At 34.7% G+C, this 72,089-nt stretch overlaps 1 protein-coding gene across 1 annotated transcript; it reads right to left on the bottom strand.

The window, feature by feature from the left end:
• Window positions 1–28,698: 28,698 nt before the first annotated feature.
• On the bottom strand, window positions 28,699–30,482 carry LOC145111560 (putative GATA transcription factor 22). Its single transcript, XM_079047829.1, has 3 exons — window positions 30,134–30,482; window positions 29,471–29,845; window positions 28,699–29,339 (listed from the first exon to the last, which is right to left on the bottom strand). The coding sequence occupies exons 1-3, from the start codon at window positions 30,350–30,352 to the stop codon at window positions 28,902–28,904; spliced, it is 1,032 nt and encodes a 343-aa protein (XP_078903955.1). The 5' UTR covers window positions 30,353–30,482; the 3' UTR covers window positions 28,699–28,901.
• Between the last annotated feature and the right edge of the window lie 41,607 nt (window positions 30,483–72,089).

Below are 72,089 nucleotides of genomic sequence, written 5' to 3'. Positions count from 1 at the left end.
TTACACTGAATTATAAATTGGTATTTTATTTATATATAAGCATAAAGGTTGATTTGTATATTCGCGAACATCCAGATCTCATTTTTCTCTCATGAAAAAACCTTACAACATATGGATGATCTATTATTTAATTAAGTTATATATATAGTAAAAAATATATTAAAATTCATGGACCTTAATTCTCTATAAAACAATTATAATATTGGACCCATTGATGATCCAGAAGCTGAGTTGCTGGCTGATGGACCCATTGATGATCCGGTTCTAGGGTATGTTTACAAGAAACGAAAGTCAAACAAAAAGGACTTCTTCCGAGTCCTTGACAAACACCTAGTTCCTACAAAAATCTTTCAGAAATTCATTAATCGCACATCCCAGTCCGAAGCTCCTGAACACATCAAGGCAAAGTTTGTGAGTCAACTACAATGGTACATTGAAGTCAGAGATTGATTATTCAGAGCATGCACTTTCATCAAGGAAGAAGCGAACTGAGCTGACCTGATTGCTATGTTCACTTAGGGGGAGATTGTTGGAACCTGAAGTGAACCTTTAGAAATCTCTAACCTTTTGGCAGTTCCGAAGTCAGCCTCCGATTCTGAAACAGAAGTTGGTGCGGAATCAGTGTGTAGTTTGAAGTGAAGCTTGCTTCCGGAAGTAGTAGACATTCCGAACGTTGTCAAGGCATTCCGGAATGGAAGTAGTGTCCGGAATGATAATATGTAGAATCAATCTTTTGTCCGTCTGAATTAATTGTATTTGTCATTTAGTCTCTTTTGTCAAACCTAGATAATCAGAGTGTCAGAAATAACTCTATTATCCGGTCCTATGTTTGTATTTGGTTAGTACGATGTAATCAATTCTCCTATTTAAATGAGCTTTCTATTTTAAATCAAGTGACGGATTGTTGAATAAAAAATAGCAATATTCTAGTTTACTTCACCTTCCAAGTTATTCTCTCAAACATTCTTCTTGTTCTTCATTTATTGTCTTTACCTTGATCATTATCATCACTCTTCATTAATATCTTGAACACTTTGTTGAATGCATTAACTCATACTTGACTGGTCTTGCCAGACTTGACTGGAACATTCCTTAGTAAGCAGACATTGATCTTAAGCATTAACTCAAGGTTTGAATTTCCCAAGGTTGCAGAAAACGCTAGACGTTAGCTAGGCGGTGGACTGGGGTCTAGGGATTAATCGGTTAGACGGGGATTAATCGGGGGATTAATCAGGGACCATTAATTATTAAAAAAATAATTCAAAAAATTATAAATCTAACTTTAATACTAAGAATATAAGTAAATAAGCATAAAAGTTTAATAATAACTTAATAAGTTTCACAAGCACAACCATTTATCATCCAAAATAAACATAAAAGTTTGATAATAAGTTTAACAAGCACACAAAATCATATCCAACAAGTCCATAAAAGTTTAAAATAAGTTTTAACAAGCACAACAATTTTCTTCTAATCTTCACCACATACTTCCATTATTTGAACCCCATCCGACTCATATTCATCTTCTTCTAACACTTGCTCCTCACTCTCGGACTCGAAATCTTCATCGAAAAGTTCCCTCGTTTTTGGACTTTCTCGGGGTGCTTGACTAACATCGGTTTCAAGAGTTTCATCAACCGTTTTGGGGTCTACTTCATCTACATCACAATCATCGCAATCAACAATCCATTCTTGAGCGGAAAGAGAATGATTTGATAATAGCACTTCCATGTTTCTATCTTTTCTCTTTTTGTTTTTCTCCATTAAATTAGCATTGAATTGAACATAAACATGATTGTTCAATTTGCTTGTCTCCAATCTATTTGGTTTCTTTGTATGTACCTACAGATTTAAACACAACAAAGAGTTTAAACATGCTTAATATTTAAATTTTATCAAATATAAATTTAATGCTTTATATTACTATCTATAATAGGATTGTAGTGTTTCTCGTTACCACCCAAAGATTTGATAATTTCTTCTTTTGCAACTTTAATCTCCCCGTAAACAAAACCCATTGAGGGCTTCCAATCCGCATCAAAATTTCGAAGGACTTTCACCAAAGGAGAGAACACTTTTAAACATTGTGTCACACCGGACCAAAATTGGACACTTGTCACCGTTTTATATGAGGCAATCCCTTTAGGCTTACCAAAAAATTTACATTCCTCCCATTCGTTTCTAGAGAACATATATCTTAGTTGCTCATTTTTTTCGGACAAACTTTGTAATGTTAGAAAGACGGAAGCAAATCTCGTGACTCCCGGTCGGATAATTTCCCTTTTGTTGGTGTAACTTCTCATCATCGCCAAGGTTTTATGGTGAGCGTAAATGAATATGGTTAGTTTCTTTTCTTGATCTAGGATTTTCTTAAACCTTGGGAGTGTTCCGATACCTTGAAAAATAAACACGGTTAAATAACAAATTATAATATATAATTAAACATTTTTAAACTACATAAAGTACTAAACAAATAAAATAATAAATACAATAAATAAATAAAATAATGTAAATACCTTAAGCATGAGGTTAATGGTATGTGTTGCACATGATGTCCAAAAAATAGATGGTATTTTTTCTTTTAGCAACTTCGCCGCCCCCATGTTATTCATGGCATTATCGGTAACAACTTGAACAACATTCTCGAGACCAACTTGTTGAATACAAGATTCCAAATACTCATATATGTGTTGGCTTGTATATGCTTCACCGGAACATTCTTTTGAAGATAAAAAAACGGTAACCATCTTCAAATTAACACATAAATTCATAATGCTTCTCCTCTTTCGATTGGACCAAGCATCCGTCATAATCGAGCATCCATCCTCTTTCCATTCTTTTTCATTTTTTTTTCATTTTTTTTTCATTTTTTTTCAACAAATTTTTTGTTCTTTCAACTTCAAGCTTTAGAAGTGGGTCACTCAAAGCATATCTAGTTAGACATGGAAGCCTGGTTCCAAATTGGCCAATAACCTCCAACATCATTTTGAACCTATCCCTTTCAAAGGCATGAAAAGGAATCGCACTCTCATATGCCCACCTACTAATAAATTTATGGACCGCTAATATTCTTTCTTTCCGGACAATATTGTTAAGATCAATATTTTTGCCCTTTCCCACCTTCATAACTTCTTCGGGGTTTATTATGTTTGTGAAGTTATCCATGGGGCCTATAACATTTGGAGCCTTCGACCCCAAAGAATTTTCTACTTCATCCACGCTATCATGCAATTCTTGTCTCGCCTCTACCCTTAACTCTTCAATATGAACTTTTTTAGCTTTCTTTTTCAACTTCCCTTCGTTAAGATAATTTAGACATTTCAATTGATCATCTTTTGTAGACTTTGGACATGAAGATACATTCCCCGTCACATGAGCAATATGTTGTTTCATCCTATAAATCCCCCACCAAACACTTTTCCACACAAGGTACATTTCAATCTATCCATGTTGCTTTTATCCAGGATGACACCATATTCCCAACCAACATCATCTGAATTACGTTTATGTGCACCAGTGGCGGTTGATCCAACAGATGTAGTCGATGCATTAAATGCCATTGATTGTCAACTGTTATAAAAAAATACATTAACACGTTAAAAAATATCTATAACATAAAAGTATAAAAGTTGTTGTTATTTATGAACATCTCTAAATCAATTTATGATAATCAATAACATATTTATGAACATATCTAGAATTTTCTGAAGTAAGACCAGGATTTTTTACACATTAAAAATGCTCACTCAAATAAACAAACTCTGTATCATATCATTTTATCATCACTTCATGTAATATTGATTATTGAGTAACACCATATTCATATCAGCAGGCTCTGTAAACAAGTTCTATAAACAATAAACTCAATCACATTTCCAAACTCGTTGCTAATGATTTGTTAGCACAAAGAAACTGTTATGTAAACTCAATCTCAGCTCTAAGTGAAGCAACAGGTAAACTCAATCACATTAACAGGTTCGATTTGTGAACAAACTTGCGTCTTCACAAATAAGTTGATTAACAACTTAAATCGACGACAATAGATAAAATCGAAATTTGACAGCATAAATCGAGTTTGAAAAACTAACCTGTGTAGATTAGGTGGACTGCTGTCGGAACAAGGAAGACAAATACGGCTCTAACAGCGACTCTAACAACCACGATGGCGAAGTTCACAGATTCCGGCCGTAAGAGGCGATGGCGAGGGCGAGCTTCCACTTCTCCGATTTCAGCTTTGAGTCGAGAGAGAAACCATAGAAAACTTGTTCACAGGGACGGGAACGAGTGAAGTGGGAATGAGCGAAGGTGAGAACGAACCCTAGCAAAAAGTTTTCAGTTTTTACAATTTTGCCCTTAATCTTTTTTGAAAATTCGTTGACCGAAGTTGACCAAATAAACCGCCTAGCTCCGATTACCTCCGATTATATCCGATTAGCTCCGAGTTTGACCGTCGTTGACCAGGCCCGATTACCTTGAGCGATTACACATAAACGTGGTCGGTTGCAGTCTGCCTAGCGCCGATTAATCGGCCGCCTAGGCCGATTTTTACAGCACTGCTATTTTCTATGAAATGGTAGAATCAAATCTACGCTAAATCAAATTTATGTATATAAATTTAGTTTCACCTACGTATTACAGACGTCATTGGATTGTCGCCCTATAACCCTTGAATGTAAATAGGTAGTCGTGGTGTATCACACCTAGCAAGTTGTAACATAGTTAATTACCAAGTTGCCACACCATGCACACCTAGAAGACCTTTCTACTAGACATACATGACACGACCTAACACATAAGAAGGCTACAAGCATTCAACGATCAGACACCAAGTTTATAAGATTTGCCGGTTGGCCAAAAACAACAACTATATCAAAGTAAGACTACCGAGAGTCAGAGGAAAAGTCATGCATATTATGGTAGTGAACACCACCCCAAGGGTAGCATGGTCATGTTTAGTTATGGTTGAAACTATGATTGACCACAATTCTGCTACTCTCTCTCTCTCTTTCTCTTTTCTCTCTCTCTCTCTCTCTCTCTCTATCTCTCTCTCTCTCTCTCTCTATATATATATATATATATATATATATATATATATATATATATATATATATATATATATATAATCTTATACGATATTATAAAACATATTAGTCGTATCTTGAATTTTAAGAACTATAAGATATAACTTTTTTTGTACAAATCAATTATGCATAAATAAATCATTAATACTTGCTAAAAATTTGAAAACTTATATTAAAGAAGGTTATTAAGAAATTTAATTTGGAGCAAAATGACAATTTTAAAATATTAATTTCATGTATATTAATTAATTTACAAATTTCTTAAATAGACACCGATAATAATTAATTTACATCAAATGTATAAACAAACAATATAAATATAAGGTCTAAATATAATTATTTTGTTTTTAAGTGGTAATATTTTATTACATAATAACTAATAATAAAATCTAATAATTATTCCCCGTAAGAAAAAAATTATTCGCCAAAAGAGCTATTTATCGCCGCCACTTTGTGCGGGTATACATCTAGTGGGTGTGTGTGTGTATATATATATATATATATATATATATATATATATATATATATATATATATATATATATATATATATATATATATATATATATAGTTCAAATAAAAACAGTAAATAGTGTGAGAACGTAAAAACACTATTTTTATATTATTATTCTGCAATGAATTTTGTATCCACAACTTTATGTCATTATTCAACAATGAATAAATGAATAGTCACACATGAAAACTAAAAATAGAATTTACTACAAAAATGTGTATACATAAATTTATAATATAATAACATTCTAATGAATATATAAATAATCAAACGTTAATATTCATATTAGAATTACTTCGACAATACACATATACAACATTCATTACAGAATAATAACATAAACATAGTGTTTTTACGTTCTCACAGTATTTACTGTTTTTATTTGAACTTACTTCTCTCTCTCTCTCTCTCTCTATATATATATATATATATATATATATATATATATATATATATATATATATATATATATATATATATATACACAGAGAGAGAGAGAGAGAGTTAGGTTCATATGTGGATGGTTAACTATTGTGTGGCTGTAGGGACCAATCAAAAATTAGTAAAATTTAAATCATTATCTAAATAAAAAAGGGTATACTTGTAATATTACACACATATATTAATTAATATCTAAAATTAACCATTAAAATCCCCGAATTTTAGGAACCAGTTTCTGAATTGCCCTGTTAAACCCCACCTTCGTCAAACGATACGCACATCCATTCAAACCTCTTTAGTACCGATTTTGCATCAATATGCTAGGGCTTGTAGCAGTTAATTTTCCACCGGAGACTTTTTTGCCGTCAAGTCCACATAGCTTTCTACCTCCGCGTTCTTACAGAAAGAACAACACTTTCTTTCTCAATTAAGCTCCAAATACATAATCAAGTACATGGGTTTTGATGTTGATTATAATGACAACAAACCCATGTAAAATCTGTTTTTATGGAGTGTGTCGTCGATGGAAAGATTTCCGATGTGATCAAGAAACAAGGAAGACCGCTTGATGAGTCACTGATCCAATCTTGTACTCATCAGATTCTACTTGGACTGGATCATATTCACTGCAATAATTTGGTGCATTGTGATATCAAATGCCGAAACTTGTTGGTGTGCAAAGATGGTGTCAAGATCGGCGACTTGGTTTGTGAAAAGATGGTCGGAAACAATGGAGCCACCACGTCTCAACTTTCCGATACATCGGTTTTCATGGCACCTGAGGTTATAATCTGATTCAGTCTGCATCATCTTCTTTTCCACCAGTACAAATTTATGATTTGTTTTTATGAACCAGAACAAGGACAGAGGCTGAATCATCTTTTTTTCCACATGTATAGATTTTTTTGTTTGCTTATATCTGATTCATCCATCATCTATAATCATCAATAATATTTTTCTTTGCACAATATTTTTTATCATGTGAAGGATGCGATGTTTCTTGTTTCAGATTCTAGGGGGTTGGGTCAAAATTCTAGAATCATTTTTTAAAGGATGTGAGCTTACCTTATTTATATCAGATTACTACCTATAAAGGAGATATTTCAGTGGAAAATCGGAAATTATTGATGTTCTTCATGGGAAATTGATACCGAGAGGAGGTATGTATCATTGTCTCTTTTTCTACATTGCTTTATGTATTTTGATTTTGAAATCATCACCTGTTCATAGTTATATAATTATGAGAATCTTGAAATTTCTAGATCATTACTTTTCCAGAATCGCCATTCCTATGATAGTTTGTTAATTCCAAAGTCTTGTTTTAGAGTTGATTATAATTTTGAATTTTTCATTTGGGGTTTTCTGTTCTTTTAGTAGAATAAGAAAAATGGAATTGAATTCCCTGCACCATCTCTCCTAAGAACAATAAAATCCATCAAACATGGAATCTTAAATTACATTTGATCAAATTTAATTTTATAGTATTTGTTCTTTAAACATTTAACATCTTTTGGAGTTCACCTCGAATTTGTTTTACATTCTAATAGAATATTATATCAAGAACACGTGTTTTATGTAATACTCAGATTCTCACAGAATGCCTATTATTCTGTTTGCATGTCTGCAAATCAATGATAGGGTATTATTTAAAAAATGAATCTTTTTTACATGTTACATTACATAAATATTGGAAACAAATCAAGAGCAAATGGGGATTCTTCAAGAATTGCAAGAATGTTTTTTTAGATTTTTTATTCATTTGATGTATTTCACTTTATAAATGTATTTTTATTTTCATTCGTATAAAAGTGTAAATAGATTCTACAAGAATATATATTTTTACATTAATATTTTCACCTTTCAAATGATATGTTATTCAACTACAATGTTATTCTGTAAAATTTGTATTCTAACATTCTCATAGAATGTCATTCGGTTAGAAAGTCATTCTGGCAGAATAAAAAATCGGGTAAAATTAAAAATAACGTTAGAATAAAAATTTAATTAATTAAAAAAATCAGAATTCAAAATAAAAAGAATCAAATATTCCTTAAATTCCTTAAATTTCATTAATTAAACTCATGTTTCCTAATTTGAAGATAATGCAAATGTACAATATTACCCTTTTTTAATTAAATGACATCTATTCTATTTTCTTTAAATTACTAATATTGGTAAATCAATTTCTTAAAATAACCAAAACCATTGGTCCATATTCATCCTTATATCCATACAATAGATGTCATTCACATTATAACCTAACCCATAGGACTAGGTTATAATGTGGATGTACAATTATTGTGCGAACGTGTAGACAATGCTATTCTATGAAAATTACTAAGAAAATAAGTTGTTGAGTAATGTGAATACGTTCAAACTTACAAAAATATCGTCATTTTCATGCATTCTCACTAATTCTTATTCATTTTTGTTCTCACACATCGTTTTTCACTCATTTTCATTCCGACAGAATACGACTCAATAAACATTTTGATTACATTCTGACAGAATGAGAATAATAATAAAAAGTCTATAATAACTTTATAGACGGTTTAATTAGTAAGAATGCATGATAATGACAATAGTTATGTAAGATTTAACGTATTTATATTATCAAACAACATATTTTCTTTGTCATTCTCACAGAATAGCATTGTCCACACGTCCACACAATAGATGTCAATCCACATTTGAACCTAGCTCTCTCTCTCTCTCTCTATATATATATATATATATATATATATATATATATATATATATATATATATATATATATATTCGTGCGTCGGGTCCTGATGGCTTTACTTTTGCCTTTTTTTAAGGCTTTTTGGTTGTTTATTGAGGATGTTGTGGTGTGATTCTTGGAGGATTTGGATGGAGAATAGTGACCATCGTTAAAACAATTTACAACCTTTGGTAATATTACTATTAATAGTAGGGTCCTTTAGGTTACACAGAAGGACATAAATAAGCAATAAATGACATGAAAATTATAAGGGCTTAATTTGTTAATTAATTAATAGTATTTAATTAATTAAATAAAATCTAGAAGTTCTGGAGGATAAAGAGGATAATTTAAGCAGTCAGATAATTGCCAATTATATGAATAATTATTAGGTGAATAGATAATTATCTTTTATGGTTTTATATCCTACCCTATAAGTAGAGAGGTATATGGACGAATTATGAAGATGAGTTTTATTTAAAACCCTAGAGAAAATTCGGTCCTAACTCTTCATTCTCGAAACCCTGAAAATCGCAACACCACATCGTGGTGGCGTCATTGTCACGACATAGTACATGTAGTTTTAGTAGATTCATATTTTTGGAGCTTCGTAGATGGTGTTCGCTGCATGGGTTGTTGTCGGATGTTGTGAATCTGAGTGCCTTGGATGTGATAATGAAAGAGGAGTTCTACGTTGGACTCTTAGCTCTCATCAACCAATTAAATATATACTAGGGTTTTGACAAAACCTAAAAGGTATGATTTCTTGTAAATTAAAGTTGCATTAAATAATTTGTTCACAGATCCGTATTTCGGGCATATTGAGGATCAAGAATTGTTGCTTCCGCTGTCCCTTTAATGTTGTCTAAGGATCCTCAAAACCCATCAGATTTCTCAATTAATGATAGCCTTACTAAAGGGTGTAACTCTTATTTTATTGCCTTGATTACCAAGGTTCCAGTCCATAATCTCTACTGGCTTTGGGCTTCCGGAAAGACATAGCGGTTTGGCACCCAAGAAGTTCTTATACATACGTCCATCTCTGTCGATTTCCCTCTCCGGGTCATTCCTTCTTGCCACTGGGGGTTCCATTTGACTGACAGTGCGACTGTAATTCCCTTCCTCTGACTGTCCGTCATTCAATTCTGGTTGTTCAACAGGCATCGAAGGTTCATCCCTGTTATTTAGCAACAGTTTCCTCATTTCTTCCCTCTGTTCAGCCATCATAGCTCGAATCATGGCTTGTACTCCAGCCATAGTGACTGGCTCTGGTGCAGCTTCTACTATCGGCATCTGCTTTATCCCTTGGGGACGAGGCTACTGATTTTTGTCCCCGTTTACGTTTTCGAGTCCACTTCGGTTTCTCACCATGTTGATCCATACACCAAGGTAGGTGAATTTAGATCTTTATTTATGATAGACGTATAAATCCTCCTTATCACTCCGAAACGTTACATGCTAGTTCTAATATCGTAATCGAACGCTTAGAATCCTAAACACGTAAGGTTTCCAGATCCGGTCGGCAATAGACCATAGATTCGAACAAATAATAGCATATACGACAACATAAAACATTTAGCACATAAAAACATTTTAGGCATCTTTCCTAAAATAAACTAGTGCTTGTGTCTAAAATGTAGCAGACACTCATCTCACAATCATCGCTTAGCATTCTAAGTTTAAGTCTAGAAATACTACAAATTCCTAGTTCGCTTAAACTAATGCTCTGATACCAACTGTGACATCCCCATTTTCACGGCCAGAAAAGACCGATTTGTTTATGCTTCATTTTCAAAATCAGAGTATACTTTTAAAGAAAAGTGTTGCGGAATTTTGTTCCCAGAAAAACATGATAAATATGTTATCAAAGCATTTCCAAATAAATGTATTTTATTCATTTTAAAACTTTGGGATGTCAACGTCAATATCGAAACATAAGCATAAACAAAACTTACATTCATTTACACTAGTGATCTACACCTCTTTAATCTCTCGGTGTAGTGTAGTTTTATATCGACACTTGTGATACAAATAAACCGAGTGGGTGAGGTTGGGAAACCTGGTGAGTACATAGGGTTTCAACCCACAATAATATAGTTATTATGTTTAAACATCAAACAATCAACCCAATTACCCATCCCCATTATCTTCTTTACTCTTAAGGATCTACCCTAAGAATCATCTATCATTCACTTTTTCATTCCTAAGGATTCTCCTACGGAATAGGCACGAAGTCCATCTTTGCCTATGGCACAGCTGCCAATGTTATCTATTAGGCGCAGCTACCAATATTATCATCTAGGTGCAGCTGCCATGATTATGACGTTCTCTATTACGCACAGCTGCCGATGTTATCCTTTTGCGCATGTGCTAGGATGTTTAGAGTGCATCGTAGTTCGAAAACATATACAGGTTGTGGAGCAGCTACCGATATTCATCTATATCATCTTTCCTCCCTCATCATTTATCTACCCATGTTCTACCCAACATATTTGTAGATATAAAATACATCTATAGTTTTAGATCTGAAGAAAAAGTTCAAATCTGAAAACAAAATACATCTACAGTCCAGATCTGAAGAAAATGTTCAGATCTGAAAACAAAATACATCTACAGTCTAGATCTGAAGAAAAGGTTCAGATCTGAAAACAAAATACATATACGGTTTAGATATAAAAAAACAAAGAAGTTTAAATCTTTCATCTAGCACAGGTCTCAAGTAAATATGCACACATTGCACGTAATTTATATAAAATACTTCATATCTATGTGTAAGATGAAGGTAACTATGCACTCATTTGATAAGGTGGTGATCCCAACTTAGACAGCGCTTCGCTTCTTAAAAATATGTTTTCCTTTGACGAAACCGGGAGGTTTGCTAGAAAACCGGGCTCTGCGGGGGCAGAGTTTCTAAATAGAAAAACTGTTTTTCTCGGAACCTTCGGACGCTCTCGTGCTAGTGCTAGGGAGGCTAGAGAGAGAGAGAGAGTAGAGAGAGAAAGTGTGGCTTAAAAGTTGTGAGAAAAACGCATGGCCTCGCATCCTATTTATAGCCGAAGCTGCTGACTACGTTGCACGTACCTTCGGTGGTACGCTAGGCGTTCCTCGGAACGCTATGCGTACGAGGGTACGCAGCGCGTTCGTACCGTTTGCGTGTCAACCATCGGATGGTGCATCGTGGCTCACTTCAGACCTAGTGTTGAGAGAACGCGGGGCGTTCCTCCTCTACGCGGGGCGTTCTCTTCGGGCAGTCTCGTAATTTGCCCACCTGACTTAAAAATTCGTAACTTTCGTGTACGAGCTCCTTTTTGACATTCTTTATATCCACACGTAGGCGGAACCGTAGTCTACAACTTTCGTTTAGACTCCGTCGGCTAATTTTGACTCTATTTTTAAAGTTATATTTTTAACAGGCCGGAGCATGAAAAGTCCGTTAAAAATTCATAACTTCTTCATCCGACGTCCGTTTTTGTTTGTCTTTTTACCGTTGAACTACTATTAATGAGACCTTAGATTCTCGTTTAGGTCGTGTCCGTCGAAAACCGTTCGATCTACCATTCGAACTCCGGGCTATGTACTGTTAATCCGAAACTTGGAAAAATCATAACTTCCTCATACGAAGTCAGATTTAGGCGTTCTTTTTATGCACGCTGTCGGTTTAAAGTATGCTACGACTTTCGTTTATATTGCTAAGGCTAAAAAAGCATTGTATCGTAAATTCACTTTTTACGTCACGCAGTGTCGTGCCGGTTTTGTCGCGAAACTTCGACATGCCATAACTTCTTTGTTATAACTCGGATTTCGGCGTTCTTTATATCCCCGGAATCTTTGTCACGACCACTACAACTTTCTTCATAGATATGGGGCTTATCTAGCATTTTATTTTTGATGCTTATTTTTATTATATCTTTACAAGCAAGTATATAATCACATAAAATCACATAATTCACATAATATTCAAGTAATTCATCTTTATTACTTTAAAATAGGTTACAATGGTTGAACTTGACTATTTTATTATCGAATTAATGTTTAGCCTCGAAACACGGTCGTTACAATTCTCTCCTCCTTAGGATGATTCCGTCCCGGAATCATGCATCAGCAAACAAATGCGGATAGCGACTTATCATGTCACTCTCCGTTTCCCAGGTGATGTTTGGCCCATTCAAACGTTTCCATCGCACAAGCACTAAGTAGACCATCTTGCATCGCAACTTCTTCGTCTTACGGTCAACAATCGCCTCCGGTTCTTCAATTAGCCCCTTATTTTCATCCATCCTTAACTCAGATATTGGAATTATGTCGGGAGCTTCTCCCGTGAACTTCTTCAAATAACACACATGGAAAGTGTTATGAATACCATCTAGTTCTTCTGGTAGTTCTAGCTTGTAAGCTTGGCTCCCAATCCTCTAAAGAACTTTGAATGGTCCAACGAATCTTGGACTCAACTTTCCTCTTTTCCCGAACCTTATAAGTCCCTTCCATGGTGAGACTTTAAGCAAAACCGAATCTCCAATTTTGAATGTCATCGATTGTCTTTTCTTATTAGCATAACTATTTTGATGATCCTGAGCTGCTAACATCCTTTCCCTAATTACCTTTAGCTTTTCAGCAGTCTGATGGATTATCTCGAGGTCCATGAACTGCTTTTCTCCAGCCTCAAGCCAACAAGACGGCGTACGACACTTCTGTCCATACAAAGCTTGATAGGGTGCCATCTTGATGCTCGAATGGTAACTATTGTCGTAGGAAAACTCTACCATGGGTAAATGCTCATCTTAGTTACCTTGGAACTCTAGGGTACATGCTCTTAACATGTCTTCCAGTGTTTGAATCATTCTTTCGCTCTGACCATCGGTCTACGGATGGTAGGCTGTACTTAAACACAACTTCGTACCCATTTCCTCTTGTAGACTCCTCCAAAACCTTGACGTGAAACGACTATCATGATCTGATACAATCGTTAGAGGAACACCGTGAAGTCTTACAACTTCCTTCACTTAAGCATTTGCAAGCTTATCCATCGACCATCTCTCATTGGCTGCTATAAAGTGTGAACTCTTAGTGAAACGATCAACGACTACCCAAATCATGTCGTGACCGTTCTTTTTCCTGGGCAGTTTAGTCACAAAATCCATGGTGATATCTTCCCATTTACCCATGGGTACAGGTAAAGGTTCTAAACTCCCATATGGTTTCTTACGTTGTGCCTTAACTCTTGCACATGTTACACACTCGGCCACATTCTTTGCAGCATCGAGCTTCATCGTCGGCCTCCAGTAATAGGGTTTCATATTCCTATACATCTTAGTACTACCAGGATGAATCGGGTACATGGTCTTGTGAGCTTCTTCCATCATAAAATCTCTTACTTCGCCCATCTTGGAATACCTTCAATCCTTGAGTATACGTACCGAACACCAATGTTTTGCCTAAACATTCTTCCTTTCAGTCATTCTACTCTAAAGCTTCCTCCCGAGCTTTCTTGATGCTTTCCATGATCGTTGTGACAACCTCTATTGATTGTTTCGATTATATTTCACTTTAATCTTTTGGCCTAAGTCAGATGCTACATCGAACTTGGTTCTTTGAACCACGTAACATACTCATCCTAGTCGGACTCAATTTGATACGACTACTAGGGTCAGAATAACAATCATCTTCTTAGTCATTACCGAAACGATGGTAACGACGGACATGAACAAAACGGAATCATTTACTAGCTTCTTGGTAACCTTGTTACCTTCCCTGATCCAAGTGTGAGTCCTGTGCTTCCGGTAGTATAGGCCTCTACTACCATTCACACCTACTCATACTCGTCCCAAGTATTGTCTCGTAGTTCTCTAAGTCACCATTCAAGAATTTCACACAATCATTTAACACATCTGATGACAAAATCAAGGTTTTATATTATCTCTTGAAATGATTACATAGATGTTCAAGTTCACCCTATGCTATGCCTCCTATATTAGGCTACATCGCATGATCCTATTTATACGGATACTCTATAGATCCTTCCTCTTAATTCCTTGCATCGTCACCTGCTTCATCAAGGATCATCTGGAATGCTCTTGCCTTTGGATTTGGTGGTGCATTTGGCTTTGTAGCTCCTTCCCTCTTTGGGCAGTCTTGCTTGTAGTGCCCTTCTTCATTACTTCCATAACACACCCTTTTGTTGAATGTACACTCATTGGCGTAATGCCCATACTTCCCACACTTGAAACATGTCACCTCCTCGCCACATTTTCTAGAGTGTTTCTTTTTGCACTTATCGCACCATCTTACTTCACCTTTTCCTCCTTCAAACTTGTCGAACCAGACTTCGAGAATTTTCTCTTCTCGTTGGACCTTGAGGATCCATCGAACTTCCTTTTCTCACCAACTTCAGTTCCCTCCAGACCCCTTTCTCTTAACTGGGTCTCAACATTATTGGCTGCTCTAACAGATGCCTTCAACGTGCTTGCCATTTTGACTGTTGGGCCAAAGTCTGATGGCAATCCGTTAGCAAACTTCTTTATCTTGGCGAGTTCAGTCGGCACCAAGTATGGAAATAACTTCATCTTCTCGTTGAATGCAGTAGCATACTCATCAATGCTCATTCTCCCCTTCTTCAAGTTCTGGAACTCATTATTTAGATCTATCAGGTCTATTTCGGAGCAGTACTGCATTTTCAACTGCTCCATACGCTTCCCAAGACATCTTCAAAGCTTCTCCTCGTGGCATTGTATCCTCTAACAACTTTCACTAGCTTAAAACTCCGGTCTTCAGTTGTCTGACCGCAAAGACGGTTTTCTGCTTGTTACTACAGTTGCAGCTTTCAAATACCATCTCCATTTTGGAGATCCAGTCCATAATCTCTATTGGCTTTGGGCTTCCAGAAAGACATGGCGGTTTGGCACCCAAAAAGTTCTTATACATACGTCCATCTCTGTCGATTTCCCTCTCCGGGTCATTCCTTCTTGCCACTGGGGGTTCCACTTGACTGACAGTGCGACTGTAATTCCCTTCCTCTGACTGCCCGTCATTCAATTCTGGTTGTTAAACAGGCATCGAAGGCTCATCCCTGTTATTTAGCAACAGTTTCCTCATTTCTTCCCTCTGTTCAGCCATCATAGCTCGAATCATGGCTTGTACTCCAGCCATAGTAACTGGCTCAGGTGCAGCTTCTACTATCGGCACCTGCTTTATCCCTTGGGGACGAGGCTACTGATTTTTGTCCCCGTTTGCGTTTTCGAGTCCACTTCAGGTTCTCACCATGTTGATCCATACACCAAGGTAGGTGAATTTAGATCTTTATTTATGATAGACGTTTAAATCCTCCTTATCACTCCGAAACGTTACATGCTAGTTCTAATATCGTAATCGAACGCTTAAAATCCTAAACACGTAAGGTTTCCAGATCCGGTCGGAAATAGACCATAGATTCGAACAAATAATAGCATATACGACAACAGAAAGCATTTAGCACATAAAAACATTTTAGGCATCTTTCCTAAAATAAACTAGTGCTTGTGTCTAAAATGTAGCAGACACTCATCTCACAATCATTGCTTAGCATTCTAAGTTTAAGTCTAGAAATACTACAAATTCCTAGTTCGCTTAAACTAATGCTCTGATACCAACTGTGACATCCCCATTTTCACGGCCAGAAAAGACTGATTTGTTTATGCTTCATTTTCAAAATCAGAGTATACTTTTAAAGAAAAGTGTTGCGGAATTTTGTTCCCAGAAAAACATGATAAATATGTTATCAAAGCATTTCCAAAGAAATGTATTTTATTCATTTTAAAACTTTGGGATGTCAACGTCAATATCGAAACATAAGCATAAACAAAACTTACCTTCATTTACACTAGTGATCTACACCTCTTTAATCTCTCGGTGTAGTGTAGTTTTATATCGACACTTGTGATACAAATAAATCGAGTGGGTCAGGTTGGGAAACCTGGTGAGTACATAGGGTTTCAACCCACAATAATATAGTTATTATGTTTAAACATCAAACAATCAACCCAATTACCCATCCCCATTATCTTCTTTACTCTTAAGGATCTACCCTAAGAATCATTTATCATTCACTTTTTCATTCCTAAGGATTCTCCTATGGAATAGGCACGAAGTCCATCTTTGTCTATGGCGCAGCTGCCAATGTTATCTATTAGGCGCAGCTACCAATATTATCATCTAGGCGCAGCTGCCATGATTAGGACGTTCTCTATTACACGCAGCTGCCGATGTTATCCTTTTGCGCAGGTGCTTGGATGTTTAGAGTGCATCGTAGTTCGAAAACATCTACAGGTTGTGGAGCAGCTACCGATATTCATCTATATCATCTTTCCTCCCCCATCATTTATCTACCCATGTTCTACCCAACATATTTGTAGATATAAAATACATCTATAGTTTTAGATCTGAAGAAAAGGTTCAAATCTGAAAACAAAATACATCTACAGTCCAGATCTGAACAAAATGTTCAGATCTGAAAACCAAATACATCTACAGTCTAGATCTGAAGAAAATGTTCAGATCTGAAAACAAAATAAATATACGGTTTAGATCTAAAAAAACAAAGAAGTTTAAATCTTTCATCTAGCACAGGTCTCAAGTAAATATGCACACATTGCATGTAATTTATATAAAATACTTCATATCTATGTCTAAGATGAAGGTAACTATGCACTCACTTGATAAGGTGGTGATCCCAACTTAGACAGCACTTCGCTTTTTAAAAATATGTTTTCCTTTGACAAAACCAGGAGGTTTGCTAGAAAACCGGGCTCTGCGGGGGCAGAGTTTCTAAACCGAAAAACTCTTTTTCTCGGAGCATTTGGACGCTCCGGGGCTTTCATCTAGTGCTAGGGAGGTTTCCTAGGCTTCAGGGGTGTTTTGGGAGGCTAGAGAGAGAGAGAGAGAGAGAGTAGGCTTAAGAGTCGTGAGAAAAAACGCATGGCCTCGCATCCTATTTATAGTCGAAGCTGCTGACTATGTTGTGCGTACCTTCGGTGGTACGCTGGGCGTTCTTCGGAAAGTTGTGCGTACGAGGGTACGCAGCGTACTCGTACCGTTTCTGTGTCAACCATTGGATGGTGCATCGTGGCTCACTTCGGACCTAGTGTTGCGAGAACACGGGGCGTTCCTCCTCTACGTGGGGCGTTCTCTTCGGATAGTCTCGTAATTTTCACACCTGACTTCAAAAATTCGTAACTTTCGCGTTCGAGCTCCTTTTTCGACGTTCTTTATATCCATGTGTAGGCGGAACCGTACTCTACAACTTTCGTTTTGACTCCATCAGCTAATTTTGACTCTATTTTTAAAGTTATATTTTTAAGAGGCCGAGACAAGAAAGGTCCGTTAAAAATTCATAACTTCTTCATCCGACGTCCGCTTTTGCCTGTCTTTTTACCGTTGAACTAATATTAATGAGACTTTCGATTCTCGTTTAGGTCGTGTCGGTCGAAAACCGTTCGATCTACCATTCGAACTCTGGGCTATGTACTGTTAGTCCGAAACTTGGAAAAATCATAACTTCCTCATACGAAGTCAGATTTAGGCGTTCTTTTTATGCATGTTGTCGGTTTAACATTTACTATAACATTCGTTTATATTGCTAAGGCTAAAAAAGCATTGTATCGTAAATTCATTTTTTACGTCATGCAGTGTCGTGCCAGTTTTGTCGCGAAACTTCGACAGGCCATAACTTCTTCGTTATAACTCGGATTTCGGCGTTCTTTATATCCCCAGAATCCTTGTCACGACCACTACAATGTTTTCATAGATATGGGGCTGATCTAATGTTTTATTTTTTATGCTTATTTTTATTATATCTTTACAAACAAGTATATAATCACATAAAATCACATAATTCACATAATATTCAAGTAATTCATCTTTATTACTTTAAAATAAGTGACAATGGTTGACCTTGACTATTTCATTATCGAATTAATGCTTAGCCTCGAAACGCAGGCATTACATGCATGCAGCTATACATAAGGCTTTACATATGTTTTTAGAGGTGCTTATGTTAGGTACCATGGTTTTATGATGTCTCATTTGATGTATCATGATGGTGCCCTTTTTATGAGGGAATGGTCTCTTCAGAGTGCTAGTAATTTGATATGAATGATACAATGTTTTTTCTCTCTCCCGGTCTTAAAATTAATAATCAAAAGAGTAAGTTGTTGGGTATTGGTGTTTCTAAGGGGGCGATAAGTGAGATGTCGGATATTCTTGGGTGTGGGATTTCTATATTAGTGTTATCCTATCATGGTGTTCTAGTTGGATGCAACATGCCTCATATTTCAAACTGGAAAGATGTTGCTGAAAAGTTAAAAAAAAGCACCTTGGTTTCGAAAGCTCCAACTCTTTCATTTAGTGGAAGATTGACTTTAATTAAGGCGATGATTAGGAATTTACTGACTTATTATATGTCGTTATATAGAATATATGTTGTTGTTGAAAAAGAATTGGCATCACTTTGAAACAACTTCTTTTATAATAGGTGATTTGGAAGATCGGGAGATGACTTCGGTGGCATGGAGAAAATGTTTGGCGAGAATTGTATCTTTGAACATATCTTTTATGTTTAAATGGACTTAAAGGTCTAGGTTGAATTCTGAAGATATTTGGGTTAAAGTCATTCTAAACATCTATGGGGTTGATGAGTGTATTTGTATGAGGGTGGTATCTATATCCATATTGAGTCCTTGGATTGCAATTCACAATACTATCAAACATCTTTATGTGAAAATCATTGATTTACTTTTGGTGTGTAAGCATAAGGTTAGGGATGGCTCAAATATTTCTTTTTGGGAGGATAATTGGTGTGTGGTTCAAATTTTGAAAGATTAGTTTCCCAAGGTTTATGCATTAGATGAAGACAAGCACTACACAGTTTCAAATCGTTTGAGTATGATGGAGTGGCTCTCAGTTTATGCGTTAGAGGTTGTTATAGTTAAAACTAGATGTTACTAGTTTGTGCCCGTTATGGTTAATGTTCTTTTTTGGAGGATGGATTTAAATAAGATTCCTACTATATTATATTCAGTCTGGATAAAAGAAGTATCAATATTGGTTCTGTCAGGTGCCTCATTTGTGATCTTGATGTTGAGACTGCTAATCACATTTTTTTTTCTTGTGAGATAGTGATGGAGTTGTGGGGTCTTTTGCATAATGGTGGGAGTTAGATTTGCCAATTTTCTCTTCCATATAAGTTGTCTTGGGTTGATGATCTTCGAATGCTAGTTAAAGCAAGAAGATGTTTGGATGTAGTCGGTTTGATGATGTTTTGGGCGATTTGGGATTTTCAGAATAAACAATTGTTTAGCCATGTTAAAATTGTTAAGGCATTGCTTTGAGATTGTATTCAATCCCAGTCTTTTCTTGCGTTAATGCTAGGAACCCAAAATTTTGTGTTAAGTGGGTTGATTCGATGAAAAATTCATTTTTAGAAACTTTTTCCATGTAATTTTCTCCTAGCTATTTGCTAGTTTTTTAACGTTAATGTCATCGTTCTAAAAAAATACATAGAATACAAGTATAGTAAGATGATGTGGAGTAATGACAATTTCCTAGGCATGTGGTGGAGAAGTGGTAGTGATGTGGACACAATTTTGGAGTGGTCAAGTGGCCCCACTTTTGATAGCCTAAGCATGCATCCAACAAAAAATTGCTCGCATCCTACAACATAGAATGTACTTCTCCCTGTTTGATACCATGTACCTTGGTAACAAAAAATAGACCTCACACAAACTATAAATACCAAAGTGTCACAACTAGGAAATTCTATATCCTTGTAACTATAACAATGATAGCAATTGTAACCAAAATTTTGAAAGCACGCTTGGTGTTTATTCAATGAAAACAAATTTCATCAAAAACCCTATATAAACACTTCAATTGGTCAACGAAAGATTGGAAACCCTAAAATTTCCGGTTTAAGTCCAATGTGGACTAGGATTTCCTTATTGGGCCTAATGGACCAATAAGTTTCCAATTTGACTATTTTGGGGCTTAGAACCCTTAAATGGGCTCTAATTGGACCCACTTTCATGAAACTAACATTTTGGGCCATAATGGATCCAAAATGAATTAGTTTATCTTAATAAGCCTTAATGGGCCATAAATCCATTCCTTTACACAATTTGGGCCGTGAACTACTCTAAAGGCCCAATGGTCCGAAAACTTTCTCTATGGGCCTTAAAAATCTTGAACCAAGATTGGAAGTGGGCCAAGTTAATCCATTTTTTCTTCCTTTAGCCCATTCTCGACCATATATATATATATATATATATATATATATATATATATATATATATATATATATATATATATAGATAAAAAAAAAAGAAAAAAAAAGAAAAAAAAGAAAAGAGAAAGATATGGATTAAGGAGGAGTAGACACCTAATTTTTATCTCTTGGATTTCCATGCAAGTTCCCATATCTCCAAGAAACTATCACTTCAAGCTTCTCTCTTCTTCCCTCTTCTTCTTGTTTCGGCCGAGAATCCCACACACACACACAACTCACTTGAAGTTTCTCTCAAGAACTCACAACAACAACCTCTTATTTCCTCTCAAAATTTTTTGAGAATCATAAGAGCTTCAAGGAGGATTTCATCCAAAAATCACTTCAAGTTATATACTAGTGTTAAGATCTTACAAACATACTTTCTTTCTACACTTATTCACTCTTCTTACCACCTTAATCTCTTAATCATTCTCCCTAGAACTCATCAAAATTCGAAGGACCCTTCAAGAAGCTTGCTAAGGCCGAAAACCACACTATCTCCTTCCATTTCTTCTTCAAAACCGAAACCACAAACCCAAGGTGAGTTCATACCCCCTTGTTTTTGGTTTTTACTTGTTTCGGGGGGAGAATACAAGTGTTATGTGTTGATCTATGTGTGCTTGCATGTTATATGTGATTTCTTTGATTTATGTTGTGAAAAATTGTGTTAATACATGTTATATCAAGAGATCTATAGCCAAAGTGTGAAAGATTCATAAACAAAAACATAATAAGACAACCTAATTCAAAGATCTAAGAGTCTTTAGGTTTAAGAAGTGAAAACAAAGCCAAAAATCTTTATAAGTGTCATTTATGCAAAAATAACAAAGATTTGGGTAAAATATGATATTTTCGGTTTTATAAGGATAAAATAGTATTATTTACTTAAATATCTGACTTTTATGAAAATAACACTTCTCAAGGGGCCAAAAACATAAATTATAGCTTATTGGGCTTACATTTGGGCCTCACGGATTTTTGGACCCAAAATTGCGAAAATGTAGAATTTTAGGGACTGAAATTGTAAATTCATAAAAGTATGAGTCTAAAACATAATTAAACTATTTCAGGGGCTGAAAATGACCCTTTGCTAAATTGGACTAAAAATGCAAAGTTTTTAGATTTTGGGCCAAAAGTGTAAAACTTACGGCAAATGGGCCAAAAGTGTAAAGTTTTTTTCAAATAAGGGCTGGAAATGGTAAATACAATAGTTTTGGGCTGAAATTATTATTTAAATTATGTTTGGGCCGAAAATGTCAAGAAAAATGGTTTAAGGACCATAAATGTCAATTTTCATCAAAAGGGACTAAAAGTGTCATTTTTATTAATAATGGGGCTGAAATGGTCAAAACCAATATTTTTGGGTCAAATAGGCTAATATTTAAATTATTGAGTCAAGAATATTTAACTTATAACGCATGGTTTTTAAAATGTTTATATATATATATATATATATATATATATATATATATATATATATATATATATATATATATATATATATAACCAAAGCTTCGTTTTAAATCAAACGTCAAAGTATTTTTAACATCGCGAATAAACATTTGGTATACAACAAAACCTACACTACGAACTTAAAATTGATAATCAGATAAATGATACAATGATTGGGCCCAAAATCTTCTATTCGTGCTATTGGGCCTTTGTGGCCCAATTCCATGATTAATGGGCCCAATATATTCAAACATGTTTATTGGGTCTTAGTGGCCCAATTACATTCTCAATGGGCCTTTGTCAACTTTAACATGCTATTGGGCCTTAGTGGCCCATTTGCATTGTTAATATGGCCCTAAACATTCATCATATGCTTAATGGGCCATAACGTGTCCGTGGCATACTCGACAGCCTATAATAACATACATGATTAGTGGGCCACCGTTGTCCTCTTTCGTGTCTGTTAGGCTTACTTCATATTCACGTAAACATCAATCGGGTTGTAAAAAACAATGTTATTCAATTTCAATGGGATTTAGTGAGAAATATCGGGTGGCACCAATAAGTGTCGGCCGTAGCCTGTAGTTATAATCAGAATCTCCTGGAGGGAGAGCGAGAGTCTGTGTATAGATATATACGGGGGTGACTCCCCTACACTTGAGCTGTTCGCTACAGTTAGACTAGGCCAGTCTAGGGTGACAAAATCTTGATCAAAACCGGCGTTTGGAAAAATGCCAAGACAGGCGAATTAGTCACTATTATGCATGGTTATAACGACTCACATAGAGATCCATTACCATCTAAGTATTCATGGGAAATCATATTCATACACTGAGGCCATACAAAGTGATTCACATGATAATACAAAACTATCATACTATCTAAATCGGAAAACATCGGGTTTTCCGGGAAACGACGTTATTCATTTCTACATACATCAACTTTAATACAAGGAACAATTATGAAAGTCATCCACTTCTATATGTTTTGAAATCACATACATATTCACATATTGGATCACCACATCATGTCGTAATTAATTTTATTACAGGAAATATCGGATTTCTGGGTTTTACAAATAATACAAACCTTTTATATCAATCATGCTTATGAACTCACCAACATTATAAATGTTGACCGTTTTCAAAATAACTTGTATTCTCAGGTAACCGTTAGAATGAACAATCATCAAGTGTATGTTTTCGAAATTTCTTTTGTGTAATGTCAATCATCAAACAATTTATGTTTTGGATTATGTAATGTAAAACAATGTACTTGATGTGAACAATGTCAGTTGTAATATATTGATGCATGGTGATGTTTATGTTATGTTTCATGTATAATCATTGTGATGATATTTCAATTTAAGTCACATGAGCCCTCAGACGTTTCCGCCGTCTAGTTCGGGGGTGTGACACAAAGTTTCTCCATTACTAAGTAATAAGATTCCACCAAAAGCACTTTTCCCAAACTACTCTCACATCCCTTACTTCAATTCAAATATAATTGACTGTCAAAGCGGTTTCCCATGCAAACCCTCGAAATACGATTGACCTTTCTTTATAATGATATCAGGTCCAGGGTATTCCTTGTCAAATAGCCCAATCTAAGACAAAACTATAGATGCCTTCACATATATATGTTGCATCATTTAGTGTCATATGAAAGACATTTATAAAACCATAGTTATATTGTGTCCTCAGCATGATAAGAAATGGTCAAGATGATAGTGGATGAGAAAAGTTCAGTCTTGTTTATCATATGCTTTCCTAGGAATACCCATTCTTAAACGTGTCACTGAACCAAAAACCTCCATAACAAGACCGTACAATATCACATTGTATATCCATAATAACAACCCTTAAAATGCATACCACCACGATGCCCTTACAATACTATATCCGACATTTCCAAATTGTCCACTCCAAAATCAAATATGTATTTTTTGATATAATTAACCTTTAGTTCAGGCTGGATGTGAGAAATAAGCATCTAAGTGTTCTTTCAAGATTGAAAAAGTTTATGGAAGACCACTATCCTCCACACATTATATCATCATTATAAATTATTTATGATTTTTACTAAGATATTATACTTACAAACTAGCACAAAGGGTTTCATTTGAACTTCTTGCCCAACGATATTTGATGTTGTCTCCCTTCTTGAGGTCGAGGTTTCAAGTCTTATATAAGACATACATGTAATTAAAAGTAATTTAGGAGTAGATTAGATTTACCAAAAAAATAGAAAAAAACAAATGGTTTCATTTCCCGATATCTTTATTAATTGATGTACCATATCTAATTCAACTACTTAATGATGAGTTTACGAGAAAAACAACTTACAAATCCTCCTTAATAAATGAAGGTTTTTTTGCCATATGTAAATCTTTCATGAGTTTTGACACTTGTCATTTTGTGGTATTTTTGAAATAAATATTATCTACTTTTCAATTTTTGGTTTGTTTCAATTTTTAAAATTAAAGCCATATACTTATATATGTAAAGTATTAAATATCATATATATGATATTAAATTGCAATAAATACGTTTATTCCTTTCTTATTTTAAAGTTGTACATTAAAAAATATTTTATGTTTACACTTTAATGTTTAATCTTTTTTAAATCAACCCGTGTAATACACGGGTCTCACACCTAGTTAGATGTTATAAACAATAAAATAGTGAACTAAGTAATGGAAAATAATGCTTTGTTGTTTCGAAAAAAATAATAAAGTCTTGTGCTCATTTAAAAATGAGATCCAAGCTTATGTCATATTCGTGGATTAATGGTTGTTGTAACTAAGAGTGAGCACAGATAACGTATATTTGCTTTTGGAACTGGAATTGTATTGGAACTGTTGGTTTCAGAATCAAAATCAATGTCACTGGTTCCGGTTCCTAAAAGTGGGAAATACAAAGGACCGGTTCTAGTTTCGGTTCTCATTTTCTTTGAACCGTTATCCACTGGAACCTCCTTTAGGGTTGGATACCAACTATTTTTATATATAAATAATACGTTTTATTTATAATAAATGAACTTAAATATTTGAATACATTCTTGGTATTTTGTATTAATGTTTGTTTTATTCTAATGTTACTACATAAACTTAGTTCTTTTCCTTCTAAGTACCAATTCTTTTGGAAAAACATCGTAAAATAGATGGACTAAACATCTACGAGGATATTACATCTAAGTCACAACGAAGAGTACATGAACAAAGCAATTTGAAAATAATATATTCATCAAATATGTTGTTATTAGATGATAACGATTCACCAAAGCTATTTTTTTAAAACGTAGTTTACAAACACCGATTTTCAAAATAAAAAACATTTATTATTATTATTATTGTTATTATTATTATTATTATTATTATTTTTGAATAGCAAGAAAAGTTATTATTGAATGAACAGTTTGTTCTGATTAAATTTTATCTTATATCTTTTAACATTCCAAAAATAAAGGAATATAAGAAAGAAGAGTCGAAGTTTATTTGTTGGAGATAACACATCCCATATCGGCAAACGTTTATGGTTTATTTATTATACTTAAGTTCTCATATATAAAACAAGTGATTAATTTCTTATACATGTATATTTGTTCAAGTAAAACGTAAACATGAAGTCCACTGGGCATTAAATATTTTATTTGTATCATCATCTTTATTTTGTGTTTGTATGTCTTTTCTTCTTTATCGGAAGCAACTTCAGTTAAAAAATTAAATTTCGATTACCGTATGAATGGACAGAATGGTTAATAAAATTCCAAAAGTTTAGCAAACGGGTACCGGTTCCAAAATTTAAAGATTGGGTTCCTGTTTCGGTTCCAATATTCCAACATTGGTTGGTTATGGTTCCAGACAATTAGGACGGATAGTCGTCTATAATCACCAATTTGAATCTGTAAAATAGGCCATACATTTCAGTTAAATGCAAACACACAAACAATCAAGCATAAGAACATATCAAGAAGAAAAACAGTCAAATACAATAGCAATTTAGAAAGAACAGTTAAATCCACAAGCAATTTAGGAAGAAAAATAGAAAAACAGTCAAACACACAAGCAATTAGGAAGAAAACAAGAAATCATAAGCAATGTAATTAGGAACAAATTGGAATCTGGTACTTACCGACAGGAGATGGTGACTTAGGGCTGGAGCGACAAAGGTTGGTTGGTCGGTGGAGCGTAGGTGTATCGGTGGTTAATTTGCGTCAGTGGGTTAGTGGTGTGCTGGGGTGTTGGGAATACTGAGGGTGTGTTTGGTTGTGGAAAACTGTTTTCATTTTCTAAGAAAATGTTTTCAGAAAATAGAGTTGAGTTTTCGTTTTCAATTTTCAATGAAAATTTTAGAAAACGCGTTTGGTTGAAACCGGGGGAGTTTTCATTTTCCATCTTAGAAATTTGGAAAACTTTGAAAAACTGTAAAAATCACTTTTCTAATTTACATACAATTTGGAAAACTGAAAATTTTCATTTTCTTGAAAATTTTTGAAAAACTGAAGGAAACAAACGCATTTTCATAATTTCCGTTTTTCTTGGAAAATTTTCCTAGAAAACTGGAAAATTTTTCACAACCAAACGCACCCTGAGTAATCTCATGTCTTTGGTCTTTTTGAGTAACAAGGAGTCATCAGTGAAGGATTAAGTTTTTGATGAGTAAGGTACACCGTATTCAAGATTTTAAGTAATAATTCATAAATAAGTATTTTTAAAAAAATATATATATAGTGTAATAATTCCATTTTTATTTTCATATTATTGTATTAATTCCACAGTATTATCGTATTTTAGTGTAGTAATGTTGTAAGTTCATTGTTCTTGTTGTCTTATGGTTTGATGTGTGGGGCTGAGGTTGTTTTTACTTTTCGTATTCATTGTATAGTTTTCTTTTGTAGTTTATTTACATTGTATTTTTGCCATATTTCCGTATTTTAATTATTTTTGTTTCTAATAAACTCTATTGCTGTTAAAAAAATATGATGGTGCAATACCCAGTCTAGTATGTCTTTGATTTTGTGACAGTTAAAATTTATGTTTAAGTATCTTATTTACTTTACAAGAATCGACTTTGAACAGAAAAATAATGAGCAAAAACAATAAGATTACACTTTACAAATCAAACTTTGGAATATGCGTAATGCATATGCACTTTGAGCTATACAGAGTATGCCTATATAAAAAAAAGTTTTTTTTTTTTTTTTTTTTTCATTGAATCATATAGATTTGTGTAGGTGGTTTTGTGGTGTTAATAATATTACGGGTGAAAGTTCTTATTATATTCCCTATAATCTATAGAAATAATGTTTTTTACGAAAAAAAACAACTAAAAATCATTTTGTTTCCAGACCAGCTGGAGAAATTGTTTTATTTCCGAAATAACTATTGCAACTGGATAAGAGTTTTTTACCGTTTAAAATCTAAAATATGTAAAGAATCTCCGGTGTTTTTTTGTTATTTTCTAGTAAAAAAATAAAGTCATGGATTTTTCATATATAAAACCAAAGTTTAAGGATTTTTGATGTTTTTCTATAAAATAAATTTTGAATTTGATAATTTATTTGATCTGATTGTTATATAATAGACCTTTAAATTTTGATTAAAAATTATAGTATTATGTAGAATTATATTGATAAACAATAGATTCACATGAGACACACCTTGTATTAATTATATCTAACTATATAGAAGATATTGCAATTCAATCTATATTTTAAGTTATATTATAACATGCAATATTACAGGTTTTAACCGGTTATATAAACTCTGTGTTTTTACCAAGAGATTCGAACTCAAGGTGAGATGCTAGCAACCCCAACCGACATGTAGGTCGTTGCTTGCAAATTGAAGTGTTTATGATCCATTTGCTGCATAGTTTCTCGTGATACCATTTGCAGGCATTTTCTGCAACAAAAAGTTCACTTTCTGTCTCTGTCTCTCTCTCCCTCTAAAAAACACATACTTTAACAATTATGTCTTCTTTCTGCAACATGAGAGAGAGTAGCCTGGAAACTAGTTTTAGCCCTAGCTACTTCTGAATCATCTTTATCAGCTTTCTACCCTTTTTTTGCTGAAACATTCTGCAACCCTAAATCATCATATTCATTTATTTTCTTACATGTCTCAAAAGCAATCACATAATTAAGGCATATATTGCCGTTCTAAAAAAACGAAAAAAAAAAAAAAATGAAGAAGATTGAGATCCGTAATTTTTTTTGTTATCAACATCTCCATTATATATTCTTATAAAAAAAACATGCAACTGATCACACACATTCACTCCTCACAAATCACTAACAGTTAGCTAATGGAATAAAATAAAAAACGAAGGTATAACCCTTCCAAGCACAAGTTTTAAATCCCTATAACTCACGTGTTTAAAACAAAAACTGAAAACTTTCAGGTTTCATGAGCGTAGCCACAAGAGAGTGCCATTAGTAGGATTGCAGCTTCTTTCTCATCTTGTGGGAAGACACGATGAAACGACAAGTTCTTGCTCAAACTTACTAGAAACTCCTCCACGCAATTCTTTCTTGGCGGTGAGGATGAAGATGGCGATGCTGCTGGTGATGGTGGTGGTGATGTAGATGGCGACGGCGACGGCGATGGTGTTGGGGTGGTGGTAGTGATATGCTTGGAATATTTCCGTTTTTTGAGCTTTGCAACATACCCGTTACTTGGTTTCTTGTGATCTTTGTGCTGAGTTTTTTTAACCTTTAACCGATTGGTGATCGATTGATCGATCGATACATTGCTATCACCATTTTCAGCTTCTGCGGCTGCAGCCAATGCTCTTCTTGCTTTCCTTTGTCGGATCCCACAAGCATTGCAAAGCGACTACACAAAGAACAAAAAGAAAATTATATGATAGCAAGTCTAGTGACATATATAATAATATATATAATCAAGAAAGTGCCAATTACCTAATAAAGAAGAGATTAAAAATTCAATTCAACGACTGTATGTACCTTAGGACCTCGAGGCCCACTTCGCCATAGAGGAGTCTTGGTCGTGCAGCAATCCGAACAAACCCTAATCGGTATATTGTTGTTTGAAGAAGTACTATTGCTTGAATTGTCAGTTTCTTCTATCGAATTCGGTAGTTTATGATCTTCAAGCTTCGTTACGTGTTGAGTAGTTGAACTATAAGTATTTAGATTCACAGGATCAGATTTCTTCATTTTAAGCATTACTCTCATCTTCGAAGACATCCACTTCACTTGATTTTGATCATTGTTCATATTATTGATCATTTCACCCTTGTTCCATGTAAAAAATTGGACGCCTTTCTCATCACTATTCTCAGTTTGATCATTATATTCTTGTGACCCAAAAATACCACCCTACACATGATTAATATCGAGATAATAAGAGATACAAATTAATCAATCATTTCAAATGAAGTAAAAAGAAAAGCTCGATATGGTGATTGGATTTCAAGAAAGAACCATCAAATTAGCCACGAACTAGAAAGGACTGAAAACCACAAATTAAAATGGACTGAAACACACAAAAATCGGTGTGTAGAGCTAAAACGTTTTCATTTTGAGAAACAGATGAATATCAAGAATCAAACAGAACTCTTTTTGGGACGCTTGGAGGATAATACATGATCGATCAAGCTAAGTTACCTCATGTTGGTGTTGTGGAGAATATAATTCCATATCAAAAATCCTATTTTGATCATGAACGGTCGAGTTTAAGAACATATTAGCCGTGTGCGAATTCAAAGACGAAGAGGCTTGAGAATTAGGGCTCAAGTATTGGTTGCTAAGGTGATCTTCATGGTGGAAATCATTCGGGTATGGTGAATAATAGGTAAATGAGGAATTCAAGAAGATTGGGGTCATCTGTAAATCGATCAAGAAACACACGGTAAAACTAGAAGTTCGAGAATAATTCAAGAGATGATAGATTTGCAAAGAGGATGGCTAGCAAGCTAGCTACAGTGGCAAGCAAATGGAACATAAAGGGGTTATTGATCTCTTTTAAAAGGGAGATAATCTGCTCTACTGGTTGCGTATGCTATCCACGTGACTTCAAGACATACTTCAAGACATACCCCGTGGGACCGGCCCCTACACGAATATTTTTACAATGTTCTCGGTTTCGGGGCTGGGGTTTACCTTTATTTAGTTTCTTGGGCGGGGATGGATGTTGAGTTCGGATATCCTCGGTTATCTAAACATCCAAATTGAAACCGGCCTGTAAGTACATGGTTTTTTCGGTTTCGGATTGGCCGAATCGACTCGGTTTTGCGGTTTCTTTTGCACACCCTTATGTTTTATATTTGAATAACTAGTGTAATATGTAAACTAATCGAAATAAATGAGTTAAAATTATAATAAATAAGGTTAAGCAAGGTATTTTGGGTTAAACAAAGTTTACGGGGGATTTAGGGAAAACTGGGGCGGGATCGGGGGTGGGATTGATGACAAGTAAACGGCGGAACTTGTGATTGGGCACAACAAAAAACCTTACCGTTAGCGACGACAAAAAACATCGCTATTAATTCTGATCGTCGTCGCTAAAGGGTCGCCGCTATTACCTCTTAGCTAATCCTCAATTGTCGTCGCAATTACTATCGTCTCCAATACGTGTCGTCGCTAAAAGGCTCTGTCGTCGCTATTAGAGTCACCTCTATTAGTATTCCGGCCACCGGTAGAAGCTTTTTCCGGCAAGACTTCCCGGAGGTTGGTGTCGTCGCAAATGCTGTTGCCCCTAATGTTTTTTTTTAAATAATTTTTATATTATACTACTTTATATATTATAAAATGCAGATTTTATAAAAATACAGAAATAATACATACCACATTTAATAAAACATCAAATAACATAAGACAATACATACCACATTACATAAAACATCAAATATACCACATTACATAAACTATCTAATAAATCCAAAATAAACCTTAAATATATTATCCATAAACTATCTAATAAATCTAAAATAACATCATCCATAACATAAAACAAGAAATAGTAGGTGTCTTCGTCTTCCCCATCGTTGTTAACTTGGTTCTTAAACGAATGGATAATATATATCTCTAATTATCGTCACAAACGCCGAGTTTTGAAGAAAAGCATTCACATCCACATCCTATAATTAAGTCACAAGCATATTAAGTCATTAACAATTAACAAACTATCAAACCATTAAATGAATTAAATCGTTAACAATTTAACAAACTATTAAACCACCAAATCAGTTAAGTCTTTAACAATCTAATAAACTACCACACTACAAAAAATTACTATAAATGCATCAAGTACATGTGTTGGTTGCGGTGCTTGTGACTGTGACTGCCATTGGGATGAAACACTTGTACCCGCTGCAGAAGGAGGTTTAGGCCCAATGCCTCTCACGTGCCCCCTTCGAGCATCTAACACCTTCTTAAATATTGCAATCCAATCAATGGAGTCTGGATCACCACCGGAGTCGGCTATGTGCTGAGTCTGTAAAGCAACCTCAACAACTAAAACATTATGTATTTCACGAAGATTGTCAATATACTTTATAAATAACACAAAAAAACAATCTACTTCATTTTTAAGTAATAAAAACTTACATATTGGTCTTCAACTAACGGATCAACAAATTCCCCTTGTTTATTCACATGGCCATAGTGAAATGCTTCAAGTCTATTCAAATTTTGTTTAACATTACAAAATATGTTATACTTGAATAAACATTAAAAATATGTTATTACTTAATAAACATTATTGTAACTTACGTTATTAAAAAAGCACTACCATAGCCGCACGTCCCTCCACGATTCTTAAGTACTTGCTTCTATCGACAATCTTTATTTTCAGTGGATCGTTTTTTATGCTTATCTGTTAAGAAGTGTCAATAGTATCACTCCAACGCTGAGGATGCATACCATCAGGGGCTTGAGCCCTTGCTTCCTCCACATCCCTTCAAAATTAGTAAAACGGGTTTTTGTAACATGTTTGCGGTCTCTATACCGCATACATATCTGATTGTTCAGTGACGCCCAATAAAATGGAGCCTGTGGAACATTTAAAATTGCTCCAAAATCAAACCATATATACAAAAAAATAGAGAAGCTAAAAATAAATAAAAAATAAACATATTAAATATAACTTTATAAATAATTTACCGAAAGATACTGGAACATGGCAACCCTTTCGGCTTCAAAAACTTCTTTCCATGTGACCTTATCGAAAGCGATGTCGCGCCACATATATCTCCCAACCTCCCGAATGAAGCATTTGTATACTTCCCCAATCGGTATGTGAGTATTTCTGTCGGATACTATCTTCAGAGGCCGTTTGCCGTTAGCTGCAAATAACTTGTACATTTTTTTTGTTTACTGACATGTCTCTTCGTTTTGGTGGTACGGCTGCATAAAAAATATTATTCAAGATAACTTTTTATACACATACACTATGAAATACAATGAATTAGAATAAATCATAATTATCATCGATCTGCTGATCACCAAAACCTCCATGGAACGGATGTGGTGGCTTGTCACCACTGTCACCTCCATGTAGACCTGGCAATCCGTGTCTGCGTGTCGTGTATTCGTGTCAGACACGAATTTACACGACACGAATTTGCTAAACATGAACACGACACGAATTATAAAACGTGTTTGGGGTATCAAACACGAACACGACACGTAAAAAATCGTGTGACACGTGACACGACACGAATAGACACGTTTTTATCCGTGTTACACGAAAACACGAATAGACACGTTTTTAATGGTTTTTTTAAGCAATGGCCATAAACTAGTTATTGAATTTTACAAAATTGGTCCATAATATATTATAAATACAAAATTTAACTCTAAAGTATACATGTGTTTATACGTGTCACGTGTCAACACGAATTTGTATCGTGTCTTATACGTGTCTAAACAGGTAAATTCGTGTTTGACACGTGTAAGACACGAAACACGAAATTAAAATACGTGTCAGACACAAATAAACACGAAACACGAATTTATAAAACACATACACAGAAAACTCGTATCATGTCCGTGTCGTGTATGAAATTGCCAGGTCTACCTCCATGGCCCATCATAGCAGCCATGATATGGAGCAATGCAATCCAAAAAAATTTACATCCTGAAAAATTATAACACAGTATGAATATGTATACATACAATATGATATGATTACAACAAATACAAACCTTGTTTTATCATAATCGGAATCCTCCTCATCATAACCAGTCTCATAGTCAGACACATTATTGGGAATTTTGAAAGTACTGGCTAAAGCCGATTAAAATAGTGAAATTAGAAGAAGCATTACTAAGAACGACATTAGTTGAATCATTACCGACTTTTTCAATGGAATCATGGTCGACATCGTTCATCGGTAGATCCAAAATTCTTCTATGGTTAACATTTTCAACAACCCACCACTGATCATCATTTTCGTCACTCAGAGAAGGTTCTCGAATGTAAAATACTTGCTTGGCCTACATAACAAATATGAGTTGATCTTCACTACTCAATTCGCATCGTGGGTCGATACTGGTGAAATTATTATCAGATTTAACTCCTGCGGTATCGAACCACTTGCAACGAAAAAGTGCAGCGGAATAATTATGAGGATAATGTAGCTCGATAATCTCTTCTAGCTGACCATGATATTTCTTCTTATTCTCTTCCTCAGTTAGAATCCCCGAGTTTTGTGTTGATCGTTGGGTGTCACACATAAGTACCATAAACCTAACACTGTTCACTATGAAAGCGGTGTAAGTAAATTCATTCGCATGTGCACCAATTGAAAGAGCCGATAACTCCTTGTTAAACTCTGGAGATTTTTGTTTTTGCATATCATAGACCTTGTGAACGAACCATTTAGGGAATTCAGTTTTTTCATCACTTTCATGATGTAATAATTTGAATTCACCATATTGATAGAAAAAATATATAGATTTAGTAAAAAAAAGGAGAAACTAAAAACAAACAATGAACTAAAAGATAAGAACACTTACATAATATACTTTCTGACTTCGTCACAACTATCAAGCACAAACCATTGTAGATGTTTTCTCTCCTTTAGACTGAGATTTTTCATTTTCTTTGCGCTAGCCGGTCGACACTTAGACCGAAACACCCATAAATTTATTTCTTTTATGACAACATCTTCGTTTCTTTCGAAGCGATTGAATCGAGTCTCGAAATCTTCAAGGTACATCAAACAAAATGATAATGTCTCTTCAGCGACATAACCCTCAACTATAGAACCTTCCGGCCTCGCCTTGTTTCTGACATAGTTTTTTAGTTTTTTCATATACCTTTCTAAGGGATACATCCATCTCATGCATACCTGGCCTCCGCAAATAGCTTCATCAGGTAAATGCAAAACTAAATGAACCATAATGTCAAAAAACACAGGAGGATAGATCAATTCTAATTTGCATAATATTTTAATAATGGCTGCTTTCGTTTCTTTCATATCCTTCACCGATAGTGTTCTCGAGCAAAGTTGCTTAAAAAATGTACATAACTCTACTATTGGTGTATAAATACCTATGGACAAAAGCCCTGTAACTCCAATGGATATCAAACATTGCATAAGAATGTGATAATCATGAGATTTCAGCCCAATAATGTTAGTATTGTTTTCATTCACTTTCTTACTGATGTTAGATCCAAACCCATCTGACAGTTTCACATCTCTTATAAACTTACAAAAATGAATGCGATCAGTTTTCGTGAACAAGCAAGGTGGATGAGGCTTAAGGAACTTGTTGCCACTCTTTTTCAACCATTGACTTTTCCGAATGTTCAGTTTTGTCAAGTTCGCCCGAGCATTTGATGTGTCTTTAGACTTATCATTCATGAGAGAAGTACCCAAAAGACTCTGACCTACATTTTTTCAATATGCATAAGATCGGAGTTGTGCTTTAGCGCCAGAGAAGACCAATACTTAAGTTCAAATAATATGCTCTTTTTAGACCATCTTAACTCGAAATCCTCACGATATCTCTTAATACCAGCTCGTTGAGCAGTTAATTTACCCAGTGGACAAAACAATAGATGAGCGTGTTGCGCTTGTATTTCTTCCTCACTAAACTCTCTTGGAGGGTCTCTTGTCTCGTGTTAGCCGTTTGTGACAACCTGAAATTTTTGTCTTGTACTGTTATTCAAATCAATCAAAGTTAGACTCGTTTCTGCTACCTTTTAGCATTATTTTGAGTCAAACTGAGTGTTCTAAACCTAGTATCTTCAAGTTAGAGTTTAGATTTGGGTTCCGCGAGTTCACCCGACACAAAATAAGGCCTAACACTCCAACATAAGGAGTGTACGGTCGTACACTTGGGTGTGCGGCCGCACACCCCTCTTCTGGCAGCACACTCACGACCATAAAGGGTAGACATGGCCTTCATTCAATCCTTTTCACCCTTCTAGACTAGAACTCGTTTTCTCTCAAGTAGCATCCAAAATTTGCAGCTAGATCTTCAATTGGTAAGTGTTTTTATCCTTTGAATTGTTGATTCCTTACTCCGTCTAGCTTAGATCACTGATTTCATCCATGAAATCACTCCATTTTGTTAGATCTTCAAGTGTTCTTTAGTTGCACCAAGAACACCAAGAACACTTACTAAGTTCTTGAGCTCCAAACACCCTTATACGCTTCTATATCGTAAGTACCCTACTCCTGCATGTTATTAGCTATATTTGAACCTTAGAAAATGTCTAGAACTCAATCTTCAAGGAGTGTGCGGCCGCACACATTCATGTGGCCGTACACCCCTAATTTTTGTGCTTAAAGGCCTCAAACTCAACTTGTAAGCTAGCACATGATCAAAGACACTTAGGGGATGCAAGATATAACCATAGAAAACACTTTTTGACCATTTTTCCTAAGAGTTTGCGGCCACACACTCCATGGCCGCACACACAGGGCCGCACACCCATAGGGCAACACACCTGGTGGCCGCACACGTCCCTGTACGACCATACACCCATTTCAGTCGACTTTTGATGCTTCTAACACTTAAATCTAAGTGTTTTCAAAGTTCTAGGGTGTTTTCCTTTCATGATTAGTGGTATATAGACTAATTATATTCATATATGTGCCAATATATGTTGATTAGGATCCATTGTGTTCAAGACTACACTTGACACTTAGCATCCTTCACCAATCTTACGTTTGAGTAACTTACCGCAGGTGAGTTCATACCCCCGTATTTTCATAGTTTTTACTGTTTTAAGGGGGGGGGGGGGATACAAGTCTAACACAAAGTTTTTGTGTTATAAACAAGTGATTTCAAATATCTTATCAAAATGGATTTCAGTTATCATCAAATCAAATGGTTTTTAATGATTGTTTCAAAATGACATCAAGTCATCAAAATGAATTTCAAAATATCAAACTTCTTTTAAATGTCTTATAAACTTATATTTTTCCCAAAAAATCATACTAGTATACATATATTTATATAAATAAGATTTAAAAGATTTAGGACTAATAACCCACTTTAGTTCATTTTCCTTGTTTGGATGTGGGATTACAAGTATCAGTTGTTTGTCCGAGTGTCTTTTAAATTTTACTTATATATATTTGTATATGTATACAAGTATAAAAGTTTGTTCATTTAGTTTCAATTACCCTTTGTAACATGTTGAGCAAAGGGTTACATTCATGAATACTCGTTATCAAATCAGAAAGTACATATAAATTATAATAGGTATAATTTATGATTCACAGAACAATAATTCACGATTCAAGTATACTAGAGTACTTTATATTATAAAAACAAGGTTTGATTCAAAACTAGTCAGGAGTATACATACTTTCAAATACATGTTAAGGATACTAATTCAAGAACATAAAATCAGTCATTTACTTCAAAATGATTAAGTTTTTTCATAACTATTATACATGTACGTTTATATGCTTTTATGAGTCAACTAGTACAGGTTGTTTAATTCATTTAAACAATATAGTAAAGCCCTGACATTATAACCAAAATCTCCAGCTGGGGATCGAAACAATGTGTGTATAGATCTATATTGGGATTGACAACCCTGCACTCGGACTGCTAGCTACAGTCAGGCATACACACCTGTGAGTGATAAATTGTTATCATCATGTTTTCAGCGCATTCATAGCGTTGGGTCAGGCCATCTAGTCAGTATGGTTATAATAACTCATTAAAAGATATTAACAATATGTTAGTGTATAATTAACTAAACTTATGTACTATTCCAAAGTACTAGTTTACAAGATACAATTTACAATATTACATTACAGTTTACAATAACAGTTGATGAATTCAGATTTACTCTCAGATACTTGTTTACAAAAGGATTACAAATACAGAACATTGATTTACAAATAGAACAGTTTAATGCAACTAAAACTACTTTTCACATACAGCAGAAAATATAGGATTTTCTGGAAACAACTTACATATTCAAGAAACAGAAAACATTCTTTCAAGACATAAATACTTATGCAGTCACTCAACTTTATGTTGATACTCTCTTTTCAAATTACTTGTATTCTCAGGGAACCGGTAGACAGGTACACCCCGAGCTTTTGAGAAGATGGAGTTGTTATGTATTGTCTTCTTCTTTTGTACAACTATTTAGTTTCAGTATACAACGTTGAAACACATGTAAATATTTATACTTTTTAAATACAATGGTTGTTTGTACTTTGATTACTATAATGCATGTGTTGTGATACTACAAATGAAGTCCTCCACCCCCGGATGTTTCCGCCGTCTGGTTTGGGGGTGTGACACCGTTTTAGTCAAAACTTTCTCTCCATGGACGGTCAGCATCTAAGAACCGGCGATGACCAACATATACCTCTCTATTTGATACTCGGTATGAGGGAGAGTCTTTATTACAAGTCGGACAAGCTCTGTACCCTTGTTCGCTCCAATCGGATAAACTACTATGAGCTGGAAATCCGTTTATTGTCCATAACAACATTGCTTTCATATTGAAGAATGTACTTGTCGTTGCGTCTTTAATACGTACGCCAAAACTCCACACATGCTTCAACTGATCCACCAACGGCCTAAGGAAAACATCCTAGTCCTTCACGGGTGCTTTGGGGCCGGGAATCAACAAGGTTAACATGAAGGAGGACTCTTTCATGCATAGCCATGGTGGAAGATTGTAAGTGGTGAGTATGACGGGCCACATGTTATGAGCATTACACATGTTACCAAACGGATAAAACCATCAGCAGCAAGCCCTAAGCATACGTTTCGGGGTTCCCTCGAGAAGTTAGGATACTTCATATCAAATTTTTTCCATGAAGTACCATCAACGGGATGAAGCATCGTACCATCTTTGGATCGTCCAAAATTGTGCCAAATCATATCTTTAGCTGTGTGTCTAGAACAATACAAACATTATAGTCTGGGGGTCACGGGAAAGTATCGTAACACCTTATGAGCCACCTTCTTACCCTTTGTATTTCCATCAACCCACCGACTCTCATTACAAAATATACACTTTTGCAACAACTTGTGTTCTTTCTAGATAAGAAAGTAGTCGTTTTTACATATGTGTATCGACTCATAACCCAGTGCAATTAGGGTAAGGATCCAAGGCCAATAAATAGGGTGCTTAGGATCTCATTCTCTTTGCTCATATGGCTTGAATTTTTGCCTCCTTCTTTCTCCTCTCCTAGGGAATGAAATTCTTAACCCTCATTAGGGTTTGTAGAATTTTGATCCCTTCACCAAGTTATTTTTATTCTCTTTTTGGGGTCATTGGGTGTGATACCATTAGAGGGATTCTATTTTGGGTCCTCTTATCAAAGCAGCCTTGTGGAGGACAAGATCTCAAGCATTGAGATCAATGGCTATATAATAGGTATGTTATTATTCCTTCTTTATGTTTTATGTTTCAGTAGAGTAGTAGTGATTAGCATGAAACTTAGATCATTAGGGTGCATAAACACATACCATTGTTGTTATGTTTTCACTACACATGATCGTGTGTTTAGATGTAGAGAAAACCTAACACTTACTTGAAGAAGTCAAAGATAAAATACTAAAGGTAAGCATCAATAACTTTATTACAACAAAAAATAGAAAACTAAACTGGCAATCAGCAAACGTAACAGTCATTCCACCTTTATTATGCACCTTGAGTGTGTTAAATCTAGGATATCCACAACGAAAACTCATACATGTCATCATCAACTTTAAATATCAAAATCTTATTATGGATAATGGAAACATAGATTTAAAGCAAATTATTTGGTTTAATTTGTTGGTGAAATATCTGCATATGTAACATTCACCTTTTTAACTTCGCTGGCAGCCCGACACATGTGCACAAGCCATGGATACGGACGGTTGTTGTAGAGAAAATGTAACTTCTACAACAATAGAGGAAATTGAAAAAAAAAACGATTTTCGATTTGAAACAAAAAATAATGGCTTGTGAAAATTTAATATATATATATATATATATATATATATATATATATATATATATATATATGAAAAACTTAATGCCAAAATTGAAAACTTAATGTCTTTTTTGAGGCTTTTTTTTAGTTTGATATGTCAGCACTACATAACCAAATAGTGTCATGTCAATATCACATGCTATGTCAGTAGTGAAAACCGAGTGATCAGGTAAATGATCAACATCACAACAAATCATAAACGTAGTTTTAAAATTGCAACAAAAAAAGACGGATAGTCAAAATTTAAAAAAAAAAAAAATAGTGACTTTTGTGCAATTAACATATATTTTATTTAAAGCAGAGGTTAACTACTTATACCACTAAAAATTGATATATTTCATACCGTGATAGATATGCAAATTTAAGAGTTCACGATCGCTTTATTGATGTAAGCACGACGATACTTGTGTCTATGGCATTGTGTTCAACCAAGTTTCTTCAAGCATTTAAAGTGAATGAGGTGCTGAAAATAGTCAAGTAGTAGCCTAAACGGTTCGCAATACATGACCTTGAAACATTTAGAAAATCTTCAAAATTTTATAGTGGATATACGACAGATGGAAGGATTAATAATTTGAAAAGAATTAGTTAGTGGGCAAAGTTGTTGGTCACAAAAAACATGCACACAACCGTGCAATAAAAGGAGTGATCAGTATCTGAATGATTTTCTAATTTGTGTTAGATAGTATCCCCACCAATGCAAGAAAACGTTATTCAAAAAGAAAAAGTATACAAAATGGTAGTGTAAATCAAGTCGAATAAATAAAAGACATCTGCCGTTCAAAAACTAAATGACACGTGTTCAGTTGATACTTCGGGAAGGCAAGCGGGGCATATCTAAACTTACAGTTCATCTGATAGAAAGAATAATGTGCTGACTATTAATGGGAGATTGGCATATTATGCATCTTATTATACAATGGGGGGAGGGCCGGGGCGGAGAAGGAGTGATGATGTTGTAATGTTGTCACGAGCCTGCAACGGCATTGATTGACTTTTGGAAATACTATGATGTGATCATGGAAAATCATATTCCCATGCAAAATTCTATCCCCAAATATCATACTTTCCACATATATATATATATATATATATATATATATATATATATATATATATATATATATATATATAGATTCAAATGTTTCTCACATCTATTGTATGCTACAATGTACCAATAGAAATTTAGTGATAATTATATGTATATTAAATGCTATCCATACTTATAACTCATTTTTATAGAAACTAATTAAATTCGTCATTAATATCAACAATAATGTTTTTCCAGAATGAATTCATATCTAGAAGAATGTGAATGTATTCCAGCAGAATGAGAGTGTGTTCTAGTAGAATACACTCTCGTTCTTCATATTCCATTCAACTTTATTGTATTTTAAGTGAGTGAGTCCTGAAACAAAATACGAACTCATATATAAAAACCTAGATGCGAATTCATTATGAAAGAATGTTATTGCTGACATTAATGACGGATTTAAGTAGTTTTCATAAAAAGAGAATTATAATTATGATTATCATTTAATATACATATAATTATGGAAATCATTTAATATCTATATTTATTTAATTAAATAATTATTTAATTTACAAAATTCCTATTGGTGCATTCTAGCACACAATAAATGTAAGAAACAAAATAACCTAGCCCTATATATATATATATATAGAGAGAGAGAGAGAGAGGTAAGTTCAATTGAGAAAAAATAAAAGGTTGAGAATGGGGGATCATTCTCAGCCAATCATATATATATATATATATATATATATATATATATATATATATATATATATATATATATATATGTTCAGGTGTTTAAAGTAATTATTGTGTTATTGTATGCATAAATGTGGATCAATCATTTCAAAAACCTAGATAGGGGTAAAATTGTAATCTTAGCTTTTAATTATTTTTGGTAATTAATTATTCAAATCATAAACCCTTTAATTTAGGCAAAATCGTTTACATTTACAGCTTTAAACCCTAAACAGAAACATCGACCTTTAACAATCAAGCAGCTCTCGGCTGCTTCTCTCCCGGTTCCGGCATAGTGTGTGAAGGGAAGAGAGGTGGGTGGTTCAATCGACGGGATGAAGAGGCAGCAGTTGGTTCGAAGGAAGCAGTTATTGATCGGTGCCCTACCCCTCTAGTCAGTCGAAGACGCTGACGGTAAGGGAAACGAAGGAACAGGGCATGTCGACGGAGCTTCTGTGATAGTTTGGAAATCGCGAAGAGGTGCGGAGGGAAGAAGCATCGGGACAGCACCGATCCAGGGGCGTTCGATTGTTGGGTTTGACAGGAAGAAGAAAAGACGAGAAAGAGAGGGGCAGACGCCCTTCTCCGGTGACTCACTTATCGATCGGTGCCCTACACCACTGTGTATTCCATTACAACAAAATCGATTAGACAGGGACAAGAAAAATCAGCAGCGGCAGTAGGCGGCTCTGCCACTTCTTCCTTTTTTTTCTGGTGAGGTGAGAACGAGAGACAAGGAGCTCGATGGGTACAGGTTTCTTTCTTCTTCTTCTTCTTATTTTGACTGATTTACTGTAAACCAATGAAGTTTAATCTTCAAATGGGTTTTATAATTTGATTTGATTTCAATATATAGAATGGATGTTTGGGTTGATTGTTTGACAGAAATCAAAGAAATTTTGGATGTGTATAGGTTTATTGTCTAATTCTTTCAAGGTGTAATATTTTTTGGTGAATTGGGAATTTGTTCTGATTGTTTAATTTTTACAGGAAATTGAAAGTTGTTTTGATGCACACCAAGCGCTTGCTAAAATGCTTCAACTGAATGATATTTCTTCGTTTATAGTATTCTATCAGAAAAGAATGTTTTTTATGATAATCATGAACATATCCTGTTAGAATGCCCCGAATTAATATAATTATTGGTAAATGAATTCCAATTCTATCAGAATGGAATTCCAATTCTATCAGAATTCCAATTATGTTGGAATGGAATATGAATATTTTCTCACTAATTTATTCATTGGATTTGTTTCCACAGAAGTTGATGCTTGAAGAACGGACCACGAAATTTGAACGACGCCTCTTAGCAACATTATTCTTTTAGAATGTATTAGTGCCTTTGTTAGATTTTGATGTTTTTTTCCCGATTTGAAAGTTTTTGGTTTTATTCTTTAACAATAAATGTAATTCCTAGCAATTGTTACGTGTATTCTATAAGAAATAATGTAATTTTTTGTTTTAATTCTTCAATTGCTGGTTCGAGAATTTGTTATTCTATAAGAAATTTTTAAAGTCATGATCAAGAAATATGTTCAATAATATTTTTATTATTTTATGGTTCTAGAATATTTTTATTTTTGAACATACTCAAACATATTCTGTCAGAATGTCCGAATTAAAAACATTATAATTCGTAAAATCGGATTTTTAAAATTAATAGAATCTATGATCCCTTAAAATATGCAAATTTCCTTTATTAAATCTATATTAATTGACTAAAATATCTTTCTCGTTAAATTTGATGGTATTTATCAGTTATATTTAATTCAATAATATGTATTAATCACTTTCTTAAAATAAGTAAAATGATTGGCCCACATTTATGCATACAATAACACAATAATTACTTTGAATAGAATAACCTAAGCATATATATATATATATATATATATATATATATATATATATATATATATATATATATATATATATAACACATTTAGATTAAGTGATTAAGGATACGTGCGTTGGTCTTCTGAATTGTTCATCTGTTTTTCATCAACACCATCTGTTATTCATTCATCTGTTCTTCATCAACATCATATGTTCTCCATCAACATCATCTGTTCTTCATCAACGTCATCCGTTTTCATAAAAAAACATCAACGTCGCCTGTTCATCATAAAAAAAACATCGACACTTCATAAAAACAAACAATTCTTCATAAAAAATCTTCGTTATTTGATCAAAATGTTGTGATTCATCATAAAAAACATTTATTCGTACTATTAAGTGTAAGTCGTGATTTAATCTTGTCCGGTGTCGTTGATGTCAAGCAAAATCGTTAAACATAATCCATATTTATCGATGTCACATCATTTAGCGATCACCAGTCATCGAAACTTCATCAGTCGAACCTTCACCGATATGAAACAACAGATAACAATCGAAAGTGCATCGACATAACCATATATTTGAAGAATCTTTTGAAAATCGCTTTTCAGACTTGAAAAACTTCGTTTTTCATACATTTGTTTCAAAAATTTTGATATAAACCTACTGATTATTGATCGATTTTGATAGGATTTGATTTGTGTTGTAATTATTGGCTTCAATTGTTAATTTTTTACCATAATTATATAAGTTCATTTATTTGCACGCCAACTTTTCGATAAAATGCATAAACTAAATATATCACGTAATATTCACAAGTTAATATGCCTTTACACGAGAATCAATGTATGTCTTTTAAAAACACAGAGCAACTATGTAATTCATATGTGAATAACATATAAAAATTATTTTCACATACGAATACATGTAATATTCACAAATGAATACAGGTAATATTCATAAATGATAACGTATTTTTTCGGAAAAAAAACGTCGTTTTGAGGTCCTAAGCAAGTTTGTAATTCATATGTGAATAACATATAAGAATTATATTCACATGTGAACATATGTAATATTCACAAATGAATATATATGTAATAATAAAATGTGAATATATATGTATTATTTACAAATGAACAAAACTGTCAATAAAACCGAGAACTATAAAATATATAAAATTAAACATAAAAAAAGTATTTGATAAGAATATATATTTATTCACATACAACTAATCTTTTCAGGTTAACAAAATAATCATATAAGAATATTTTTTTTTATTAATGTTATATTCATTTGTGAATAAATGATAACTTTTTTTTTTCAGAAAACTATAAAAATAGAAAAACGTCATTTTGAGGCCTTAAACAGTCCCGAATGGCTGAAAAATACCGTACGTCACGGCGAAGCAGTGAGTTTTGTAAATCGCACCATTTTACATCAAATATGCAAATTTCGTCTAATTCCGAGATTAAACTTCATTGCGGCAAATTTTTTTGATGATGTCACTAAATTTTCATTCCTACTAGTGATGACATCATCATGACATGTTATTTATTCATATATGAATAAAGTTTAGAAATCATTACGACATATTTTCTGATGATGTTACTAGCTTCAATCTCACTAGTAAAAACATGATTATAATATGTTATTTTTATTTATATGAATAAACTATACATGTTGATTTATTTATTTTGTGAATACAACATTTATATATAAAAATAAATAATACACTATAAGAATTAGTTTGTGAATAGTTTTTTTTTTGTATATTGTAACAATATTATTTTACATGTAAATTCAATATTATACTAAGACAAACAACATTGTATTGGTTAATGAATATCATTCGTATTTAAATTTAACACGAGCAAAATGAAGAATATATTAAATTGTATAACATTTACACATGAATATAAAAATATATTGTCTTCGTCAATGATATATTCTCAATTACATCAATCAATCGTCAACCATTGGGATATGAACCAACCATTTATTGAAATGTTATTCATTTATTGAGTTATAACCATACCTGAAAAAACATGTGAATACACATCAAGAATGTTAAAAATATATTGTTAGTTCATAATAATAGCGATTTACATAGTATATTCACATATGAATATTATATAGTATATACACTTGTGAATATGATACAATATATTCATATTTAAATATTAGAAGATGCATTCACTTGTGAATATTACATAGTATATTCACTTGTGAATATTAGATGGTATATTCACTTATGAATATTAGATGATATCTTCATATGTGAATATTACATAGTATTACATGGTATATAACATGTGAATATTACATAGTATATTCACTTGTAAATATTAGATGATATATATTCACTTATGAATATTAGATGATATATTCATATATAAATATTGCACAGTATATTCACATATGAATATTACAATGTGTATTCACAAATATATATATAATTTTTATATGTTATTCACATATGAATAACATGAATACTTGCATATTTGTTTTGTGTTTTAATAATCATATACTGATTCAGGTGCGGAAACATATTCATATGTGAATATAACGTGGTAATTTAGTTTATGAATTTCATCAAACAGTTGGAGTGCATAAAAATTAGCTTTTTTTAAAAAAGCTAAAAACATGATACTTTGACTATTTAAAACTTACAAAATAGTATATTGATAGAGAATTATATGAAATTTTTCAAAAAAAAAATGATTTGATGTTTTTCTAACCTTAATTTCAAAGTTCCGTTTGATGATCGATATTGAATGAATGATATGAAGTGGAACTGTTGTTGATTATCGATGATGTTGATCTAATGACGTTGGGAGTATAATTAATCGTAGATGTTGAAGATATGCTCGTATTGAAGCAAAATTAAAGGTTGGATTGAAAGAACCCAAAACGAATTTTTATTGTCTATTGTGGAATAGTGTTGATAAACGTGTTATTGACGAAGATCGATGATTGATTAACACTGGATGATGTTGATCGAGGATTTAATTGAAGAAATTTGGTTGATCGTTGAAGGTTGGAGAAGAAATTTGGAGGATGAACGATCGATTAGTAATGAATTTGAACTGTTATCTAACTATCCACAGTTACGTCTATGTGATTGAAGGATATTATATCATATTTACAAGTTTGCCACCGTGTATTTTATGTTAAGATGCTAATTAAATGATTAGCTGAGAATGATTCCTCCATTCTCAACCTTTTTTTTTTCTCAATTGAACCCTACTCTCTTTCTCTCTCTCTTTCTCTCTCTCTCTCTCTCTCTCTCTCTCTATATATATATATATATATATATATATATATATATATATATATATATATATATGGATGAGAACGGTTGAGAACTCATAGTTTCCCGAGAACCCGAGAACTAAAAGTGGAGCGTTAGATCAAAATTAATTCATTAAGGACATGATCGTCATCTTACCAATCTCATTTAATGTTTAATTTTTTGTGTTGTTGATCATATTAATATAAATGTTAAAAAAGTTACATAATAAATCAAATTTTCGGATTTTTTTGAAAATAGTTTTTTTTTCAATTTTTTTTAAAAAAAGTGCAGATTTTTATTATTATATAGAAAACATGAATTTTTAAAAAAAAAATTGAAAAAAATGCAATTTTTTCAAAAAACTACATTTTTTTAAAAAAATTGCATTTTTTTTTTCAATAAAACATCAATTTTAATAAAAAAAAACTACAATTTTTCAAAAAAAAAAAAAACTACAACTTTTTTTCAGAAAAAAAGCTGCATTTTTAAATAAAAAACTGCAAGTTTTTTAAAGAAAGCTGCATTTTTTTAAAACAAAAACTGTAATTTTTTTAAAAAAACTGCATTTAATAAAAAACTGCAATTTTTTCAAAAAAACTTTATTTTTTTTAAAAGTAAATTTTTAAAAATCAATAAATTAAAAAAGAAAAGAACTAGAATATAAAAAAAAATACTCTTGTTTTTTTAACAATAAAAATCAATGTTTTAGGTACATATATGCATATATTTTCAAATACCTATATACATATTTCTTATACTATAATATTCGTAACTAAATCATAAAAACTCTCATTTTTATTAATTAATCTATAAACCTAATAGTATAAGTATTTTATTCGATACAAAATAAAATATAAAATATTAAAAATGCTTCAAATTTCAAAGTGTTTTCATGTCTTTGTGTTGATATTTCCTTATTTTCTTCAATTTATCATTTTTCACCTCTTCAATATTCACCAAAATTTCTTCCAAATCTACAAGAAAATAAAAAAAATTATTGATGCAAAAACACTCACAAAAATACATATGTGATTTTCATGTGATTAACATATGAATCATATGCAATTCACATATGAATCACATGCAATTCACATATGAATCATATGCAATTCACATATGAATCACATTTACATATGACATCATATGTAAATCACATGCGATACACATATGAATCACATGTGATTCACATGTGAATCATATGCGATTCATATGTGAATCACATGTGATTCAAATCTGAATCACATGTGATTTACATGTGAATAAAATATGATTAATATGTGAATTACATGTGATTTTCATATGATTAACATATGAATGTGTACATATATACGTAATTCATATGTAATTCACTTGTGATTTACATGTGAATTACATGTGATTTACATGTGAATCACATGTAATTCATATGTAAATTATATATGAATCACATGTAACTCATATGTGATTCACTTGTGATTTACATGTGAATCACATGTAATTTACATGTGAATCACTTGTGATTTACTTGTGAATTACATGTGATTAATATGTAAATTACATATGAATCACATGTAACTCATATGTAATTCACTTCTGATTTACATGTGAATTACATGTGATTTACATGTAATCACATATAATTGTGATTTACATGGGAATCCTACTTTCATTTATTTATATTACAACATTGCACTTTCAGTTCTTTTCTTATTTAGGCATTATCATACTTTGAATAATCTACCAAAGTATAGTATTGTACTTTCACTTTTTTAAAAGTAAAATACTATAATAGGAAAAAATGAAAGTAAGATGCTATAATAAGCAAATTATGAAAGTACATTGTTAAAAAGTGATTACTTGTGTCATTCTACCAAACAATGTGGTAGGTGAAGCGTGACTACGATGTGGAGACATATAAGGTGAACCACTTGTTTTGATTGTACTTTGTAGTAGGAACAAAAAAGTTGAAGTTGTTGATAGCCAGTATGCTAAATCTTCGATGTTGTCTTGAGTCTTCAATAATATGGAATGCTAAATCTTTCCTAGAGCTGAAATTTCCATATCCAAAACCATGCACAACTTTATTTGTAACTAAAGAGGAAAATTTAACAATTAAAATATGCACCACATATAGAGTTTAATTAATTATATTTAGAAAATGGTTAATTTTGACATTTTAGTGACATAATTGTGGCTTACTCGAAGAAAAGATCAAGAAGTCTTTTTATGGTTCTAGAGATGACTAATTCCTTTTCTGTAACTTTGTTTCCAGTTTTCAATAAAACTGCAATGAACTCCACAATTTGCAACTAGATGTTTATTACTTATTGATATAAATTTGTTATTATGCCTATTTAAAAAAAACAGATAAAGGCAAAATATTTATAAAAAAAATAACCTTTAAACGATGCTTTCCTATAGGAGACTTCAATTGGCCATATGTAGTTGGCAAGATTTTTTCATCTAGTGACATGTTTAACAACTTCAACAAGTCACCTGAAACATTTGAAAACATCACATTCAAGATAAGGTTATTTCTTTTTTTTTTTAAATAATAATAAGTTGAAAAATAAGATCAAGAATATATTTTGTTTTTGTATTTTATTCATTTTTGTGATTATCCCTTGATTTAAATAGTTGAATAACCAGTACAATGTTTTTGTAAAGTATGAACAAATGAAAATCATATTCAAAAACTCACTGAGTTGAGGCAACATTGCTCCTACAATTTCTTGATTGACTTGTACACGTTACTCATATACATGATAAGCAGATGTTGAGAAAAGTTCATTAATCTAAATTATCCTTGAAATCTAAAAGTGTATCAAAGTACACTTCATCACAGATCTCCCCTTAATCTTGTGAAACACAAAACCTCAAAATGACAATTTGTTCTTCTTGTCTATATAAAGTGAAATTCAAGTTTCAAATCGAAAATCTGCTCTTAATTACATTCACTTTCTGAAATAACATCATTAGCTAACAGCATCTGAATAAACTCACCGATTTCTAAATCACATCGATCTACTTTATAAACCTAACACCAGGTTCATAGAACTTTAAAAACGAATAGGAAGATCATCCATCTCCTACGCTATAAAATCAATTAAATAAAAAAAAATCGATACGATTACAACTTTCTAGTACCATAATCGGAAATCAAACAATACACATATTTATGTAGTGTGAGGATATGATATAAATAAGAAACAAGGTACCGTATGAGGTTGAGGATAATCAGTGGAAGGCGATGAAGGTGAAGATGGAGAATTAGAGAAAAGATTTGTCAGCTTGTCACGAGTACCTAGGGGATAACATGAATAAAAAATTCAATCTATATGTATTTAAGTGACTTCTGAGACTACTTGAAGTTGAATAATACATAATTCAGATTATCTCTTGGAGTTTCAAACAAAATGAGTTATGAGTCTAGTGTTTTTCCAATTCCATTCCAGACTTTATAATTCCAATTCCAATCACTAAATCCAACCTGTCAAACCATATCTGTCAGCAACATTATACATTACCAATTCATCCCATATATGCCCAAAAAGACGTTCACCTCCGATGGTGAAGGTGAGGGCCCACGAAGCTAGCATGGCTGAAAATATCGTCACTCCTATTGTTGATCCTACCACATCTACACAATCAACAAAAGTAGTTTTTACTTTCTAACATCAATTTCAAATCTTCTAACCATTCAATTTCCCAGTAAACATGGAAGTGTTTATGAAAATATACTTCCCTTTTTACCCTAGAAAAGCACAAAACATGTAAACTGCAACATCTGTCCCAAAGAAAGAGCTGAATTTTGATGTTTTAGATGTCAAACCTAGTTAGCATTCAGTAGCAAAATCGATTGCATATGAAGTATAACAATTTCTTAAGATACATTTTCAAATTCAAAATGTAAATCTGGAATAGAGACAGATGGCCTGACAATTTTGTGCCATTGCAGATGATGAAGGTGAAGATGGGGAATTAGAGAAAAGATTTGTCAGCTTGTCACGAGTACCTAGTTGATCCACCACCGAACGATTTAGGTTTTCGATGAACACTTCTGCAATCAAATATGAACACGACCGGAATCGATCTCTTGGATCGTGGATTATTCATCGATGATTTGGAGATGAATGACGGTGGATTTGTACTAGTTGCAGAGGTAGAGGTGGTCGATCAAGAGAGGAGAGACGGAGACGGAAGACGGTGAAGAAGATGACGTGAAAGAGGGGGGAGAGAGAGAGACGTAAATAAGAGGTGTAATCAGGGAATTAAGATAATTCCTAAAATGTCCTTGATTCATTTCAATTTCTTTACCCCCGTGTCTTATTTTCCTTAACTATTTACAAAAATGTCACAGATCATCTTGACCCTCTTTTATTTTGATTTAACGGTCCTTGTTTGGTTCTCGGAAAACTATAGGTTCTCAAATGATTTTTCCTATATATATATATATATATATATATATATATATATATATTCACCCCTCCCCTTTACTATATGTGATGTTTTTTTCTTTATATATAATAAAATTATTAAAAAAAAATAATACATTTCAACTTAAATATTAGATTTTTATATAGATATATTGTTAAAAAACTAAATATTATCTAATTTCAAATATGTTAAAGACAATATATTCGGACGTTTAATATATACCTTTATTTTTATTAAAGAAAAAACTAGTAGAAAATGATTAATGATAAAACGAATAATGTTGTATTTAAGTAAAGTTATAAATATTTTAAAGCATGAGAAAGTAATAAAATAACACGAAGGAACTAAAATAAAATTAAACACGTTCATAAACTTTTGTAAATTGATTTAATAAAAAAATATTATATAACTATTAACAATTAATAATCAATAGTTAAAGGTAATAAGGGAAACTATAATGAAAGTAAAGTAATAAAGATTAATTTAATGTTAAAAGTAAAAATGTTCAAGGGTTAAATTGGCAATTTAGAAAGTATCAAACATACAAATGAAATCTACGTTTGGGTATGTTTTGCCAGTTGTTGAAAGTATAAGGATCATGAGTTCAAAATGGTAATATATATGCAAAAGAAAAAAAAAACAGCGCGTGAATAAGGGTTTTTTAACCGTTTGTACATCCAACATATAAATGCAGTGCGTGTGTGCGTTTGTGTGGCCATTGATGATATATATAATTGTACGCAAAGCTAGTGATAAGGTGGTATCTTATCGGTGGTTGCTAGAGGCAACTCGTATCTGGCCAACTTTGTTGTTATTTGCTGTATGATTTTTTACAAGTTATAATGCATTATTTACAAGTTTTTAAAGCATATCTGGAAGGACCACGTACCTTAACGTCGAGTTGCAACTCGGGTTATAATTTTCAGACTCTGAGAGCATCGAAAGTAACTGCTCTACACTACCTGTTCTATTTTTTTTCTCAAGTCGGCGTCATTTTAGGATCTTAAAGATTGGTCGTATTGGGTAACCGATTATGATGGAAAAATTTTGTATGGGTGGTTCGGGTTGAGTTGGGTTGACCTTAGATACTTGTTTGCATTTTTTTTTTCTGGAAATTAAATTTATGTAAAAAAACGATAGAATTTTTATGCATTAAAAATATGTTTTGAATTACTTTTAAGTTGTTGAAATCAGAAATGAACACTTTACTTGTAAAAAAAATTTATTTGACTCGTTTTATTTAGCTAAAGTGTTTGAGTCGTTATCAACTCATTCGTAAATCACTAGTTAAATATGAAAATTGACACTGTATGGTTAATGCACTGCAGAATGTGGATCATTAGACATTATGAACAACACAATTTACAATATGAGTCATATTTTATGCAAAACATCTTAACCTTCTAAGCCGTATTGTAAGGAAATTTAATTTGATATTAATAATATTATAATAATTTATTTTTTGTAATAATATTTAACAAATTATTTATTCATAAGATTAGAAAAATGTACAACTTATATCTAATACGGAGCACAACATGTCTCTTTGGTGGTAGTATGATATTTGTAGACGATCAATAATTGCAATTGACGTTGAAATGATATACGCATCCAAAAAAATGTGTGTAGTTATGAAATTATATGATTTTTGTTAAATCAATATATTGGTCGGTAAAAAATACTCATCTTTCATATTTTTCTTTAATGTGTGAATATTATTATACTAGCAAAGAGGTAGCAAAGGGAGAAAACAATTACAAAGAAATGGACTTGAAAGCAAGGTGACTCAATTAACTATCACTTTATGATTACTTATTTCAACCGATTAAACCAGAACTCAACAATAGAATCAAAGATTGTATTGTCATCATAATGTGGTGGGTTTTATGGAATTACCGTAATTCTATAGTTTTCGACTCGTGTAAGTTTAGAAGGGAAACAATTGTTTCCTTCTAAATTTATTCGAGTCGAAAACTATAGAATTGCGGTAATTTCATAAAACCACCACATAATCATGACAATACTTTCCAAAGAGGAGGCTATGTGAGCCGACATCTTCATATAAAAGAAGGCCACTGAACATTGCACCAAGGGAAATAACATCATATGTTCTAGCTGCAACCTCACAATTGGAAAGATCCATCACTTCCAAAAAGTTGGAACAAATTGGACAAAGGATCGAAAGAACAACACGTCTACGCACCAAATTTGGCACCATTTGAAGCCGATCCAAGAGAATGCACCAAGCAAAAATGTTAACTTTCCTTGGAACAAAACGGTTCCACCTAGTAGCCATGATACCATCCTCTAATACAAAATTATCAATAAAACACCACATAGCATTGTCGTAACGTCTTCAACATTTCTAACTCCCAAATCCATTTGTTACCAACATGATTAAGCATAATCGACCCAATGAGCTAAGACAAGCCATCAAGTCACGTCTTCTTACTGGCACATATAACTTGCTGATGTTAATTCAACAACCACGTATTATGTAACGATAGGGAGATTTGAGTATTTGACTATACTGTATTCGTTGTATAGAGCCAGTTTTGGTGTAAGATACTAAAGTAAATTGCTATTTTGGAAAATGGCAGTCTACTTTGAATTAAAAAAAGACTTGTAATGCAACGCACTGGTGTAATACACGACACGTTTGGTAAGAGTCGAGTTAACAAAAAGAACGTGGCGTGTTCTATCGATGATGTGGCATGTCAACACAAATAGCATGGACAAGAAACGTGGAAAACCAAGGAGACATGGCAATTCCTGAATCAAGGACGAGGCAAAGACGCAGATCGTCTATAATGGCAGAGTTCAGGGCTTTTTGTCCAAAAAGGAAAAAAGATAATATAAGATTCCAACAAGAATATTGATATGAGATTCCTACGAGAATATTGATTATGATTATTACAAGAATATTGATATATGATTCCTACAGGAATATTAATATGTGAAACATAGGAGGATATTCATATGTCATTCATATGAGAATATTGATATGTGATTCCTATGGGATATTGACAAGTGATTCATACAGGAATATTAATATGTGATTCCTATATTTATATATATATATATATATATATATGTGTGTGTGTGTGTGTGTGTGTGTGTGTGATTCCTACGAGAATATTGATATGTGATTTCTATGGGAATATAGATCTGTGATTCTTATGAGAATATTGATAAGTGATTCCTTCGGGAATATTGGTATGTGATTCCTACTCGAATATGGATATGTTATTCCTATGGGAATATTGATATGTGACTCCTATGGGAATATTGATATGACATTCCGAGAATATTTATAAGTGATTTCTAGGAGAATATAGATATGTGATTCCTACGATAATATTGATATGTGATTCCTACCGATATTTGGATATGTGTTTCCTACAGTAATATTGATATGTGATTCCTAAGGGAATATTGATATGTGATTCCTATGTGATTCCTACGAGAATATAGATATGTCATTCATACGGGAAGATTTGTAACATATTGATGATGAGATATTTCTAATTTTAACCCTAAGTATGAAGATTATTTTCATTTTAGCCCTTGTATATGAGAAGTGTTGCAAAATGTCCCATAGTGGCATTTTTGTGAATATTGGTCGGAGTTCACATACGTTGGGTGTATATAGCGTACGCTGGTCGTACGTGCTAGAACCTCAAACCCTAATTTTTAGGGTTTGGACCTTATTTAAACATCCATAAGTCCTAAGTCTCATCCCTTCCATCAGCCTTCAACCTCATTTCGACCCTTTTTTCAAACCCTAATCCATTTGAGAGCATTTATGAGCCTTTGAGTGTATTTTGGTGACCTTGAAGGAGGAAGGAAGAAGAGAAGATCATCTTGGAGAAGTGGGACACTTTGGATCCAGAATCATATCATAATTTGGCATCATTTGGAGGTAAAAGCTCTAAACTTGGTTAAGTGTTGATTAGATCTTGTTTAGTCATAAAATGGTGTTCTTTTAGTCCAATAATCTTGGTATTATGAGTATGGATTATTCTAATCCATATAAGTTGTCCTTTCAGACGTTTTGGAGCATTTAGATGCATAAAAATGTAATGTTGATATTTAGTTTCCTTCCATGCATGAGTTACAAGGTCTTAATGGGTTAAGTAGTAAGGGTTTTTGTTATTGGGCACTTTCTAGCCATGTTATACCATAAAGTTAGAAACTTTATGGTTAAGGATGTGAGTTGAAGTCTAGATATGGAATATGAGAAAAAAGAGCTTAAATAATAAGCTCTTAATAAGAAGGAGAGGTGGCCAGGCGCGTACGCTGGGCGTACCAAATGGTACGATGCGCGTACGCGGTCAATGTCTCGATTGCATGGTCAAGCCTGAGTACGACCCGTGAACAACAGAGTACGCCCAACGTACTCAGCTGAGTTGACTCGGTTGATTTTGTTGACATTTTAGCTTGACCAGGGTTTGACCAATTTTGACTTAAGGGTATTTTGGGTATTTTGATTATATGTTAATTTTGGCCATGATCTAATTAATAAGTGACGGGTAGAGCCGATATTCGAAGTAGAGATTTATTCAACTATTGTTCGGATTAAGAGGTGAGTTTTCCTCACTGTACTTATGGGTCGAAGGCACCAATTTCGGCCCACTAGGTTATGTATCCTGGTAAATAGGATGATGTTATGCTAGTTATATGATAGATTAGTAGATCTGTATGACTACCTATATTTGTTGGATATGTGTTTATGTTTATTTGTTGTATATTTCGACATATTGTGGTTGGGTAGAGGATGTCTTGCTTTGTGTTGAAGGCCAAGATACCTGGGGCGGTCCAGATAGGCTGTAGGCCCTACGAGGCAGTCCAGTAAGGTTGTAGGCCCAGAGAGCGGTCCAGGTAGGCTGTACATGCTATTTTTGGTTATGGTGTATGGTGGTACTGTGGGAGAACTCACTAAGTTTTGGCTTACGGTTTCAGTTTATTGTTTCAGGTACTTCATAGGATCGTGGGATCGTGCACATCTTCCTGTTTTTTTTAAATGATATTGGTGTTGGATTAGTGTTTAAGTCCATAACTATTTTGGTATGTACTTGACCCGATTATGAGCATTGTCCTTTTGGGTTGCCTTCACCATAGCAATATGTAGGATGAATTAAGGAGAGAAAGGTTTAATTATGATTTATTAATATATTATAAGGATAATATATTAAAGGAGAAATCATATAGTTTAATTAATATTAGTCAAGAATTAATTAAGAATTAATTTTGTGGCTAAAAGAGATTAATTAAACTTAGGGGACTGGATTTGTAATTATAAGATAATTATGATTGGGCTATGGATCACCTAATAATATATAGGTTGGACGAATTCTATGGGAAGCCCATTAGAAATCGTCCAAGGGATATGTTAAAGGAGTCCATGGGCTGCTTAGGGCCAAAGCAGCCAGATTAAGGTTTCCTAGTTGTAAACCCTAATAGCCTACATGTATATAAAGGACCCTTAAGCCCCAAAAACGTGGACAAGTAATCCTTTAGGGTTTCCAGCCGTTTTTGGTGCCTCCTCTCTCCTCCCTCTTCATCCAAGTTGCTTAGTGGTGTTTGTGACTCCATTAGAGGCGCAACACTTGAGGCACTAAGCTTTCTGAAGACAATCAAAGCAAGGATTGATTGTTATTGCTATATAACAATAAAAGGTAATTAATAAACCCTTATTTTAGTTCTTATTTGATAGATCTAGGGTTTGTAAGTCTTGGATTCATTGCATGTACAATAGAGAAACCTAGATCCAAGCATTAGGGTTTGTATGAGCACATAGGATTGTTCTTATGCTTAAAACCCATCAGTGGTATCAGAGCCTTGATTGGTTTCTGTTATATGTGATGCAATTGTCGTTTTTCTGCTGAAAATCAATTTTTTTGCCTCTGCTCGACTCAACTCGGCGAGTCAGTATCTGGACTCGGCGAGTTGGCCCTACTCGGCGAGTTCAGGACTGACTCGGCGAGTCCGGGAGTCTGACAGAGTATATTTCGGGATTTACTTGCTGTTTTGCTGTAGGATTGATGCCAAAATCGTTTTTTGATAATAAAATCCGAATTTTATTGTATGTAAATTATTATCCTTACCAAAACAAAAGATAATTTCAAATCTTTTGAATAATAGTTTCTTTATATGATAAATATAGATTATTCAAATTATTTGGTAATTATCTTGTGACTAAAATTGGATTAGGTCAAATATAGATAATCACTAAATTAATTGTTTGATTTATATTATTTGTTATTTGATCCCTAGTAAGTTTGAATAGTTTCAAATTACTCCCTTTAGGTTTTATAGTTTAAATTTGAACTTAAAAGTTTTGTTTTTGAAATTTAAATAGTTAAACCCTAATGTTTTGAAAAAGTTTCAAAACTTGCCCTCAAGTTTTGGAATTTAAAATTTTGATTAATAGTTTAATTATGTAATATTTAAATTCTAAAACTCTAGTATTTTGAAAAGTTCAAATTACACCCTCATGGTTTTGTTAAGTTAATTAAAAGTTTAATTAAAAGAGAAAAGTTAATAAAACCACCTAGTATTTTAAAAGTGTAAAATACACCCTATACAATATATATGTAACATTAAAAGTCTAATATTATATATATATGAGTAAAAAGTCAGTCTTACCGTTAGTAGGCCTCATTCACGAAGCTGGTCTATAAGGGGTGTTTAAGGAAATTGCCTATAAAATGGCGATTGAATGGGTATCCACTCTTACCCACCGCACTCTTGACTAGTGGAGGGTCGTTAGCCGAACGGGTACGATAGGACGAAACCTTCCATTATAAGTATAATGAAGTACAAAGTAACTAAATGCTTTTACAAATTCCCAATCTTAGTTACTTTAGGGCAAAATGTGAATTTGTATGCTAATCCATGGAATTACACTTCGTACCCTTGTCAAACGTTAGTGGAGCGTGTGTGGCTAACCGGCACACTAATTTGGGATTGACATTGGTGGCGAAGGGTGGCTCGATGTTTATCATAGATCAATGGCGCGTGTGTGGCTAACCGACACATTGATTAGGTGATAGTAGCAATTGGGTGCACCACGTGATTCGTATGGTTATTCACACCTTGTTTGTGATCCTCGGCATTCCAGTCACAAATAGAAGGGCATAATCGAGATTAAACATGCCATTGAAAAGTTCAATGAATCTCAAAAGATCTAGGAGTTTCAATTCATTTAAAACTTAAATTTCTTTTTCGTTTTTCATGGTGGCAATTGGTAAATCGTCATTTACCTACCTTCAAATATTCCGCAACTAGATTACGACATCCCTCTTCTAGGTTGTAGAATGTTGTGTTGGATCCTAGCCTTGATGTTTCATTTGGGTGTTACATCAAGGATTCTTATCAACTAACTTGAATTCTCTCCCGTTTTGTAGATGTCTAAATCTTACAATGGTCTTCCCAAGTCCCTTGGAACAAGCTTTCCAAATGAAGATGACGTTCCACGATACGATCAAGGAAATGAGAGTCATGCTTCACTTCCTCCACCTCCTCCAATTATTCTCCCTAACCCACAAGTTCAAAGTCTTGAAAAGTTCAAGCTCACTCAATCCCTTTTGGTAAGTAAACTCGAAGATGGGAAACCTGTGTGTGCACACGTCTTAGAGATGAAGTCACACATTGATAGGTTAAGGATGATGGGTGTCGATATCTCAGAAATATTGGCTGTTGACTGGGTTCTTCAGTCACTTCCTGAATCATATAGTGAGTTCGTTAGAGAGTACTATATGATGGACCATGACGTGACCCTCATTGATTTGACCTATTTGCTTATAGCTGCTGAATTAGAAATGATTTGGCGTGCTGATCAAGCAAATTTGTCTGGCAAATCAAACTCCCAAACTTCAATGGACATTGAAAATTGTGACATTGGAAATCCGGAAAAGGTAAATTCTGAGAAAGTTCCTTGTGCCATTCCAAAAGAGTCCATCTGCTTCTATTGCCAAGAGAAGGGGCATTGGAGATGAAGCTGCCCTGTTTACCTGAGAGATCTAAGAGATGGGAGAGTCAAGACGTATGGCTCTACTTCAGGTAAAATCCATTAACTAACTCTATGAGTTCCTATTTTTGGTTCTTAATACATGATGTGATAAGATTACATTTTGATGGTTTGTAGGATCGAAGAAAAGAAAGGAAACTTAAGGAAGAAGCGTGCTGAATCTGATCACGAAGAAATGGATTTTGATCGCAAGGATTCAAAGATCGGATTTGTGAGCTGCTACTTTAGAGTTAGGGTAGATTTGTAAGAAATATGTAATAGCATAGTTTTTCAGTTGAATTGCATTGTAAGGACAAAGTTTTTCCGCAATAAAATAATTTTTTTTTGTCTTATTTATTTATCCTTGCAATGGCATGTATGAAAAATTGATGTTTGAATGTTTCTTCTATTAGCAATAATGGATTTGATTCTTAATTGTGTTATTTGTGGAAATGTCGAGAATTTACCAAATAGGGAGAGTTTCTCATCACCCGAGTTTCAATTGGACAGAAACTTGGAATCATGCAACCTGCATTGTGTGATGAATGAGAAACTTCATATTTGAAAATTAGACTAATTCCTTGACAAAGTGTCAAGTGATGGACTAAGAGATCGAGTACACTTGGTTGTGCGTCGATCAAATCCACCACAAGAGTAATAAAGATATTCGTCATGATTTACTAAAGTTTAGTAAATATGGTTATACTTATAAGATTGAGTATAATTTTTGAGTTGATTGAAAGAGTTTCAATAAATAGCAGAACGAATAAGAAGAATCTAGTAGGCAGAAAGATAAAAGTTTCTCTATTCTAAGAAGAAGGGAGAGTAACTTTTATTGTGTTTTATGATAGGTCTTAATGATTAAGAGCCATGTCTCAATTGATCCTCTAAGTGAGTCTTAGTGCAATTGCATGTCTAAGAAGAGGAATCGAGAATTGTAGAAATGGTTAAATCAAGAAGTCAATCATACTTCGTTCCAATATCAAGTCTTAGAGTTAAGATTCTGACATGAGTGACAAGTCTTAAGTAGGTTTATAACACTCGACAAATGTGGAATTTGGAAAAGTTTTCTTATTCCTGCACATTTGAGATTGGTAAGTTGTGATGTCTTGGATAAGACAAAGACCAACTAGAACCAATTATGTGAAGTGATAGTCTTGATAAAAACTACACTAACTCTTGAATATTTGTTTTGTCAAGGAATGTTTCTTGACAAGAGAACCCTATATGTCAAGGAGTCAGTGGGAGTCTTAATGGTCTTGAAAAGTTTCAAGAACAAATCAAAAGTAAACCTAGTTAATCATCATTAGCGCACGACTTGAGGTTTATACCCTATCGTGTTGACATTATTTGTTTATGTGCCATTCCAATTAAGCTAAATATGTATGTGAGTTCTATGAGTTCTCATTTGAATGCATAAAGACAAAGCACCTTGATCAATGGAAAGTACATTGATATGTAAGAGTGAGTTGCTAAACCACTTGGAAGACATGGTGGGCACTCGTGTTACCATGAGGCAAGAAATCAAGATTGAACAAGTTCAGTCCATATGGTTTTGGATTTGTCGCAAACTTTCGTTTTGACAAATTCACATGGATAGGAACACATACATCATAAAATCTAAGTGTCATAAGGTTTTCCTCCTTCATGAAAATGATTGTGAGGAAATGCTTTCACTAAGAGAGATTTTAAGAAGATAGCAATTGTGAAAATTGTATTCTCAAATTCGATTATGATTACGGCATCCCTTTTCATAGTTCGAATTGTGAGATTTGGCAATTGATCTGAACATTTGGGACTTAGTAACATAAATTCTGAATTGTTTAGACACACATGTGAGCTATCTAAGGCAAAGGTGTATGAGCTTAAAAAGCTTAGATAAAGGCTTATCAAAGCATTAGGTATTGGAAATATGAACTTAAGGAATTCAATAAGCATTGTTTTCTAGAAGTTCAATTGTTTTCTGAATACATGTCAAAGCTAGTGGGAGCATAAGTGTTATGCTGGTAAGAAAATAATCATCATGCTAGTGGGAGCATGATTATTATGGTAAGTATTGCAAGTTAGCAATATTAATTATAGAAAACAAAGATTCACTTTGCAAAGTTGCAAGGGTTGAAAAGTTGTTTTGCTATAATTAAGGGAGAGAATATTATACTTCGTTTCAAAATTCTAAAGCTTAGATCGACAAATGTTAATAAATTTAGTCAAGGATACATAGTGCATTCTCAAAATTCGATTATGATTACGGCATCCCTCTTCATAGTTCGAATTGTGGGAACAGGGCACATAAAATATTATGGCAGAAGGATGATGAAGTATCATGTCTTTATGTGAGACATTATGCATCGTGTACAATACGCTTCGGGTATAGGATCGATTGCATATGCTATAATATTTGACCATTCTAAAATTTTCCAAATGCCTAGGGCATTAAGAGGGAAAAGGGACTAGAACTGGTTTTGACTAAAATAATTAAACAACTATCAAAGGACGATCTGAGGTTCACTGAGGATTTGTCGCTTGTGAGTAGTTGGAAGTATAGTACTGGATGGACTATATTGACATTATTATGAATAGATAAGATTCTATTAAGAATGATTTGTCATATGGCAAATATGGAAATGTTTCCATTAATGGGAGTTGGATATTAAGAAATATGTCTAGATTAGAAACTTTTATGCGAGAAGGATGTTCAAAGGAATGTACTTTGAATGTGAGACTTCACGTCTATGGAATTGTCTTGTAACAATTTCCGATAGAATACCTTGTAATTTCATTAGCCGGGTCTTGGTGATTATTGTGCTATGACATTACGAAAGAATCATTGCATAAAATGTTAGAATCTGACATATTCTAAAAGTGGCAAGAATTTGGTATTCTTATACTAATAATAAGGATTGGGGATTGTGAAATGAGTTTCATTGGAAAAATTTTCAATTGATCTATTTCACAAAGTATGGACCATAGGAAAACAAAGTGTGTATGCTTGGAGCATGGGACAATTGTGGTTATAATTCGAGTAATAAGTTGATTTTCTGAAACAGTAAACAATGAATAATGAGTAATCAATATGGTGTTTAAATAAAAGTGTTTTTTATTTACGCTCAAAAATTTTGGGACCATATAGGATTAATATTATTATTGCGTTTCATTTTGCATGTTTTGACTTCCAGAATAACTAGGTTATTCGAACATCCATAGTCGGTCATATGTTGGAAGTAGGTATGAAGGAAGACTGTCATGAATCTGTCTGTAGATTGTCTAGAGTGTTTAGACATAGCACAAGTTTGCTGCAGAGTTCATGAGTGCTTTGATAAAGTTAAAGTATTGGATTAAACCCACGCTCACTTGAATCACTTCATGGTTTTATCACGAGTGATTGGTGAGACGATAACATTGTATATTCTTGAAACCGAGACGTGTGAGTTGTTATTTGCTGGTCGGTTGCACATTGATGATAAGTAAACGCACCCGTTACTTGGTGTTATAAAACTTGTTGTTGTGTGTGATTCGATTAGTAGGTGCAAGCAAGTATTTGAGTCAAAGTTTATCCATTCCTTTTACCCAAGGTGGGATAAAAGCGATATCTGTGGGCCCCTCGATGATTTAGTGATGACAAAGGAAAGTGTTCGGCCGGGCCAGGACTGATTTGATTTGTTCAATTAGTCAGTCGTCATAAATTGGAAATCGGTAAACGACACATAGACTGAGAGAATGATTTCAATCTATGTCTCATGTCTATACGATATCTTGTAGAATGGAGGAATATATAATCACTTATCTAAAGGACACGCGTATCTGATAAGATCAGAGTTGACAGCGGCTTTTGGAAGCTACGATTGCTGATCAGGTTCTGAAGTCATACGCAAAATAGTTATTAGACTTATCCAAGTGGGAGACTGTTGGATTAGTGTCTAAGTCCATAACTATTTTGGTATGTACTTGACCCGATTATGAGCATGGTCCTTTTGAGTTGCCTTCACCATAGCAATATGTAGGATGAATTAAGGAGAGAAAGGTTTAATTATGATTTATTAATATATTATAAGAATAATATATTAAAGGAGAAATCATATAGTTTAATTAATATTAGTCAAGAATTAATTAAGAATTAATTTTGTGGCTAAAAGAGATTAATTAAACTTAGGGGACTGGATTTGTAATTATAAGATAATTACGATTGGGCTATGGATCACCTAATAATATATAGGTTGGACGAATTCTATGGGAAGCCCATTAGAAATCATCCAAGGGATATGTTAAAGGAGTCCATGGGCTGCTTAGGGCCTAAGCAGCCTGATTAGGGTTTCCTAGTTGTAAACCCTAATAGCCTACATGTATATAAAGGACCCTTAAGCCCCAAAAACGTGGAAAAGTAATCCTTTAGGGTTTCCAGCCGTTTTTGGTGCCTCCTCTCTCCTCCCTCTTCATCCAAGTTGCTTAGTGGTGTTTGTGACTCCATTAGAGGTGCAACACTTGAGGCACTAAGCTTTCTGAAGCCAATCAAAGCAAGGATTGATTGTTATTGCTATATAACAATCAAAGGTAATTACTAAACCCTTATTTCAGTTCTTATTTGATAGATCTAGGGTTTGTAAGTCTTGGATTCATTGCATGTACAATAGAGAAACCTAGATCCAAGCATTAGGGTTTGTATGAGCACATAGGATTGTTCTTATGCTTAAAACCCATCAATTGGATCTTGGGATACTATGACTTTGATTATACTTTTGACAAAAATGGTTTTTGTAAACACTTTATGGTTAATGGGTTGTTTTTTAAAACTTTAAATTTCTTTGATTTTTGGGATGTAACAAGTTGGTATTAGAGCCTTGGTTTGAGAGAATTGGATAAACATTCGTCTGGATCCAGACTCAAACTAAGGGACTGTAAAAGTTTTAAAATGGTTTTCAAAGTTGATTTTAAAAGTAACCAAGGAAGGATGCAATGTGTACGATCTGCTGGAGCAAGAAAGTTTACCCCAAGTTGCCCACACTGTTATTTGATATGATGTTTATGGTAGAACTGCATGCTAGTGGTAGGCTAGGGATCTTCATGAATTGCAGGATGGAATTTCCTGATGTATGATGACTGATAGCCTAGGAGTGCTTCTTGTATGAAATTGACATCATTACCGTAGTTGCTTATTGTATGCATCATAGTTGTACATAACTAAGATTTTATCGCGCGAGAATGTTTCGTTTAGCCTTATTTCCTGTTCCTTGTTTGGTTGTGGGCTTAGGGTAGTGTAACGCCCCGACTCTCAGGTATAAAATTTCAGTCTTATATTTCCAATTTTTAAGGTCGACTCGACGAGTTGGATGCCCTGACTCGTAGAGTAGGCACGGTTATGATCGCGGGTTTTAAGTGGCCAACTCAGCGAGTCGGAGGACGGACTCAACGAGTTGGAGTTGGAGGATGAAACCCTAATTTTCGGGGTTTTGCACCCTATTTAAAGGGTCATTAACCCCCTTAGCCTCCCTTACAAATCCCCTTTGAGTCCAGAAACCCTAAATCACATTTTCTCCCCATCTTTGTGTGTTTTAAGCTTGGAAGGTGAGTCTTGGTGAGAGGAGCTTGGAGATCAAGAAGCTTTGAGCAAGGAGCAGTTGAGGGATCCGAAATCTACTTCATTTTTTGCATCACCTGAAGGTAACAAGTCGTTACCTTGACTTTCCTCCTTTTAGATCTCATTATGTTAAAGATTAGGGCCATTTTAGCTTGTTGGTGTTTCATTTCGGGTATTGAACATGATCTGAAGTTGCAACTTCAGATCTAGGCTCATCTTGGCTCTTATGGTCATAAAGTTCCAGCCTTTATCAAGAAAATTCCTTATCCTCACTTAGAACCTCTTCTCTAGCTTGATTTTGGCCATTAGCACCTTGCATGTACGTAAAGTTTGCAACTTTACGTAGGAAGTATGCTCTAGGAAATCAGATCTGCAATATGGAGCTTTGCGGTGGCTTATAAGCATCTGAATGGAGAAAAGACTGAAGAGACTCGACGAGTTACTTGGCCAACTCGGCGAGTCCGATGAAGATTGGCCTTGAAGGTTTCTGCATGGACTCGGCGAGTCAGTAGGGCGACTCAACGAGCCAGTTAGGGTTTCCTCGACTTCAGATTACGCATAGACTCGACGAGTTAGTGGTAAACTCGGCGAGTCAGTGAGGGTTTTATGACCTTATGAACCCTTAAGGATCTCGATGATTTGTTTGCTGCACTCGACGAGTTGGGTCAACATGGACTGTTGACTTTGACTTTGACCAATGGTTTACCAGTTTGATCTCTGGGGGTATTTTGGTAATTTGGAAATTTATGGAAATGGTCTTATGGTAAATATAGGTGGTGGAGTTCGTGGCCGAGGTTCGAGAGTTTGAGTTTATCACTTCGATTCGTCAGTTGAGAGGTGAGTTACCCTCACTATACTAAGGGGTCTAAGGCACCAAGGCCGGATCATTGGATTTGATATCCCAGTAGTTGATTACGTGTTGAGTATGAGATGATTATGCATGCTAGTTTGCTATGCCAATTAGGTAGATCTGTAGGACTGCCTGTGTTACTGTTTGATTATCCATATGTGCAATTAGCTATATATGTAGACATGTTGTCTGGGTAGGGTTGAGGTTGCACTGTCTCGTGCAGTGACCAACAAACCCTAGAGTATGCCATATATGAGCTGAGGGCCGGGAAGGCATACCAGACTCATACCGAGGACTCATTAGCATACCATGTACGAGCTGAGGACCAAAGTGGTATGCCAGGCTCGTACTGAGGGCAAGTCAGTTATGTTTCAGTTGTAGGACTGAATGGGGCAAGCCAGTCATAAGTTGTGGGCTCGAAAGCAAACTAGACTTATGTTCTGGGCTCGGAGGCAAGCCAGATGTGAGCTGTGGGCCCGGAAGGCAAGCCAGAATCACACTGTGGGACCAGGGGGTAATCCAGTCTGTAGAGCTGTGGACTCATTATATGCTGTTACTATGTGTTGTTTGTTATGTATCGGTATATTGGGAGAACTCACTAAGCTTCGGGCTTACCGTTTCAGTTTTGGTTTCAGGTACCTCAGATGATCGTGGGAAGGCAAAGGCGTGATCGTACAACTCCTCACATTTTATGACTATGTTTCTGGGATACTCTAATATGGAACTATTTTGAAAACAAATTTGTAATAACTGTTGGTTTCTAAATGTTATTAAAAGTTTAAATTTGGCTTGATTTTTATGGATGTTACAAGTTGGTATCAGAGCCTTGGTTTGAGTGAATTGGAGGAACACTCGTGTGAATCCAGTCTCAAACTAAGGAAAATATTTTCAAAATGATTTTTTTTAAAAATGGTTTTCAAAATAAGACAAAGAGGATGCAGAGGGTACGATCAGCCGGAGGCAGAAAGTAGACCCCAAAATACCATGCGGTTATTTGATTATGTGATATGATAGAACAACATGCTAGTACTAGGCTACGGATCTTCAGGAATTGCATGATAGAATTGTCTGATTGTATGATGTCTGATAGCCTAGGGTTTTCCTTATATGAAATTGACATCATTACTGTAGTTGCTTAGTGTATGCATCACGACCATACATAATTAAGATCTTATAGCCTGAGAATGTTTGGTTTGGCCTTATTTCCTGTTCTTGTTTGATGAAGGGCTTAGGTTAGTATCAGGTATTCGAAAGTCTATAGGGTCTAGCGTTATATATGACTACCATACACTAGTGCTGCAGGGTTGGTGGAAGTTTCATGGATGGTTGAGTTGTGCGAGGTCAGTAGACCAGTAATGAGATAGTTAGCTTTTCTTCTAGGAGTGAGGATGGAGCGATCACCATGCATATGTATGTTGTTAGGGCGTTGTGATGATATTTGAGACAAATATGGGTAGGTGTGGAAGGTAGTATGGGCCCGTACTACTGAAAGCACAGGACTCATACGGGTAGCAAGGAAGTCACAATCCCTAGGGTTTAGTTGGGAGTTGATTCCCTGTTATTTATGCGGATTCTCTGATATCTTCTTGGTGTATTTTCAGTATGGTGGTTACAAGGCATTTTGTGACCGGATCCGGATCAGGATCAGGGCAGGGTGATCAGGGTGCTCCGACAGAGCCCGAGGTTATCGGCCAGGGTGGGCCAGCGTTGACAGATGATCGTGTCAGGGAGATCATCCGCGAGGAGGTGGTCGGGATTGTCCGGGGTCAGATTCCGGAGATGTTTGGGTCTATTAAGACCGCTATGATGGAGTATTTTGACGACAGATATGCAGCCCTAACTGAGACGACTGTAACAATGACATGGGGAGGAGCTGGCAGAGCTTTTAAGTACCGGGACTTCGATAACACGAAGCCCCCGACATTTGATGGTACTCAGGATCCGATCAGAGCCATGAGGTGGTTATCTGACGTGGAGGGCTGTTTCTTCACGTGCTCATGTCCTACTGACCAGAAGGTCAGATGTGCCCTGAACCTGCTGAGGTCCGGGGCAAAGGACTGGTGGAGACTGATGATTGGGTCTTATTCGGGTGATCAGAGAGCTGCTGTTACTTGGGAGCAGTTCAGGGATATGTTCCGCGCTAGCTACATTCCACGGGTCGAGCGGGAGCGGCTAGCTCAGGAGTTTTTGGAGTTGAGGCAGGATGGTGAGACCGTGACTGAGATCACCCGTATGTTCACAGAGAGGGAGATGTTTTGTTTGGAGTTTGCTTCCGATCAGGCTCAGATGACACGTTATCTGAGCATGCTCAAGACTGATATCTAACAGTTTGTTGCTACCCAGCGATGTGACACTTTGCTGGATTTACAGGAGGTCGCCAGGCGGCGTGAGCTGGAGATTGAGTTACAGTTACGAGAGCAGAGGCGGGCCCCGACGCAGTCACAGCCTGTGCCGAAGCGGTCCAAGACCGATGATACTAGGAACGGAGGTCAACATGGCCGCACTTGTGGAAAGTGCGGAAAGGGTCATTCCGGAGTTTGTCGATCAGGTAGCGGGTGCCACAAGTGTGGCAAGGAGGGGAATTATGCGAAGGATTATCGCCAGCCCGCCCCAGTTCCGAGTGTAAGGTTATGTTACCACTGTGAGCAGATTGGCCATGTGAAGGCCAACTTCCCGTTGCTCGCCGCTAAGCCAGTGCAGGCCCCCGCACCAGCTACACTGAGGATCACTGACGGGGGTCAGGGTCGAGCATCGACCCCGAAGGCCCTGGGATGTGCCTTCCAGCTTACAGTCGAGGAGGCCAGAGCAGCACCGGATGTGGTTGTTGGTATGTTTCTATCCCTTATCTTATTGATTATATCTGTTTTATGCTTATATGTTTGTACCTGTGATTAGGTACGTTTTTAGTGAACTCCTTACCTGCTTTGGTATTATTTGACTCGGGGTCGAGTCGATCGTTTGTTTCTCAGAATTTCAATAGGGAGTTCGGGTTGCCAGTGGGAGAGTTAGAGTGTTCGTTGTGAGTCTCCATCGCCAACGAACATGGGGTTTCCACTTCTTCGGTCTATCGGGGTTGCGTATTGGAGATTTTCGGAGTATCTTTTCCGATAGACCCGATTCTGATTCCCATGGGGGATGTATGTGTGATTGTGGGTATGGACTGGCTTAGTCTCTTTGGGGCTATGGTCGATTGCGATGGCCAGCGAGTGGTGGTTCGAACCCCAAGTGGGGGAGAACTGATTGTCTATGGCGAGGGTACCAGATTGGGATCAAGGTTTTGTTTAGCTACTAGGGCTCCGCAATACATTCAGCACGGGTGTGCGGGTTATCTAGAGTATGTGGTAGATACGCGGGCCAGATATCAGGTTTCAGTTTCAGAGGTTCCGATGGTCAAGGAGTTTGCTGATGTGTTTCCGGAGGAGTTACCCGGAGTGCCTCCGAAGAGGCAGGTCGAGTTTAGGATCGACCTAGTGCCAGGTGCGGCCCCTATCGCCAAGGCGCCGTACCGGTTGGCACCACTAGAGATGCAGGAGTTGTCATCACAGCTGCAGGAATTGCTGGGGAAGCAGTTCATTCGTCCGAGCAGTTCCCCATAGGGAGCACCGATTCTCTTCGTCAGGAAGAAGGATGGTTCACACCGGATGTGCATCGACTACCGGGAGTTGAACAAGTTGATGGTGAAGAACCGTTATCTGCTCCCGAGGATAGATGATTTATTTGATCAGTTGCAGGGTGTATCTTGGTTTTTCAAGATAGATTTGAGGTCTGGGTATCATCAGGTCAGGGTCAGAGAGGAGGACGTGGAGAAGACCACGTTCTAAACTCGTTATGGACATTATGAGTTCGTGGTGATGCCGTTTGGGCTCACCAACGCGCCAACAATATTTATGGGCCTGATGAATTGGGTCTGCAGACCGATGCTCGATTGCTCGGTCATAGTATTCATCGACGATATATTGGTGTATTCCAAGATCCGAGAGCAGCATGAGAAGCATCTGTGGGAGTTATTGGGAGTTATGAGGCGAGAACGGATTTATGCCAAGTTCTCGAAATGCAAGTTTTCGCTACGAGAGGTTCAGTTCCTGGGACACCTCGTTAACTAAGAGGGGATTTTGGTCGATCCGACCAAAATTGAGGCGGTTATGCAGTGGGAGGTTCCGAAATCTCCCTCAGACATCAGGATCTTTTTGGGATTGGCGGGGTACTACCGGAGATTCATACAAGATTTCTCCAAGATTTCAGTACCTCTCACTCGTCTGACGAGGAAGGGGGTGGATTTCTGGTGGGGCCCCGTGCAGAAGAGGGCGTTTGAGACCCTCCGACAGCGACTATACGAGGCTCCAGTCTTGACTCTCCCGGAAGGAGTGGAGGATTTTGTGGTGTTCTGTGATGCATCCATCACGAGATTGGGAGCGGTCCTCATGTAGAGAGGACGAGTGATAGCCTATGCATCGCGGCAGTTGAAGCCGCATGAGATGAGATACCCTACTCATGATCTGGAGTTGGGAGCGGTGGTATTTGATGGGTTTTTGAGCATTCTAACACTCCTATGGTGTACATGCAACCCTAGAAACCTTGGATCTATGTTTGACTAAGATACATGCAAATAATTATTTTTCCAAGGTTCTTATCCTAACTAGCATGGAATGGGGTACTTGAATCAAATAAAACTAGTAGAATTACTTACCTTGTAGTAGTAGTTGATTGCTTGGAGTTTGAGAGCCTAGCACCAATAATGTGGATGCCTCAAATGGAAGTCACAAATCACCACAAACTTGGAAACTTGAGAGAATAGTCACAAACTTCTTGAAATCGGCCCTCTTAGTTGACACACATCAACTAGTGCAATTTCAAGAACCAAAGCCTCCTTTATATAGTGTGGTGGATTAGGGTTACATCCATGTAAACCCTAATACCCATGTCTTTTCATTTCCATGAGATCCATGGGTTAAAGCTCCATGGAGTATCCATGGACTTTCCATGCAAGCCTAGCCCATTCCAAATAAGCATTAGCCCAAACTATATAAATACAAGAGCCCATATTTAATTAGTCATACTTTTGATCTCTAAATTAATTCTAAATTAATTATAGATCAACACTAATTAAATAATATGATTTTATATTAATATATTAGAACTTATAATATATTAATAAATCATAACTTATACTATTCTCAAAAGATTATCTGTAAATTGTTCGGGTGAAGTGCAACCCAAATGGACCATGCCGGGTCGGGTCAAGTACATACCAAATATAGTTATGGACTTAGACACTATCTCCAACAGTCTCCCACTTGGATAAGTCTAATAATTATAGTTGCAAGTATGACTTCAGGAACCGATCAGCAATCGTAGCTCTTAAAACTCTGTTGAACTATGAAGCACCATTTTAGATAAGTGATCATATAATCCTCTGTTCTAGATATTAGCCGGACAAATACATGGAACATGGTCTTGCTTATTGTCCAACATTTGTTTCCCGATTTCTGATTTGTTTGACATAGAACTTAACTGAACACATCAATTTAGTTCTGACCGGGCCCGGTACATAGGTCAAAACAAAATCATCGAGGGGCCCAGATATCGCTTCTAATCCTAGAAGGAACAGATAAACTTTGACTCATATGTTTGCTCTACTACTTGTTGAACTACACACAAAGGCACGGTTTATAACATCGAGTTACCAATGCGTTTTCGTGCAATCAATGCATAACCAACTCATAGGCAACAAATCATATCTCTAGGTTTGAAGACTTATATGATATTACCGTCTCACGATCACTCGAGATAAATTCCATGAAGTGATACAAGTGAGCGTGGGTTGAATCCAATACTCAGAACTTATGAGCACTCATGAGTGCTGTAGCCCCGCTTTGTCTAACATCTTAGACCTCTACAAGCCAACCCATGACAGTCTTGATTCATATCTACTTCCAACATATGACCGACTGTGGAGAGTTTGAATAATATGATATAAACCATAACATAATTATTCTGGAAGTCAAAACATGCAAAAAGAAATAATAGTAAATGATTGACAAGAGATAGCAACACTTTACTCATAAATAACAGCTTTTATTTATCATCAAATGTCAATTACATTTTACAAATTTCAAGATTATCTAACTACTAAAACTAATATCATCCTTCAGCCCTATGCTCCGAGCATGCTGGAGATGCTTAGCCCGAGTCAGTCCCTTCGTGAGGGGATCTGTTGGGTTCTCATCCGATGATACCCTCTTTGCCACGAGGATTCCTTCTTCTATTCGATGTCTGATGAAGTGATATTTTCTGTCAATGTGTCTGGATCTCCCATGATCTCTTGGTTCCTTGGCTAAGGCAACCGCACTATTGCTGTCACAGAAAATCTCCATTGGCTCCTTTATAGCTTGTACAACTC

The sequence above is a fragment of the Lactuca virosa genome, chromosome 5 (assembly GCF_052849685.1).
Source record: "Lactuca virosa cultivar CGN04683 chromosome 5, Lactuca_virosa_CGN04683_v6, whole genome shotgun sequence".
NCBI lineage: Eukaryota > Viridiplantae > Streptophyta > Magnoliopsida > Asterales > Asteraceae > Lactuca > Lactuca virosa.
Note: the sequence above shows the minus strand (reverse complement) of the source record. Positions and strands in the feature narration are given on the sequence as shown.

Excerpts from the sequence above, each read along its gene's own strand:
- LOC145111560 (XM_079047829.1), bottom strand. The coding sequence starts at position 30,352 with ATGACCCCAATCTTCTTGAATTCCTCATTTACCTATTATTCACCATAC. Across the intron at positions 29,846-30,133 it reads CTCCACAACACCAACATGAG|GGTGGTATTTTTGGGTCACA; the intron begins GTAACTTAGCTT and ends AATCATGTGTAG. Across the intron at positions 29,340-29,470 it reads GTGGGCCTCGAGGTCCTAAG|TCGCTTTGCAATGCTTGTGG; the intron begins GTACATACAGTC and ends TTCTTTGTGTAG.